This window comes from Tinamus guttatus, unplaced genomic scaffold (genome assembly GCF_059628265.1).
Source record: "Tinamus guttatus ecotype Peru unplaced genomic scaffold, ASM5962826v1 Tinamus_guttatus_pri_ptg000446l, whole genome shotgun sequence".
In the NCBI taxonomy this organism is placed as follows: Eukaryota; Metazoa; Chordata; class Aves; order Tinamiformes; family Tinamidae; genus Tinamus; species Tinamus guttatus.
In genome coordinates this window covers 623,689-678,940 of record NW_028288980.1, presented here as the reverse complement: position 1 = coordinate 678,940, position 55,252 = coordinate 623,689, and the positions used below count along the sequence as shown (strand labels likewise).

The 55,252-nt window shown below is 44.2% G+C and overlaps 1 protein-coding gene across 1 annotated transcript; it reads left to right on the top strand.

The window, feature by feature from the left end:
* Positions 1-5,737: 5,737 nt before the first annotated feature.
* On the top strand, positions 5,738-50,453 carry LOC104578640 (neuronal acetylcholine receptor subunit alpha-7-like). The gene is made up of 10 exons (XM_010226197.2): positions 5,738-5,830; positions 16,685-16,824; positions 29,083-29,127; positions 30,105-30,214; positions 32,185-32,264; positions 33,963-34,130; positions 35,576-35,770; positions 37,035-37,121; positions 45,043-45,152; positions 49,872-50,453. Exons 1-10 carry the CDS (start codon positions 5,752-5,754, stop codon positions 50,361-50,363), a joined length of 1,506 nt encoding a protein of 501 aa, XP_010224499.2. The 5' UTR covers positions 5,738-5,751; the 3' UTR covers positions 50,364-50,453.
* The last annotated feature ends 4,799 nt before the right edge of the window (positions 50,454-55,252 follow it).

The window sequence follows — 55,252 nt, the reverse complement described above, 5'->3', positions numbered from 1 at the left end:
TTGAGACTTTTATAAGGGCAAAGAGTACTTAATCAGAATTTCAGTAGAACCCTTTTATCAGATGGTGTGCCTGCTTACGTGTAACGTTTGATATGTGTTTCAGTTTGGAGCTGGAATGAAACTATAGATACTTACAGAGAGAAAAAAAATGAGAAAATGGATTTGTGTGTTAATGAACTGTGCCTAAATAGACTTAACTGATCACTTCAGCAATTTCTTAATGTCCATGTATCTTTGTAAAAAAAATTTAAAATGGGGATAAAAACACATTTGTGCAATGAAAACCAAATGTAACTGAATAATAAATATGTTTAGAGTTTTACTATTTTGATACATGCAGAATTGTTGCTTTTTTAAATTATAATTATCTTTTTGAAGTGAGTTAGAATTAAGCTGGACAAGATGGTTGAGGATCTGTGCAAGGTCAGGAAGAACTATCACCCCTTCTTTCCTTTCGTTTTGGGAAGTTGTGGCATTATATCGGTCAGCACTAGGTCCTACATGATGCTCTGTGTGTTGGCCTGTCTTCTTTGAATCTTTTCTATCCTCCACCATCAAGGAGGTACAGGTCCTTTCAAGCCACTTGGCAGCTGAGTTACCTCTTTGCAGAGACCCTTCAGCCAGCAGAAGACAACAGAGTGATTGCAGCTGGGGACCCTATGGGGTTCCTTGGTGTGTCTCAAGAGGTTGCAAACCGTGAAAGAGCATCAATGGCTCCAGGTGTGAACAGGTTGGTATCATTCTGGGTTCTTCTATGCCAAACCGTGAGGTGGCTTTCGGACATACCTAGCCTGCCCTGGAATTCGTTTCCTCACATAATCCTACCTTCGAGAGAGCCCTTCAGAGCATGAATTGCTGCTGTTGCTGTGCCAAGGAAGTTGGGGGTGATGTGCAGACACGGCCAGAGGGTTTTTAAAAAGGAATAGTCATCTGTTGAGAAATTTTCACAGATTAATTTCACATGTCATCCATGTTCTGAACCCGGTGCAAAGAGTTGATGGTCTCTGTCAGTAGTCAGGGCCATCATTCCTGTTTCAAGGTTAGTTTATTACTCCTGGAGAAGAGTCTATATGTGAGCTCCAGTAGAGCCCTTCAGAGCATGTATTTCTCCAATAATATTCCTGCCCACTCATTTGATGTTTGCATTAGTAGCAACATCAGCATCCATGGCTTTCTGAAACATTCTCCAAGGACTCTGAGCCTGAATGTGATCAAAGTTTCCTGGCCAAGTGGTGGTAGTTTCAGTTTGACACCTTGTTACCTGGATGTGAATTTGAAATCAGATGAGCCAAAAGGAGATGCCTCTGTTTTGGTGGTTTTGGTGGGAAAGTCAGACTGAACTGCAGTCCTCAGATCTTCCTGATACTGGAGGGGATGGTTGTGTGGTGGGAAATCATGAAGTCCATGTGGCTTCTCCCTTATACATATCTTTGTGCTTAAACTTCTTGGTGGGTCTCTGTGTTGGGAATATGCAGTCACACTCACCCTGAAGACAGCTGCTCCCACAGTTTGGATGCAAACAGCAGCATATAGCCAATTCTCATGCCCGTGGGCCCTCATGCCCGTGGGCCTTAGCTTGTCAATTCCCCCTTAATATTTTGTCTCTTGACTATTCCCCTCCTGTTGCTGTTGCACTTCTTGTCTGAGACCTTCCACAGGTCTCCTCAAAGAAAAAGAGTATAGAGGAGAAAAAAAATCCTCTGTGGAAGCCCCAGCCATCAGATGGATGACATAGGCTTTGGCAGGAACTGATTTTGCTGTTTTGCCTTCCTCTGCTAAAGCAATACACTGCTGTGCAACATTTGTGTTGAAGCTGTGGACAGGCTGCCTGCATGGAGACCAGCTGCAGCTGCCAAGGTGTGATGGATGGAGAAGGCCATAACAACCAAAGCCAAGCATCAAACTGGTCACTACTGAGCAGTTTGTCTTGGTCTGTGTGGGACTTGTCCCTTCAGGAAGAGCTCTGGTAAAGTGGATGGAAATAACTGAGGTTTTGGGTTGCTTTTCTGGGACTGAATGGTTTGATCTCCATGGCCACTGTCACTGCTTGCCACCTATAGCCATTTTGGAGATCATCTGCAGAGCAAGGACCTTGCCAGGCAGCTCTCTACCATTTTCCAGCTGTGTACACTGTTATAGGGTCCTGAGATTTCCCCTGCAAAATCCAAAGCCTCTTTTGGAAATCAGAATGGAGTACCCCTTCCACCTAATTCCTCAGAATGAATGAATGCAAAATGAAAAGCCGTCACAGTATTTTTGGATGAGGATGGAAGACCTAGCATTCTTATGCTGTAAACACTCAAGGACCAGATATGATATCTCCATGCTCTGGTGGGAGCTCCTGTTTTGCTGTGGTTGCCTCTCAGATGTGTGTAGCTGCTTATTAAACTCTTGGTCTTCTGTCCAAGGATGATGTGGAGTTACTGATAAGAGAAGAGAGGAGGAAGCTCAAGATAAAAACAAGTGAATAAATCAGCTGGGAATAGCTTAGAGCATAGCTTTTTATCAACTCATTGCTCTGGCAAAATGCAGTAAGTGTGGAACTAAGTCACAGATGCATGCCATCTAGCAGGAATCATTTCCAGCTTCCCTGCAGGGGATGTGCTGCAAATTTACACCATCTACCCTTTCGGCAACTTCAAGCTCAGTGGTGAGATTAGGAGAAAAGAGGTTTGAGCTTGTCCAAAGAGGAGCTAAATATGCTTCCTGATATCTGGATGAACACAGAGAGATGGGTTTCTCTACTGAAGTAGCAAAAATCCTTCTTTAGGCCACTCCAATAGCAGCATTAGGACTTCTGAGCATCTCACATGGCAAAGGAGTTCCTTCCCTCCAGATATTGATGGACATCAAAAATACACTGTGATTCATTGGGCTGCATATGTAACTTCTATGTTACTACTTCCTGCCCCCCCCCCCCACCTCATTTAATCTTTCAAAAAATTACCTGATATGCAGTCATATGGTAAAGGATTTGGTCTGCATCTCCCTCTGGGTCTGGCCTGCCAGATGGTTTTTTTTTTTTGGCTTTAGAGGGGATGCTGTTAATAAAATGCCTGTGCCCAGAATGCATGCTTACTGCTGCAATGGTGCTATTGTGTAAGTAGAAAGTTTGCTACATGTTGTAACTTGTTTTTAAATAGTCCTCTGAACAACCCAGGATGCCCATCTGGTGCACATGCCTGCAGGCCAAGCTTCTGTCTTCTCTCCTGGTCTAGCACTTTGCAGACCTTCTGAGTTCAGCTTGTGCTGGAAGTAATTATGATACATAGAAATAATGACTAAAACTAAACAGGAGCCGTCAAAACAAGTGACCCTGCTTGCGAAGAGCTGATTAACTCAAGGAATCAGTCAAGGTACACCCGGCTACTTATGACCTTTGGAAATGTGTGTTTGGAGAACCAACAGCCTTTTGTCAGCCTCATCAACCCTTAAATTTGGTTTATTCATTTATCTTCCAACTTGCACCTAACATTATCCAGACTGCTGAAACTTCTTAGAACTAAGGATAGGGACACATGCATACATCTTTTAGAGTAAAAGTCTGTAGGCAAAGGAAATGACAGGAATATCTCTGAATTCAGCTCCACGCAGTGATGGGAAGAAGACTCTGAAGTTCCTGATCACAAGGTTGGTAAAAAAAAGCAATATTCTTCAATCAGTTTACACCAAAATCTGCAAAAGAAGTAGAGCCCAAACACAGGGCTTCGTGATCAGGAAGTAATTAATGATGCCCGGTTTTGCTGATGTTTCCTTTAGAATTTGCTTTACAGTGCAGTCCAAGAGGACCAATGGTGGTGTCATCAGCTTTCCCAGTAGTAGCACTAAGTAAGTTACATGACACTTCATGCTGCTTCTTTCCCAGTTGTAATTTTGTTTGATTTGGAGTTTCTTTCACAACGGTAGCTCTTCTTGAGCAGGCTTGGAGCCATCTCAATACCTGACATGATGCATTTGAGGAATCCTCCTCCACACCATTGTGAAAGTACCTTTATTTATTTATTTATTTATTTTTATTTTTTAAAAAACCCTTATTGTAGTTCTGTTTGGAGTTTGCATGTCTGTTCCCTGAAAATTAGTTAGAACACAGTGTCCTCCTTTGTCGTGGGTCCACCTGGTCCTCTCACTTCCCCAGCGGTCACTGTTTGATTTTATGGTTTTTAATCCAATTGAGAGCTATATGAGTTTTGTCTCTTTCTTCTTTGATTCACACAATAGAGAGAGGGGGGTTTTAGCACAGGCATAAAGCCAAAAGTCTTTAAAGCCTCTCTCTGGGAGCTATAGCATGCGGCCTACAGCACTCACCATATCTCCTTTGTTCTGATTTGCTACCTTGCACAACTTGAGCAAGTTGGTCAGTTGGCTCTAACATAGTTTCGATCAACGAATTACCAAGCAGCAATTACCCTGCCTGGGATATTTAACCTGTAATTTCTTTACAGCAAGGACATTTTCACGTATGTCTCATTAAGATTATAAGGGACATTCCTCACAGTACTGGAAAGACACTAATAGCAGTAATAAGGTCAGACCCTTCTACTTGTCATCAAATTCCCCTTTGCCAATAGCCTTGCAAAAAGGATGCACCATCTAAAGTGCTTGGGGAGCACTCTGCAGTGCATCGCACATTTTGGAAGAATTTTCTAAGGGGAAGATGCAGTTATCCTCAATACAGAAGCAATCATCAATATGCTTCTACAGAAAGGAGAATAATACTCTTTAGTTATGTTTGGTGCAGAGTTAAGCCCTCAGTCTATCATTTAAAGCAGATGTTCCTTCTCCCTCTCTTATAAGCATCTGGAACAGAGACAAGTTACTCAAAAATGAAACGAGAAAAACAGTGGTGTTGCATGCATGCCTGCATTGCAACGTTGTGAGAGACCCACTATAGGCATAAACTCTATAAATTATAAACTCTCCTGGCTACAGACAATGTCACACAATACTACCCTCAGTACTGCTGTTGTAGCCGAGATGGGTTTTGGAAAGAATTCTTGGTGTTGGGATGCTGCTCTTGGGAGAAACCCCTTGCCCAGCTTGGAGCAGCATCAGCAACTGGTATTGCTTGAAGTGGCCAGAAAGCTGCAAAATGTGCAAAAACACATGCGTATATACACACACATGCAGGGAAGGCAGAGACACCAACACAGACCACTCAATGGTCGAACATTTCTGACCAGCTATTCAGAGAAAGAGAATTAGGCAAGCACAAAAGAAGGGCAAAAAAGAGCCCCAAAAGGCCAAAACAGTGCAATGCAATGGAAAGCTTTCAAGCCCCTTGCTTGCCTTGCCACTTGCCCGGGCAGCAAAGGGAAGCAGGAGGAGGAGGCCCCCCTGTGCATCCCACCTCCGGGGTGGGCACGGAGGCAGCGCCGGGAAGCGGCGCCGGGGCAGCGGGAGCGCTGCAGCCGGCGGGATGCGGAGAGCATCTCCCGGTGCGCTCCGGTGCGGAGGGCACGCGGGGACCCCCGGCTGCGCCAAGGACGGCTCCGGGTGCCGGGGCATGTGAGTCGCCAGGAAAGTCGCCAGCCCCTCGGACGCACGGGCTGACTCTGCCGGCGCCGAGCGGATTTCGCTCCCAACTACGGGAACGCAGCAGGAAAACGCGCTCCCTGCGCGCGGTGGGGAGCTGGCTGCGTGCCTTATTACTGTGATTGCCAAATCCGCCGGTCACCCAGTCACCGTGGGCTGCCTCCGAGACTCGGTCCTGCTCCAGCCCTGCTCCGGAGAGGCAGCCAGTCTGCTCCGACCATGCTCGCAGGGAAGTGCTTGGGATTTCTTTATTCCGGACTGTGTCTCTGGGCATCCTTCTTCCTGTCGTTCTTTAAAGGTAAGCTCTGCTTGGATGTCTGTTCTTTTGTTTTTATTTCTTTCCAAATCCTACTACTCTGTTTTTAGACAAATTTACCTCTGCAAGTCTTCTAAACTTCATCACAGTCTAGCCCTGAAGTTAATGTCTGTTTGGCCGAGTCTTTGGATTTCATGCTACTTAGTATCTTCTTCTCTGAAGAAGGTAAAAGGTGCATTTGTTTTCAATGAAAAGTGTTGTTTTCATTTTCAGAAATTTATTCAATGATTGAAATTTACTGAATGATTTTCAAGAGGAAAATATTCTCCCTCCTCTTTAGAGATTTACCTTATTAGTGCTATCTGGGGGAATGAGAAATTGTAACTGATGTCTGGACAGGCCATTACTAGACCCTTGTAGGTGTGAGGCTGAAATGGTATTTTTCTACTAAGAAAATATGAGCAGAAAAAAAAAACTTTATTTTCTATGAATCGTTCTGTAAGACTTAAATCTGCAAGACTGTGTAAATGATTGCAATGTTGTAATCAAAGGCGTCGGTGTGACCAAGTGTATATCCTGAAGTGTTCCAGTGTATTGCAAACAGAAGCATCCTTCCAAAACATGGAGGATTGCACAGCTGATAAAGAATTTTTTAAATGAGAAGTTGAAATTGTGACAGTCCTGAATGACGCTCAGGATGCTACACAGAATGTGCTTTTATTGCTCCCTAGCAAGGTCAGCTTTTTTTACGTGAAACAAGCTTGCCCGCAGCGATGCCGAGTTCTGAACCTGAGTGGTCCAGATGTGCAAGACTGTGTCCTGCCACCCATGATTTCTGCATGGAGAAGTGAGGGTTGCCTCTTTAAAGCAGAGTACAGCATGGTCCACATATTCCAGGAGCCCGGAGGCACGGGAAGCCAATGCCTACGTGATGTTGCGCTGGACCACATGCGTCCCTCGCACCCATATAATTCTTCCCCAGTTTATCTAAATCTGCAAAACATCCACAACTTTCACATCCCTTAACAGAAAGCTTCGCTCTCTTCTTTTTTTGCGAGACATTTCTGTGCTTCTCCAAGAGCCAAACTAGCAGCAAGGTGACAGCAGCTAGTTATGATATAACCTGGTGCACGGTCCCACTCTGAGTGATTAAAATGTTGCCTTTCAAATATGGTGTAATTGCTAATTCACCGAGGGCAATGCTCAGTTATTTCTTTCTGAGCAGCTTGGGAAGACACAAGCTGCTTTTATAAATAATTCAGACAGTTTGTTATGAGGTGCTTTTACCAGCTGTTTATAAGTATGCACTTTTACAGGCAGCTGCTAACACAGAGCAAAACGGATCTCTAATTTCCGTCTCTAGAGATAGAGGGTTTTTTCTTTGTTTTCTTAAAAAGAAAAACAAGAACTGGAGAAGAGGTGAGGATAGAGAGGTGAGGAAAAAAATGTGAAGGCTAAGTCAGCAGGTTTTCCGTGGTGGAGCCATTCTGTCTGTAGATGAGCTGCCCCAGGATCACCTGCTGCACCCACGTGTGTAAGTTGCAGCAAGTCCCTCATAACCAACATCATCCTCACACTGTGCTGCCTTGTTCCTGCAGAATTCATAACAAATTACTACTTACTAAAATGTTCTCCAGGGCTTTTTGACAGGAAAGCAGGATGGGGCAGGCGGAAGTATGAGAAGTAAGTGAAAAAAAGAAAAATCCCCCTGCATCACTCTTTCCAGCCTATCTACAACTTTTTGCTTTGATACCCTCACACAGCTTTGTCTGCAGTTCTGATGGGAGCCCTGCAGACATCCCCTTCTTGCTCAGGCATTGCAAGGTCCTTCCCATATGCAAGCCAGTGCTGGTTCTGGCCAGGTATCACCATGGTGGTGGTGGCCGAACCATCCTTGTCCTCATCAATGCAACCTGCAGGACCAAAGCTCCCATGCTAGCAGATGCTGATCTTGCAGTAGCAATAATGCCAGTAGGAGGGTATCAAAAAGCCCAATTTCCTGCCAAGCTGCCGCTTCTTTAATGTGAATTAGTTAGACCAGGGTGATGGGGGGTTAAAGGTCTCTGTAGAGGGGAGAAAAAAGATTGGAATTTAAATACATGAGGCTTAAGCTTTGGGTCTTAGCTATGTAGGACTGAGGTAATTGTACAAAGCAAGTTAGTTTAATTATTTACTCTAATTGGTTTACTCAGACGAGGACTGACAGAGGCTCGTGCCTTACCAGAGTACCATATAAAGCCATGTGAATTTAGGTGGTCAGTGGAAGAGCCTTTGGACCTCATACATGTTGCCAGATGAGAAGCAGGTATAAAAGTCAGATCATCTAAAGTCTTTTGTGCCCTTAATTTGAAGGCTGAAGTCCCCCAGATCCTTTGAGCTATGGAAGTGATGCAGAGTTTAAGATGGCAAAGCATCTGAGAAAAGCCTAAAGTAGAAAAATATAAGAAAGGTGTTTGCTTGGACAAGTAGGGATTTTCTTCTCTACTGATTAAAAAGATGCCACACATGCAGAAAGGGGAAATTACCGCCAATGCCCATTAGAGCCATCGCTGTAACCCTTGAGGGGCATGCACACCAGAGCCTGGTCAAGCCAGCAAGCCATACTGGATGCCTGCTCAGGATCACAGAGCCACAGGGTCCCCTGGACAGGGCAGAATGAGGCTGCACAAGTGCCCATCAGGAGTCCCTCTGCTCTGTGACCAAGAGCACCAAGGCAAAGGCACACGCCAACACACTGAGACATGCAGATAGAGCCCCGGGCCAGTCTCTTGAGATGATTTTCTGTGTGTTACTGTCTGCAACCTGCTGTACATTCAAGCCTCTTGGGATGGACTTTCCAGTTCAGTGAAGCAGGCGTCACGTGAAGACCCTAATCTTATACGTGCATGTACTGACTTGCATGGCCATAGGCACAGCTGCAACTCTGTGACTGGCCCAGGTCCTGCCTCTGAGAAGCCACCAGGCTCCAAGAAACTTAGTGCTAATTTCACGCACAGTAGCTGATCTGGGCTACATCCTCCTGTGCTGTCTGTTTGGTTTTTAAAGCCAGCTCCATACCTTTTTTTATCTTCCTCCTAAGATGCGAGGGATGAGGATGCGTTTGTGATGGCAGCAGCATGTTGCATGATTTTGTCAGCAGCTGCAACCTTCCCCACGCAATGGAAGAGGCACTTACTGTCTCCATTGCGCAGAGCGATGGGGAACAGCACGTTTGCACCTTGTGTCGGCGAGATAAAGTGACTCTTCCCAGAGCCTGAGTGTGGCTACTTCAATCATGCAGAGGGGGGCATTTCCATCTAAACCTGATGGCTGTGGCTTTCAGGCGGTGTAAGTACCTGAAACCCATTCAATTTCGCTGCACATCTTGAACCAAGGATTAGCATAGGGTTTCACTTGTTTATCCTGAGCATGGAGAGAGAGAGACAATATCTTGCTTTCAAAGCAAGCCTAAACCATATGTGCTGCTCCTAACATGGTTGTCAGAGGATGCTTATTACAGAGACCCTCTATAATCCTGTTAAGGAAGACAGAAAGAAGAAATATCCATGAAAATAAAATAGGTACACTGGAGTTTGTTGCTAGCTTGGAACACACTCCTGAGCAAATCTGGCTTGCAGAAAAAGTACTGTTTACCAAGTAATCTCTGCAGTGAGGAAACGAGCAAATAACAACTCAGAGATGAGAATCAGATGATGTTTTTGGAAATAATGTAGTTTTCCCACTTTGTGCTCATGACTAAGCCAGTAGGTTGCAATGGAAAGATAATCTGTAGTCAGCTGGATGACTTGGATGTCTGCAGTCCTCATCATCTTCCAGAAAGCTCAGCGAGGATAGGTTAGTCGTCAGTCTTCACTTCTCTCTTTAATTGCAGGTTGGCTTTGGACAGGGATGTAGAGGGAAGGACAGGTTTTAAGGAGAGATCCTTTTCCTTTGAGCATGGTAGGTCCTTTCCCATTTTGTTCCCTGAGAGAGATATCAGGTGTTCCTTTCCGTGTCACCATGTGGGACAAGAGGGCCTCTATTCACTCTCTTTGGCAGATTTGCCATGGTAGTTATTAACAACTAGTTTCCTTGAGACTAATACAGCAAAACCTGGAAAGACTGCTGCTGCTCAAACAACAACCTAAAATCATGGTTTGCAGATGGGGCTGACAACACTGCACACCGTCTTTCCTAAAGTTCAGCTGTGACTATGTGAGAAGGAGCTTTTGTCAAAGGGCCACTTTGATCCCTGACAAGTCAAGAGAAAAAATAAATGGTAAACTGCAAAGAACACGTTTGTGACAGCTAGGATGAGAGAGGATCTCATCTATACCAAAACCTAGACCTGTAGACTAGTTCAGCTGGAAGGGACCGGTAGCAGTCACCTGGTTCAGACAACAGGGACAGCTCAGGTACTGTTCTCCAGCCCCTTCCTCATCTCTGTGACTCTGCTATGGTGGTTGCACGGGATAGAGTCTGCTTGTGCAGCCCTGAGGAGCCCTAGCTGGACATGTGACTCCAGAAGTGTTGGGGACTCAATGGGGCTGAGCAAAGAATGGATGTAAAGGAGGCTGCTGCTTAGTCTTTTCATCTCCTCTGAGAGGGGAGGTTTGAGGTGTGGGGAAATAGTCTAATGCAGGGGTTCATACCAAGCTTCAGAAGATTCATTCTGTAATTCTTAGCTGTTTTGGGCCCTTTTTGGAGAAGAAACTCTTCATCTTGAACCTGCAGAGTGGTGAAGCATGGTATGTGAGATGCTGGATTATTTCCCCCTGCATATTGAGCCACTTTAGAAAAGTCATCAGCACACTCAGATCTAGCTTGAGGAGGAGGAACAGCTGTAACAATAGGAAGAGGAAATAGAAAAGAAAGGAAATAATAGTTATTGGGTGGTGTGCAGTTGTCAAAGTTTCAAACTGGCAGAGCCTCAGAGCTGGCAACCTTGGAACTAGCCCTGCTCTTGCACAGGTGCCACATACCCTTGCTGACAGCTCCTAGGAATTTCAGGAGGCCAGAAGCTTCTGGGCAGCCCCAAAGGCAGGCGGTGCAGAAGGAGCCTGCGTGCACTTTCACAGCCAGGCACACACGCTATGAGCCAAGTCATTGCACAGCTGTCGCGGCAATCCGTGCATCACAACGGCTCAGTTCCACTGCAGACAGATAGAAAGCAATGTATGTAGATGTATATATGTATTTTTAAAACAAAAACTGCCTCCAAGGTCAAAATGTTCCTATGAATTCTCAGAGAAACAACAGCTCGTTTTGCTCTTGGGTCCCAGCAAGAACATCCTGTAAACATAATGGAGGGGGCTTGCCAAATCACACAGCTAAAATCATCTCTCATTGCTACAGATTCAGTCCACTGCAGCAGATTTTGAATTGAAGGAGCCACTGGATATCCAGGAAATTTCAATAGCTCACTCTAGCTAAGACTAGTGCTAGAAAACCTTAATCATGTTGCTTTCAAGATGATTCATTGGAAGGTCCTTACAAGCAACAACAAAGCAGACCCTCCCTTCCTCTCCTCCCCAGTCCAGGCTCCTTCCCAACTTTCCCATGATATTGGTGCTTGGGTTCATGCCTATGGGTGAAGCTGTCGTGCTGTTGTTGCTCTTCTCCTTGTCAGTTCGCAACACCTTTTCCCCAAGCATCTGTCATTTGTGACCTCTGTTGCGACCTTCCAGCTGATATCACAAAACTAAGTTAAAGTATTCACACGTGCTAATGAATGTCAACTCCCTTCTAAAGAGCATTTTATGCAAGGTACCTGGAGTATCTATGTCAACGGGAATTATAGCTAGGTTCACCCAGGAGGCTTTCAAAGTTCAGGATTTATATTTCTGCATTGAATGAGGTTTTCTACCTTTCTTTCCTCTTTGCCTTCATTTCAGGGCAAGAGACATGCCTTTCTAATGAAGATGAGCAGCTGCCCTGCAGCCGTGTTTGGTTCAAGGGCTAAGCTGCCTGCCAGCCACTAATGTCACCAGCCGTTCGGGGAGAGCAGGGCAGGCAAGAGAACAAACCAGACACCACGAGACCACTTTTCAGCCCATTCTGCTCTCTTACAGCGGCAAACATCCCACATGTGCAGACATCTGTTCCAGGATCACAAGATGACAGTTGTACTCCACTCTGGGACACCAATTTTGTTTTGTTTGCACTGTCATAATTTAGGAGCATTACACTGGTGTATCCAAAGCTGTAAAACTAACATGCTAAGCTCAAGTCAAAATTCAGCTCCCCTATTGCCTGAAAGTACCTCAATTTCCCTGCAATTTATTTCTCCTCTTGGTCAGGATCACGGTGAGTGAGTTGACAGAGATTTTGCTGGTGGAGTACAGCAAGGAAAGGCATACTTCATATTTCATATTTCATACCACCACAGATTCTAGCGAGGCTTGTACCTGAAGTACCTGATAGTTGCTTGCAGCATCTTGGAAACAGGGACAGATCAAGGTTAACAAATACTTAAGTATCATTGAGACCCCATGACATTCAGTAACTAGGAAAGAAAATATCCCTCACTTCATGATACAGCTAATATTCAGCCACCACCTATTCACAGACACTAATCTAGGTTGAATCAGCCAAAACAAAGCACTTCTCATGGAGAATTGCAAGTGCCCAGGGTCAGGTCTCTATGGGCATTTACTTGACTGGCCACAAGTCTGATTTGCTCCGAGCCAGTGATTACACTCAACAAGACTGTTTAAAAGCAGCTTCCATTTTCAGAGCTAAATAAATTCAGGTTCCCTTCTGGGAACTTTCATGACTGTGTTTAGACCTCCTGTGGTCACTGAAGACCTGGACTACCACAGTGGCAGACTTCTTTGAGAAGTCCCTTGGTAGCAATCAGTTGTATGTACCAAATCCCCAGGTTTGCCCCAACCAGCCATTGGCCAACAGCCCCGGGGATGTGCCATCTCCTGCTCCTGTGATGCTCTGCATCTAGTACTTCAGCACTTACGCTGCTACTGGACCGATCTAGCAAAAAAAGTCATTACACTAAAAAATACACTTTTTCTCCCTTTCTGATTCTGTTCCCTTTTTCTGTTTAGAAAACTAACCTATATTGGAGAGGTAGGCCAATGTTAGTACACACATCCCTTCATCTCTCACACATGTCCTAGTCTTTAAAAAAGATCTGCAACAAGCCAGCAGGACAAGAGAAAAAAAAAATCTTTTTTTTCTTTCATTATATAATGGCCTATATCTCCTTTTAGCATGTTGTCATGTGTCTCAAGTCTCTGAACTGAAACCTTTTGTCACGCACCCTTTAATGCTTATTTCTACTGGGAGTCCTTTAACTGGTATAGTACAGCAGAAATAGCCAGTATCAGTAAGATTAGTCCCATTTTGCCTAGGAAATTACAGCATTTCTTACATTTCTCTGGGTATTTTAACGAGTTTTTGGGTAAGATGCAGAAACAATCTGCAGAGTGAGAGCCAAAGATTAGAGTTGAAGATTAGGTAGAAGTAGATTAAAAAGAGGTTTTAAATGAGAAAAGTATCCTCGTATACGCCACATACACACACACATGCACACACGTCTCATGCACAGAGGGCTGAAGCAGATGTGGCAGTGCTGTTGTGTCCTACATGGGAGCTCTTCCGCTAGTGTGATGCCATACAATTTAAAGCTAAGGACCTTGAAAGAAATAACACATTTGCAGTCATAGATAAAAGCAACAATGTTGTACACACAAACAAAAGTGGATGGGACACATCTGTGTTTTTGCAGATTAAGTGACATATGGCAGCGACATGCTTTACATTGTCAGAAATCTATAAAATATCCAAATTAAGATTATTTTTATAGCTACCAAAGCAGCAAAATGTGCCATGATTTGTAGGAGATATTTGCAATTTCCATTTTTTATGCTGATCAAGTTTCCTGTGAAATAATTTGCATTTTCAGTGATACTACCCTTGTAACCTTGTAATATAATTGATCATTGCATATACTGTTTGTCCTTCTGTGACCATTATATATGTATTTTCAAAGAAATTTGGAAAATATCCAGTGATAACCTAAGCAGAAAATAAGTCATAGAGGGCTAGCTACCTCATAAAATGTGCTGTTTTTTAGAGAAATATATGAAGTTCTAGGAGATAAACAGGTGTGATACCTTAAGGTTTTCTTCATGCTCTTTTGCTGTGTTAAAGTTCCAGTGATACTGAGATTGTGGATATTCATTATACAGTGAAATGTAATTATAACTACCAGAACCAATATAACTACACAGGGTTTTCAAAAAAGGCCGGAGGAAAGGAAAATAAAGAAGTACACAGTTGCAGAAAAGTAACTATAGAAAGTACATGGAGAGTGAACAAGTACTGCAATATCACAAGAATTGAAGAACACCATGAGCAAGAGGAGGAACGGTCAAAGCACAGCCAGTACTGCTTAGAATGCCTTGGGAATCCATGCCCTTCTCCAAAGTGACGTTGTCAGCTGTTGTCATCCAGATCTCCATGCCACAAATTGCGCAGGCCACCTGAGTCAGCTCCCTCAACCTCAGGAGCTGTCATCAGGACTTGAGGAGCTGGGTGCAGACCTCAGCTTGGGGATGCACAACTGCAGGCTTGGAGCTGCCAAGCCAGGAGACAGACAGACTTATCTAACTAAACTGCACAGCTGCAGAGAGTTCAAGACCCTTCACAGATAGCATGAAGGCTCACATTCACTATGGGTAACCCATCTGTGCCTCAGAGATGCATCCCTTATTCTAGCCACTCATGCACTCTTTATCCAAATAGCTAAATTCAAGTATTAACCTGCTTCCAGGTTCAGGCTGGGTAGATCTCTGCTGATCTTTTTTTAAGACTCAACAATCCCATGTTTAACTCTCCGTTTCTTTGCCTAACCCTTGCATTGCAACATGTCTGCATTTGACAAAGACAATAGATGTAGAAGGAGAGGCAGATCCCAGAGTGTAAGTTAACGGCAGGGTTGTTTGCTTTCTTACCCATAACTTCCAGGTAGGCACATTGTAGAGGAATGATAGAAGAGGACAGTGATTCACAGCTCCACAAAGCATATCTGTGCCTCAGAAACAAGCCCACAGGGAAGCAGCCCCCTTCTACTTTCCTGTTACAAGCTTTTCTTTCCTATTACAGGACTCTGTGATTCAGCAGAAGCCACAGTAGCAAAGTTCTCTGGTCTAAATAATAAATCTAAACAATAATAAATCTAGAGGGGCCCAAAATTACCTGGTGCAAAGGAGAAGATGATATGCTGCATTAGAGAAACAGTTTCCTGGGCTGTTACCTTGCTTCCAATTTCTCTTCATATGCAACTTGTCAAACTCTAGGAGGTCAATGCTAATGAAGCCCCACTGCAAGGGACTCCAGTGTTCGGAAGCACAACAGCTGAGTTGACTTCTATGGCAAAAGGCTAGGAGAAAATTTTTACAAAATGAGAGATTGGTTGGGGTCGGAAGGCAATGTAGCGCCTCCGGCGATTGCTTCCTCCAAATCCCATGCTCCAAGCAGGGCCAGCACGAGCAGGATGGATGTTACAGGAGAAACTGTCCGAAACCTTACTAAAGTAGAGAAAAACACCATTCACTAATCTCACCTGAATTGTTAATGAGATAGCACTTTTTTCCCTGATGATTCAAAGCAATAAGAGACAGACAGGATCTGTGGGCTGTAGAGGCTCTCTATTACTTAGGGACAAATACACCAAGCAAGCACTGCTTACTAATGCCCACCAGCAGCTGCTTGCAGGTAAAGACTCACAACAGAGTGTTGCCAACCTTAAAAATGTGCTTCCAAATTCCAGCCAGGTTTAAAATTTCATACCAGGCACCAGGGGCAGTGCCAGAGGTTGAGGTTGGACCTCTGGGGCTTTGGGAGCACTGGTAGTATTTATCCTGCCACTGTTCCAAAGGGACACAAGCTTCTCCATCACCAGCTTAGCACTTCGAGATGCAGTGACACAAAGCATTAGCATGGGCAGCAGCGGGGTAAAAAGCAGCAATCTCTCTGGAGTATCAAGCATTGGAAGACTGAAATAAGTTTATAAAAAGGCAGTTTTGACCTGTTCCTATTTCAGAGCAGCCTGATCTGAGCGATGAAGCCCGGGCGGCACCAACAGCTGCCGGGGCAATCTGCCAGAAGACCCCAAAGGCTCCGCCGCTCCTGAACCTACGTGGTTTTGTAAACAAAATCTGAGGAGCATACAAACATATGGTGAAGCACCAGCTCGGCAGGCTAAGAATAGATCATCTGGTGATATATGTGAGCGATTTCACATGCAAGAGGTCACTGAGTGACAGGACCACGCTGTGGAAGGGAGATGGGAAGAGACGGTGGAGGACCTAGTGCAAGTGTCTATTGCTGGGATGCGTCAGTTCACAGGATTTAACAGCACAAGTGTGAAGGCAGAAGCATAAAAGGGCCATGAAAATGATGTGTTATGCAGTATAACTCACTAAAATAAATAAAAATGTCCTCCCTGCCTGCTAACTAGGCACTGTCATACTGGGAAGCCACGTAGAGCCCTCCAGCCTCAGGAGAACTGACGGGAACACTAATTAAGGACATTTATAAACTGAACGTGATATTATTAGCTTTAAAGGACGTGGCTGCTGTGACGGAGAACAGTCTGCTCCAGGCTTGCAGGGTTCGCTGAGCACATCAGGGACGGGGCAAGGAGGAGGATGTTGTTGCAGTTTGTTTGGATTGTCAAAAAAGTTATTAATCATAGACACTGTGAGAAGAGTTCTGGTGACACTGAGAAGAGCTCGGCTCAGGTGTCACAAAAATTGGGACTCAAAAGGCAATAGGACCTGCAATGCAGCGAGCATTCTGAAAAAATACATTGGGAGAGATTTTTCAAGCAAACAAACAAACAAAAAAGGATGTCCCTCCGAATGACAACTGTTGACTGTCTTTCTTTTTTCACAGTCTCTCAGCAAGGTGAAAGCCAAAGACGCTTGTACAGAGATCTGCTGAGAAACTACAACCGTCTCGAGCGGCCGGTATTGAATGACTCCCAGCCCCTTGTAGTGGAGCTTCAGCTTTCCTTGCTGCAGATAATTGACGTGGTAAGTCCCCAGCTGTCCTGCTTCCTATCGCACCTCTTCGGTATAACAAATCTGATCTCTGGAGTAAGCAACAAACATTTCCTCCTGGTCAGACCAGATTCAGGCAAGCATCCTCCCTAAGCGCTGCAGTACATGCTTTGACACTTTGGAAGAGTGAATATTCTTCTAAACTCAAAGTCATGTCTGATACAACATGAGCTGCAAGTAGATTAATTATGTAGTTTTTCCATTCATTTTAAAAAGAAAAAAAAAAAAAACTCCCAACATTTCAATAAATTAAAAGCCATGTGTCACTGCAAATTATTAATGGCACGTTATTCCCAGAAACATTCAGGATGTAATAACTGGAAACGGTGTGTAGCTTTCAGAGTTACCAGCACTGGATTTACACCTTTTCATTAGGCACTATAATAGTACTGTGCTCATCGTCCGCCACATCTTCACCATGCACTGCAGCTGAAGGAGCCTGCCCTGAGATGAGGTGCATAGAGCACCTCTGCAGGAGCACCCTAAAAATTGCCTTTGCTGATCCCTCTACAGCACGCTTTTGCAATACTTGATGATCTGATCCGTGGAATATTTTAACATGATAATCCAAGTAAGGATCCCCTTTTCCGAATGAAGAGGATTTTATATGGCAACTCATTACCTTTAGAGATCATTTCATTCATATACATGCGCAAACCAAGCCAGAACACCCTTCCCTGTCAATACAAAGAACTGCTGAACATGTCAGTATTCCCTTCTTTCTCCATCCTTAAGGATGGGGATTAGGTGGCTTAAGGATTAAGGGACCGGGGCATCTATTGTATGAGGAAAGACTAAGCGAGCTGGGCTTTTTTAGCCTGGAGAAGACTGAGAGGAGATCTGATCAATATGTTTAAGTATCTTAGGGGATAATGAAGGGAGGATGGAGCCAAACTCTTCTCGGTGGTGGCCAGTGACAGGACAAGGGCTAATGGGTACAAGTTGAAATCCAGGCAGTTCCACCTCCATGTGAGGAAGAACTTCTTTCCTGTGAGGGTGACAGAGCCCTGGAACAGGCTGCCCAGAGAGGCTGTGGAGTCTCCTTCCCTGGAGATCTTCCAAACCCGCCTGGATGCCACCCTGTGCCATGTGCTCTGGGTGTCCCTGCTGGAACAGATGATCTCTAGAGGTCCCTTCCAACCTCATCCATTCCATGATTCTGTGATCCTACCACTCCTGCAGTCAGTAGTGTAGCCTGTTTTCCCATACAGTCTCATAGTCAAGAAGGGAAGAAGGAAGACACACACTTTCAAGATTCTGGATACCTTCAACTGCATTTCACAGAGGTCCCAAAGTTTTAAATTTCCTATAATCTTTCTGAAAGTCTCTAGGGCACCTAATGCTCTCCCCAGAGGGATCCCTGAAAATGAAGCTCCCTAGCACAGGATAGAGATGCCACATAAGCTCAAGTGACAGGACGAGCTAGTTGTGGTTCTCCTGGCAGCAGGCAGTAGCCACGTAGGCAGGATAAGAAGCTTTCTGCTTTAAAATATTAGATATTGCATGAAGCTGGAAGGGAGAGGAGTACAGCAGTCTTAACCGAAGTCACTCACATTCATGGCAGGAGCTCACAGTCCTCGACTTGAATGAAAGAACAAAGAAATCCCCCAGACAATTTTAGGCATATTTCATTGGGAGATTCCAAAGTCAGCAGAGGCATCTGAGCTCAGAAGGCCTTTCTCCAAACTCACTGTGGATTTTTTTTTAATGGTATTTTCTTGCAGTAATTTGAGGGCTGGGGTAGTGGAGAGGGCTTTTTGTCATTAGACATGGAACTATGCATTATCAAAGTCAAGCAGGAGGAGGAAAGAGATACATAAACCCCAGTTTGTTGGATACTCTGGTAGATCTGCAGCTGAGTTATTATGTTCCTGGGTGAAATATTTCCTTTCAACAGACAACACTTTTTAAGCACTTTACTTTTTAAGCACTTTACCTCCATTGTGTCGCAGTCATCTGTCACAATGAATTTGATTTCTCGTTTCCCTTTTGATGATTCAAATTAAGAAACAGGTCATCTAAATGATAATATGCATCCAAAACAACACTTTGCTTCCCTCCACTCTGCACACACTACAGATGCTAGAAGTTCATCAGCTCTTAACAGCAGTGACTCATTCCAGACTCATGGTCTTGTGTGCTGCAGTCACAGTGTCCTTAAAATACAACTGGAGTAACCTGGGATGGGTCTCCAACACCATGTAAAACAAGAAGCAGAAAATCCTCCATATGTGGGCTAAACTACATTTTCTTCCTGCATGCTATACAATAGTCATTTTATTTTAGTAATTTTAGTTCAGTAGCCAATACCAGGGACACTTCCAGGTCAGCACAGGTTGTTCAGCATTATCTGGAGAAAAGAGGATGATGGGAGGGAAGAAGAATGTCACACTAAAGGGAATAAGAATAGCAAGGTCTAAAGAAGACATGACATTGTACAACCTTACTGCTGGACTCACTGGAATGCTTTACAAATACTCTCCATGACAGGTATGAAAAAGTACAGCTCGGATTATTACCCTGTGAGAGGAACCAATATAAAGAAGAAAAACTTAAAGAAAATGTGCATAGTCCCTCTTACACAAAGGGACTCACTCTTTTCTCTCCACACAAACTATCGCATCTACCATGCACAGATCTACGACAGGCTCCACGAAGCGGCTCCACGAAGCGGCTCCGCGAAGTCTGATCGCTAACCATAGTGTCTCATAACCTAATCAAATCTAAATTCATCCGCTGCAGCCAACGTGCTGAAAACAGCATTTATGGCAGCCTACATTCCCTTTGCTGCACAGAGAGGGAAGATACCCCTGGGATCCCTTTACTATTACCTAGTAGTAATAACCAGTGACATTACTTGAAATACCACCTCCTCTTGTGCCCTCCATTCAAATCAAATTTCCAAGCACGGCTTCCTTACTTTAGGTTTCCTGCTGGTACCAGCATGTATTTGCCTGCATGGTATCTTTTTTTGCTTTTTAGTGCACAAAGACAGCCATCACAGAAAAAGCCTTGAGGATCATGTACTCTGCCTGTCAAGCAGACCCTAGGCAAAAGGGTAGATGAGGGGTAGATGGAGGAATTCCTGTCATTAGAGTTAAAATTGTTATCAAAATTCTCTTAATTTGTAACTAGAGCCAAGACAGACCTCTCACCACCTCCAGTAAACAAATGCACAGAAGGGGAGCTCTGCCAGAATTGCTGTTTCCAGTTCATGCTACATATCAACTCTTGCTGGAGATGTGTATTTTAGCCAAAATGGGTGACGGTCCGAGATACTTGCAATCCCTTTGAGCAGTCTTCATTGCTGCAAGAACTCCTGCCAGGTCGCAGAAGTGCATAGATTTTGCATGGAGCTATCTCACTTGTTCATAGTGGCTTTTGTGCCCTTTTTGCTAAGGGTCTGGGCCCTGCCTTTCCCTTGCCTCCACAGGGATTTGTCCAGTGCTCTCTCCTGAAGAACATTAGGAAGAAACTTAGATGAGAACCAAAGAATTTTAAATTAAATAAACAAAAATGAAACAGACAAGCCGATGTTCAGAAGAGTATCAAAAATAATAAACCCCAACCTGTCTGGGAGTGTATCATGTGTTTTTAAAGACCCTCTAAATAAAGATCCTAATTTTAGGAAGATGATTGCACCATGCTGCAGAGATGATAAATCCCCCAAAAGCCCTTTCCAAAAGCAAATACAACGCCGGATTTCCAGTAATTACTGCACCGTCAGTTCTGTGAGTGTCATACTCTACTCGTCAGCCTGGTACTCTCAAAGGATGCATCCCAGCTGAGGTGGTGGCTCCGGGGCTTGCTATGGGTCCGAGCACAAGTTTACATCCTCTGTAGCTAGAGACACGAGTCATGGCCATCAGCGTCAAGCAATGCTCACACAGGCAGAAGATCCAGGCATAGGGAATTATCCAGGATGGGCAGGAGGGAGATCCACGGATGCAGCCTGGAGAGGAAGGGAGAAGTATCGTCCTGGCAAAATCATAGCAAAAAGGGGTCTGAGAGGCCGGACAGGCATCCAAGGGGCTGCAAGGAAAAAAAAATACGCACTCCTGCAGGTGCATAAAATGAGTACAGGTCTAATTGCAACGCAGAAGGCCCCTGAGTGAGCTGAAACTGATCCAGGAAACACAAACGTGGCTGCAGAGACACGATAGGTGAGAGGAGATTCATTCATAAACCCTTTCTATTTCTCTTATCTACTCTCTTTGAATTCTCTTTGGAAGGATTTATTCCCATTTATGTTCTAGTGAAACCTGCTTCCCTGAGACTGAAAGTTCCTTTGGTCTCTTTTGCAGAGCTGGATTGCAGAGTGGGGCTGTGCGTCTCCTCTCGCGCAGCTCAGTCCTGCAGCTATCACATTCCATCTCCCTCCTGCTCACTTCCCCGTGTGCCCCAGGAACATCACATATCGTGGCAGGAATTTTGGGATGAATTTCCTCTTTTATCAAAGCGGATCACAATTAGAAAAAGGGATGGCAAGTCTGCAATGGGAAGCCACAAGAATATCAGGAAAAAGAAAAACAAACCAAATCACCCATTGCTGGTCATTTTGCACTTCCAAAAACTAAAAATGCATTATTTCACTGTAGCTACAGCCCCAAAGCAAATTACATATCTGGAAAATTCAGCATGCACTGTTTTGCTTTGATTACACGGGGGTAACATGATTGTACATCCTATTCCTGGAGGTATTATCCCAAATGCCATCACATTCTTGCACACAGCTCCATTTATCCACAGAATTTGCCGCTTCAGTGTGTCAAGCTCTTGAGAGGTTTGGAAGTGGCAAGACAAACTCACAGAAGAGTTTACTGGAACAGCAAAGAGCAAGTTTCAATCCGCCTCCTGCAGAACAAGCCTGTGCATTGCTGTGGAGGGAATCCAGCAAAAATCATCTGTGTGTTCTTGCCATGAACACTGAGGTGTGGTCATTACTGTTTTAAACACAAAATCAGCCAGTCCATCCCAGCACAGCAGCTTTTATCGTTTTTAAGCTTTGATGCCAAAAATGTACCAAACTGCTGGGTTCAAGAGAATCACCACTGAGAAATAAGAGAGGTGGGAGCAGAGTGAGATCGAGAAGGATTCTGTTAAATTCAGCTGACTTTGGAATGAAATATATCCTGTTCCTTGGAAAACGGGTTTATTTGCTACGGAAAGCATTAATGCAGAGAGGGTATCTTTTAAAACTGTGGCTGAAGGTGTGAGGAACTCTACCACTGCTCGTTGTGCCTCGGGATAGCATCCGCCCTCAAAACGATCCTGTTCCCTAGCACCCAGTTATTTTAAGAATGATATGAACTGAATGACTGAAAATTTCAAGGATTAAATTTTTAGGTCTAATTTTCCATTCCTATACTGGCTTTGCAGCAACCAGATCCCCCTCTCCTCCCCCCCATCCCTGCATCCTCATGTATCCGGATCTCTGCCCTAAACATTATACAGCAAGCCCACGCAAGCGACTCAGGGAAACAAATATAAATATGCCAGCACACGTATGCAGCCATTCACATACTATTCCCAATATAGCATCATTATTCACTAGATTAAACCATAATCCTTACAGTACATCCCGTACAAATCTTTTCTGGGGAGATAACTTCCAAAATGTAAGCTTGACCACTTAAGATTGAAACACACAAAGTATATGAAAGAGAAATAATAATGAGAGAGTTATTATTATAGTTATTCTGTATTTTGTACTTATTTATAAAGCACTGATGAGGAGCAGGGAGGTAAAATGACTCTTTCAGCCCCTCTGGATTAAAAACATCTTTCTTCCTGCGCATCCCTCTCTCCTCCCTGGATGCCCCTGCATTTATTTTTCAGTTTACAGAATAGCCTTTGCAAGGTATTTTTGCTATTTCACCTAGTATGGAACCTCCTCTACCAAAACGTGCTTCCCTTTCCAGAAAGTTTTTCTCCACCTGGCATTGCAGTCTCATGCTGCTACAAAACAAGACCAAATCTGCTGAGATCATGGCAGTGAAACTGATGCAAATTGGAATAACTGAGATGGATATCAGGCTGGATATCATTATACGTTCTGAAAATCAGTAATTAGTGATCACTAGGAATAGTTATTAAAATTCCAACCATAAAAATAAGAGAAAGGTTGACAGACCAGTAGATTCATTAAAGTTAAATCCCAAACTCACTCTCTCTCTCATAAGGTTCACTTACTGTGTCCAATTTTGAATTTGAATTTTGAACTCTGGGGAAAAAAAAATAATAAATCAATTGGCTCTGTCATTAGTACGGAACCCAGGCTGCCCAGAGAGGCTGTGGAGTCTCCTTCTCTGGAGATCTTCCAAACCCGCCTGGATGCCACCCTGTGCCCCGTGCTCTGGGTGTCCCTGCTGGAGCAGGGGGTTGGACTAGATGATCTCTTGAGGTCCCTGCCAACCTCGGCCACTCTGTGAGTCTGTGATTCTGTGAAACAGCTTGAAAAAATGGGAATGCTGGGGCTGACTGACCCATGAATTACTATTTTACTAAGTGTCAGATGTTATTAAAATGTCAGTCCTACTGAGGCAACCAAAAGCATGGCAGCAACGAGGTCAGGAATCATGGGCATCATGTTTTCCCATGTAATATTGCTCAGCACACATACCAGTGCTAATCACTGTGGTGAAAGATGAGTTACCCATCTCTCACCCTGTGCTTTCTCCATTGGCTCTTGCCCCACTCATGCCAGGGAGTGGATGGGGCTCTGTTCAATAGATTGTGTGTTGTTCATCAAGCGTCTCCAGCTTGGTGGCTATGGCAGAGGAAAAGGCTTGTCCTTTGGACATGTCCATGGTTTCTTGACCATGCCTGTCCATGCCAATGGCTTGCAGAAAAGGGAGCAGGACAGATGTATGGCAAGTAGCCATCCTTCCAAAGCCACCAGTTGTAGCAAAGTGCTTAAAGTTGTTTGTGTGATCTTGAAACTGGTATTTTTTGTTTTCTTGGTGTCTGGAAGGTTAATATTTTAACTCTGTATTCTCTGTACATAATTTCTGAGACCACCACAGTAGTTATTAAGCAAAACCCTTTTCTTCTCTTTCCATCCCTCATTAGGTAAAACCAGCTGATCCTTACAGAAAAAAAGCAATGCTCCATTATCAAATTTCAGAGCTTCTAATAGCTACAATGTCTCAAAGAAAAGGTCACTGGATTTTTAAATTTGGATGAAAAGGTATTTTTCCCTTGCTCCATTCACTTAATTGTTTGTGTTGCCTGTAGTATCCTGACTCTGGATATTCAGAATATATCAGGACTCAGCACTGGAGCCCAGCAAAGTTACGAAACAGTGAGAAGGACATCTGCAGGGTGAGAAATATCATGGTGTCCTGAAAGCACTGGTGATGGTACCTATAGATCCCAATGGATCTATACCATCTGTAAGCAAGGGTATTGCCTTGGCAAAGGAAGGCGATTCCAGCCATGCATGTGAGGCAGGGCAGCAAGACACATCTCCTTAAGCTGCTTCTGGTGAAGCTCTCAGTCCCCAGCCACCCAGAAGTCCACTGGGGTGGCCAAGGGTCTCCTTGCCAGGGCAAAGCCAGGCTGACCCGAAGTGAGCCTAATCCTGTGTTTCCTGGTTGTCTGATGTTCACAGGATGCCCGAAGGAACCCAAAACGTGTCAAAAGGGCAGGTGAAACACATATCAATCTGACTCAGTGTCAGTGAAGAGGGCTAACAAATGCAGTGTTAAAAAAAATTGGAAAGCTGAGGAGAATGAGGAAAAGTGACTTCTGATGGCCCTGTTAGAATAAAAGGCCTGTGAATTGCTCTATTCAGGGTGGTCAAAGGCTTTAAAAGCTCACTTGAGTTTTGGAGTGGGCCTATATCACACTACTTTGCTGTGCTGCCTTAACAGTACATAAATGCAAGGAAAAAAAAAAAAAAGCAAACTTGCCAGCAAAAAGTAAACTACTTGCAAATAAACCACGAGTATGCCTTTAATAAGAACTCAGGGTTGACCTAGGTACCATGGGACCTTTTCTTGCCTTCTTTCCTGTGGTTTCCTGTGATTTTGAATACGAAAAAAAGCGATGAATAATGAATATCATGGAACAGCGATTTGTGCCTAGTCCTGTTTATTGAAACACCTGCCAACAGTGCACAGAGCACACGGAGGGCTATTTCAGGATGAGACATTCACCCTGGAGAATACAAAAACCACCTCCACGCTCTGTGTAGATGACTCGCTATTTTAACAGAGGGCTGAGCGATTTCAGGCTGTGACACAACCCCGCTTCACCAAGGGTGTATGTGAGCTCACCCGAGCAGTCGGTTGGAGAGCAGTGCTGGGCTGGAAAGCCACGTGCGCCCTGTGCCCCTGCTCGAGAGGTTTCCTAGCGAAACTCGAGTGAGGCGGCCGAGCGACCCGCTGACGAAGAGCCAGCAACAAGGGAGACGGAGCAAAAACCCGTGGGTTTGGCAGCCTCTGCGCTGTGAGCCCGCGCAGAGGGCAAACGCAGGGTGTGCGGTGTGAGTTTGGGTCACCCTGAGGTGAAAAGCACTTAGGAGAAATCGCCTACAGCCCTCCATAGCAGAAGAAGCTCAAAGCACCAAAATGCACCATGCGGGAAGGAGCTGGTTTTCAGCCATGAGCACTTAAGAAAGCCATAAGGCCCCCTTATTGTGCCCAAACCAGCCCCTCCATGTTTCTGCCCTCATGAGCACAGAAATGCTCCACAGAAATGCTACTTTTGTTTATCTTTCTTTATTCTACTATATCTCTACCTTCCTTCGTCCCTTTGCCTGCTCTCTAGGCTATCCCTTCGGATTCTCCTCCTCCCGAAGATTCGTTAATGGTAGAGAGCTGAAGTACTTTAGCGTCAGGTATCTCTTCAAAGTTGATGTTACTATGGAAGCATGCATTCCTACTTTTTTCCGACGCTTTCAGATGTCAAACCTTAAACACATGAGTATTTATGAGACCCCTGTAATATAAAGCCTGTCCAGCTATGCCGCCTAACTGTTACCAGGGCAACCCATTTCTTTTTTCTGAAGATCTCTGGTTTTGTGGAACTTCAACCATACAGAACATTAAAGCTGAGTCCTCTCTAGTTATTTACGTTCTTTGGGCCAGGGGAATGTTTTAGTTAATCAGCTCCAGGCCAGAAGAGTGCTTCAGCAAAGGAAAGGACTGCATGGTGCAGATGTAGACTGACCCTACAAGCATTTGAAAGCCTCAGCCATTGCTTTGATTTTTTTGAGCAAAATCCAGTGCAGAGACAAGTGTGTTTGACAGCAAAATTTCTTAAAGAAAACCTCCATGTCAAAACAACCTCTCTCTTATCCAGCAGAAATCTTGAGATATCCCCTGTATTTGTTGAGAGAAAACAGAACAAAGCAAAAATATTCACATGTTCCTGCATGTGTACCAGCTTCTGAGCTAGAATAAGCCTAAGTTTCTTGCTCTCCATGGGTTGAGGGTGGCAGTAGGAATAGACAGATGTCCAGGTCAGAGGATTAGCTTGGGTGAGGATGTGGATAGAAAGGAGAGAAAATGACCCAGTTAAGGAAAGGAAGGATTTAGAGAACAACTGTGCTCGCTACTGACACTAGCTTTTCCAGCTTGTGTAACTGCCAGCAGCAAATGATGCGTTTGGGCTGAACATGTACAGCCTGAGGGACCTGCCAGGGGAGCGCTGGGGAAGCGGCTCCGTGGACCTGGTTGCCCCTGTCTCCATCCTCACCTAGGACCCTGGAGGGGATGGCTGCTTGCTCCAGTGAGTGGGGACCCCGGGAAATGACCAAACCTCCAGAAATGAGAAGCACCTGAGCCCTGAGAAAAGCCTTGCACTAAGAGGCAGTGCTTTTTCTTCTCTGTGAATCTCATATTTACTCTCCTTAGCTATGCTGAAGATCTTTAGTACAGACCACAGAGTTGAGAGACTACAGTATAAAGTATGCTTTGCTATCCTGGCAAATAAGGCACTCTGGGCAAACTCAAATCCTTCCTGGGAAAACTTTCTGCTTCACCTTGCCACAGGAAGGACCCAGCAGTCTGCATCTGCGCTGTCATCTGTGTGCTGATTGGTGCTGAATACAGAAATAACATTTCCTGGGCCTTGCTGTCCAGAAAGCCAGCTCCCTTTGAAAGCTCAGCAGCCTGAAGGCAGGAATGAGAATAGACTGTGGATAGCCATGAAAGCAGCCCAAAGTGACACGTCTCTCCCCGCAAGGCTGAGAGAGACGTAAGAAGCCCAAAGCCCTGGTTAAACTTTGTGTTCTGCTGACTGCTGTTATTAAAAGGCATGGCAGAGAGACCACACAGAGAAGGGTTACACTGCACATCAACCTGTGGCAACTCGAATGGGAAAGTTCACCTTCGCCTGCAAGACTGCAAGAAACAGGATGGACATGGTGGGGCTGAGCACACTAGACCTGTGACAAGGAGGCAAGGAGCACCCAAAATACTATGTTTAAGCTGCCTGAAATACTATGGGTATTTCCCCTGCAGCAGCTGATGAACTGTTTGAAGTGAAAGCTGATTGACAATGTCATTAGCTCCCGAGTCTAAGTTGCTCCTAGAAGTTGGGTGAGCAGTTTAGGGCTGTAGACTGTTTCATGACCTATGGAAGTCAGTCTCGGTGTTTTTTTTGCTGGCATGGAGTCTGTCAAGTATAAAATGCTTATGTGGGGTGAAAAAAAAAAAGATTTTCCTGGAAAAGGAGAATCATAAATAAAGGGCCTCTCCCCATGCAGAAAAGCCATTAGGCTTCCAGGTATACCTTGCACTTTACCATGGCACTCAGGTAGCCAAAGGAAAGGGGAAGGTCCCCTCTTCCCCTTCCCCATGGGGCTCAGTGGGTCTGGAGACAGTCCTTCCTTTTGCAGAGCTCAGAAAGAGGAAAGGCCTAAGTGTTGTCAAAAATAATATATTTAAAGATCAATCCAATGCAAAATCCAAGACTACTTCAAGGACGTAGTTTACCTCATGGTTATGGAGGTCAGGGTGTTGATGTACAAACCATGCTGTTGAGAAATTCAGAGGATCAGTTGTGTCTTTGTGAAGATCTCTGCCTGGCAGCTCTTACCGTAATCCCATTATGAGTGCTAGCTACTGCATCCCATCGGTGACTGGCTTCCCACACTAATATATTTTAGTGTTGGAGCTAGAGGTTTGATTGCTACAGCTCACGGCGTTAACTGCAGAGCTCCACAGCTGCTTTCTCTGCTGCTAAAACGTAACTCTCAGCTCCAGTGATCATCATGTCTTCCCTGTAATGTAACTAGCCCCTGTGTTCTCAGCACGAGTTTTGTGTCTGATGCTTCTCACTGGCTGCGGCAGAATGGAAGAAAACAATGGAAGGTAAAGACTGTGTCTAATTAAGAAAAAAAGAGTAGATTTTGGAGGCCAATACAGTGGTTCATTTCAGTGTGTTATTAAGAAGGGGAGTCAAATCATGGTGCAATGGTCTCTAGGCACGAGGTACAATCACAAGTACAAGGTATATCTCTTTGGATACAGAGATACAGATATAGGCATATAGAGATAAAGAATTCCACAGATGCAAGGTATATCCCTCTGCTGTGGGCAAGTGTGTCCTTGCTTTAATGAAGCTTTCCAACAAGTGTGGATCTCTCTGCAGATCTCTCCAGAGGCAGAGGTGGATCTCACCACGTTGACCACATTGTCCCACACAGTATCTCAGACTCAGGGTGTCCATACGAGCTCCTTTCAGATGATGTCTGTGTCCTCCTGCCGTATGGAGCTTTTGATGAAGGCCAGCCTTTCCTTTTCTTCGTGAGCTGAGCTACACTATGCCAAGACTCTAAAGCAGCAGCACCTTTCACTATGGTTTTGCAGCAGCAGCAAAAACAATAGAAACACTCTCCATTTCCTGCATGATGCATGGTACTGGAAATCATCTTGCTTTGCTCACCTAATGAAAAGGAAAATATTGTATATTTGCTAAGGAGTCTCCAGCAAAATAACAGCCATTATCTATTATTTTCAATTCCCTTTTTTCTCAGTTGCAATAAACACAAGAGGTTTGTAAGTTTTTAGGATCAAAGAGAACCATAATGTTCTAGGCCAGGTGGCACAATTCAGTGACTCTGTGCTGAGCTTGCGGTCTATTCCATAGTGCTTGCATGCATTTTCTGTAAGAATCAGAGTTTCAAAAGGAACAAAACAGTAACGTGTCCCCCTGTGATCAGATTGTATTTTGTGGCTCATCTCTTTTTTTCTTCTCTCCCCTCCCCTCTCTTGTTTAAAGGATGAGAAGAACCAGGTGTTGATCACAAACGCTTGGCTGCAAATGGTGAGTAACCTGTGTCAATAAAGAGTGAAAAAACTCCTTAACTCTAAGTCTGCTGCTGGCCCTGTGTGGTTATAGGTATGGTCTACTCTTGTAGGGACATGAACTGCTCTGCCAAGGAATCTGTGCTCTGTAAGGAGGCAGCTCTGGAGCGAAAAGCTGGAGAGAGACTCAAATGACTGAGCTAATTCTGCTGTGACATTAACAGCCAAACATTGCATCATGCTAATGGGCACAGCAGAGCAGGCTGCTTCCTCCGCAGCTGTCTACTGGAGTTTGCAACAGAAATGAGCTTTCCTACCGCAAAAATGCAGAATTCAGACAATTCTGTACTACTAGGGGATGTCCTGTTCCTGGGAGAGGCTGGCTATGGTTATAGCACTGGTAACTGTTTTCCTGGTGGTGCTGCCATAGAGGTTTGTTGCAGGTTGCAGGGTTCAGCACAAAACTTGCACCAACACTTTTCTGGAACTAATTTTGTGCATTGGGATGGGAGAAAAAGGAACCAGAATCAACCCCTTGAGACAGAGTTCACTTTCCTGCCTGTGATAGCAAGATGCCCCTGTTGCAAAATCTTTGTGATCAGTTAAATTACTTCCATCAGAGATTCCCAGACAGTGGTCCATGTACCACTAATGATACCCAATTTACTTGAAACCAGATTGGTCCACCAGCCAACTACCAGGATTTTTGTGAATTCATCAAGAAAAGGTTTGAAATATCTGTATTCAGGTCTTAGGGTGGACAGGTTAGACAGTAAACTACCATGTAATAGCACACAACATCCAGTCATCACACTGTGAATTCTTCAGGATATATGTCAGCCTTCTTTAATTATTAAAGCCTATCACTATACGCTATATAGCTGTTATCACATTACTGCATTACTATTGGTGGCAGTTATTCCGTTCCCCTAATATTCCAAATCAGTTAGAAGATTTCTCCCAGCTCATGGATCTGGTATATGTATTTTCCAACAGTACTGGGTGGATGTTTACCTGTCTTGGGATCAGTATGAATACCCAGGGGTGCAGAACTTGCGATTTCCAGCTGATCAGATTTGGGTGCCAGACATTCTTCTGTATAACAGGTAAGCAGGATATGCAGCAGCCACCAGACATGTGGATGCTGGAAATCAGCCATGCTCCACTAATGCTCTGGGGATTTTGCTACCTGGGGATTTTGGCTCCTTCTCTTGAAAAAATGAAAATAAATGAGAACAAGTACCAGATAATAGTTTTCTTTTTTGTTTGTTTGTTTTTGTAATATCCAAGCTAAATCTCCTTTTCTATAATTTTGTGGATGTCTTCCTTCCATTTGCACAGTGGTAATCCATATTCTTTTGTAATTTCCGTGTCTCCCCTGGAAAATTATTATCATGTTTCTGTCTTAGTCTTCCTGCCTGGGCTAAACAAGCCCGATTTCTTTGTGCTTCTCATCATTCACATTTTCTAAATCTCTTTCCATTAAATCTCTTCTCCTCTTAAACACTCCATTTTGTTTTTTTTTTCTTCAAAACAGGATTCAGCAGTCTAGCCAAGACTCCTGCATTGTGCAGTGGAGTGATACAGTAATCTCCACATCCGTCCATACCTTTCCTTTGATTAATTCTTGAAGGAGGGTTTTCTGTTTCTACACTCTTATTTCTGGGCTTGTTTTTTGATCCATCATAAACTCCAGACCTTGTTCTTCAGACTTTTTGTGTTTTTCTGCCAGTTTTAAGGGGAATATGTAGCAATCATCTGGACTGAATTTCATTCTGTTGGTCTCTCTCTTGGTTTGCCAAGATCTATTTTCTCTTGAAAACCCTCACCCTCAGGAGTCTGAAGGAAACTTGTATTCACTTGAAAATCATATAAGGGTTTTTCCTTTATTTTAGCTTTACTCCTCGCAGTTTGGCTATGAGCTCATGACAGCAACTCAGCCAGATTCAGCCTCCCACCAGCAAGCATCCAGTCTGCTCCCTGGTTCTATAGTTTGCATATAAGAACCTTATGTGTCAAAGGCTTTCTGGAGTCCAGATATATTTCCTGTATTCTCCTAATCAGTGAGTCAATCATCTTCTGAGAGAGAAGAAAATTAGTTTGATTTGATGAAATTGGCCCTTGACAAATCCACGCTGGCTGTTATCATCTTATTATCTTTGAAGTTAGGCCGATATGCCTATAACTTCAGACTTTTTTAAAAAATCTGAATTTTCTTTGATCACCTCTGGTTCACTACATCCTTTCTTATTTTCCATGAGCTCTCACAGATAATCGTTAATGCTTCAGAGAATATTTCGGCCAGTTCCTTCAGTGTTCCAGAGTAAATTTTATCAGATGTGCCAAAGGGAGTCTAATGTATGCACACTTCTTTAACCTATTCACCCCCTATTCAGGCCTGCACTCCTGTCATTGCATGAATCTTGCTGCCTTTTATGTCTCTGGCCAGTTATCACCTCAGCTTTTCGATTTTATCCTCATTTGTTTGTGCTGTTCTGTTTTGGTTCGTCTTTAGCCATGTATTCTTTTCCCCATATATTTTTTTTTGATTCCTTCTTGTGTTCATTTATGAGTAACCAGATGATGGACTCATGTCTGGCCATGACACAGGAGGTGCTCGCTAACATGATGGAGTCCTACGGACCTTCACACTATGTGTCAAACCTTTGTACATATAGGAACCCTCTGCACTTAGCCTCTTCCCAAGAAACACTCTAACGTGAGCCCATAGTCTTGATCCTTGGAGATTACTTCTTCTCTTCAGAATTGCTGGAATCCTCCAGAAATCCCCTTTCTCTTGGTCCCTTTTACCTGGTTTATGCTCTTTCAGGCTCAGCCAGTCTTCCCCTTTATCCCCCAGATCGGAAATATCTTCTTGCCAGCGCTTTCAGCATTGGCCCCATGCATCATGAAAGACTGATCTGCTAATGGGAGTGGGTCCTTTGACTAGGCATAGGACATCCCTTAACTCAAACATCCAGTGCATAAAATTCTGATAAAATGTTATTGTTCTGTTCACAGTTACTATATTCAAAGTCTTATGTCTGTTGGCTCTTTGTTCGCATTTTTGTTGCAGTGCTGATGAAAGATTTGATGCGACGTTTCACACAAATGTGCTGGTGAATTACTCTGGATCTTGTCAATATATTCCTCCAGGTACGGAGAACATGTTTTGTTGCTTTAAATCAATGTGTAGCTTTGAATAATAACAAACAGTTTTCCTTTATGAGTGAAATCCAAGCAATTGTAGAAATGTCTGTATGTAGAAATTTTGCAAGCGATCTATTATGGAACAGACCTGCTGAAGTAATTTAGGTCTATTATTAGTGGCAAACTTCCACTTCATAAATGAACAAATACATTTCCTGAGCAGTTTGCTTCCAACATTCAGAGACCAGCAGAGGTACATTTAAGGCAAAGTGCTGTTTTCACAGGGGGAGGTTTCATGTACAACCCAGCTAGCTCTTTCGTGTGAGTGAAGAGAGATGCATCTACAGGAGGTGTCCCGTGAGCAGCACTGTTCCCCCAAGCACTGTTCCTCCAAGCACTGTTTGAAGTCTTAGGCTGAGCCTGTAACTCTTGAAAAGAGGAACTGAGACCACTCCCGATGATGGTCCTTGCCTGTTTTCCAGGCATACTGCTGACTCCAGTGCTTGTAGAGTCTTGGCACTAGGAATCTAGCAGCAAACAGTCAGGCTATTCCCATTGTTGCTTGCTGTGGTGGTCAAGAAGCATCCAGGCTTTGAGGTAGTTGTTGGAAGGCTGACTCCAAGTAAGTCCTGGGGTTTGGTGGTGAACCCTATCCTGAGGTGACTTAAAATGCTTGTGTGGTTTCTCTGGGACAGATCTGTGGGTCAGGCTGTTCTCCAGGGCGCAGAAGCATGAAAAGACAACATTCACCAGGGCAGAGCCTTTTCCATCTCCACAGGGTCTGTTTAGGTGGGTCATGCAGGCTGTGTTGATATTAGGGAGATCTGGTGCCCCTATTAGTTCCTTTCCTGCCAATGGAGTAGGAGAAGCAGGACCATGTGTGCAGATTGCCAACCAGAGAGAACAGCAAGCTCCATTGTAGAGAGCTTCTTACTTGAGAGCCCAAGGAAGAAGAAGCTTAGGACTAAGGGGTAAAGAAAAGCTTTTGTGCAAAGCACATCTTTACTTACAAGATTTTAACTGCTGGTAAAATATTTTGTCCAATCCTTTTTTGAAGGAAAAATGTTCATAATCAGCCTACCTGACAGCACCAGCAGCTAGATTAATTGAGACACAGCAAAATACTGCAGAGGGGAAAAGAGTGTTCCTAAGGCTTCATGAAAGTTTTATTTCCCTTGCCTGTAAGAGGAGGCAGTACTCGCTGTTACTGTCCATTAGAGAAACAAGCTGTGGTACATGTGGCTGGTGGAGGAGCGGAGATGAAGGACAGGACAGCAGCCAGTGGTTAAGGGAGCAGGGCCAAGATTCAGAAGGAAATGGGAGGAAAGGCTCCTTGTTGCCAGTCCAAAAAGGGACATGACAGCAGGAGAGAGACCTACCTGAGCATGAAGGAACAAATGGGAGGAACAGAGCCACCCAGAACAGCCCTGTCTGTGCAGGAAAATGATCATGCACAACATCCGCAGCCTTTGCAACAGCCAGTGTTGGCAATAATAAATGAAACTCTGTTTTGGAGATTTGATTTTCAAGAGGTACAGCTCGAGCGCCACTGCAAAGCACAAAACTGTTCAGGTAGATGTCTTAATAGTGGAATTCACATTACTGGGTGTGTCAAGGAGATGGCAGAAACAATTATTCCAAATTATTCCCCATTTGACGGACCGCACCCTGTACACATTTGATTCCATCCATTTCTATCCACAGGCATTTTGAAGAGCACATGTTACATCGATGTTCGCTGGTTCCCTTTTGATGTGCAGAAGTGTGATTTGAAGTTCGGCTCCTGGACCCACAGTGGCTGGCTACTTGATCTGCAGATGCTTGAGGCTGATATTTCTAACTACATCTCAAATGGAGAATGGGATTTAGTGGGTAAATTGAAGGGCTCAAATCTTCAACAGCCTAATTTTCAAAGGCAAAACGCAAGCATAGAGAAATGAGCAGTCCAACTGGGAAGCATGAAATAGAAATGTTAAAAGCTCCTAAATAAAAGTTAGGAAAAAGAGAAAAAAAATCACTGTTTAGAGAGAATTTTTCAAACATGTTCATTGAAATGGCTCTGAAAACACTGTGTTCTGCAGCAGCAGCATGAAATTAAGGGGAGCGTAAAAGGGATCTGTTAGTCCTGATACATTTGCGCATTTTGTCAGTACTAAATTTGGATGTGTGTCTCATACAGGCACACTGAGCATAACGTCACATCTACTCTACCACATCAGCCAAAAATGATTGGGTTAAAAAACACTGTTTCAGCAAAAATTGGTGTAAGCTTTTACAGAAATTAATTCCTCTTGCCCACAAAATGATCAAAGTGTCTATCGGTTCATGCAAATAACTGCAGCTCAGGATGTCTCTGTTCTCTTCTGTGCTTCAGAAGAGACCTGTTTTCTTAAAAAGAGGATCCTATTCCGAGAATTAGTTATTCAGAGCTACCTTCCAAGGTTTTATTATGAACTCATTGATGTACGTGTAAATCAGAAGCAACGCTATGGAATCGACAAAGCTTAGACCACCCTACAGAGAACTCGAGGACAGGACATTTCATCTGCCAGGCCAAGGGGGTAGGCAAGGACATCTTCTAAAATCAGTCCATTTCAGAGCAATCCTGGCTTCCACATACTCCTTTATAGTGCATATAGTGCAAAGTCCAATGGCTTTGTGTACCTGATGTAGAGCCTGGTCCTTAGTTTATCTGTTTTCATCCCAGATAGGGCATGGACAGAGCTGGCCCTTAGCTGGTTCATGTAACTACAGTTGAGACCATAAACCAGCTTTGGACACATATTTTATGGAGATTTTGCCACACTCCTGCCAGGACACACACACCATAGCATCTTCTGTTGTGTAGACAACAAGACATGGGAGGTGTGCAACGGTGACAGCAAGGATACAAGACATGGAGCTTTTCCAGCTTCCCCTGACATTTTCTCTGCTGCTGCTGTCCTTGCCAAGCAGGGTCTTAGATGGTCCTGCCAAACAGGGTCTTCTGCAATATGGTCACGTTGACAAGCCCCACAGTACAGATGTGTTGTATAGTTATGTCTCTTAACCTTGGAGGTAACAGACTTTAAGCTTGACTTAGCACCCCTTTTGAAAACAGAAGTCGTATTTGTTTTTCCTGGTTAAGCAAAGCAAGTACGATATAAGAGAAAAATAACAGAAAAATAACAACTAGTGGCACTCTTCTGCATATCATCTGCAGAGCACCTTTGTGCTCCAGTGAGGGAGCACTGGTCGGAGGTGTCGTAAACCATCATGGGCTTGTCCTCTTCCTGGGAGTGAATGGGGGTGCTGATCATCGTGTCCCTTCTCTACAGCTGTGCCAGGAAAGAGGAATGAGATGTATTATGAATGCTGTAAGGAGCCATATCCAGATGTGACATACACTGTCACCATGCGCCGACGCACACTCTACTATGGCTTGAACCTGCTGATTCCCTGCGTTCTTATCTCTGCCTTGGCATTGCTCGTCTTCCTCTTGCCAGCTGATTCAGGAGAGAAGATTTCTCTAGGTAAGTGCAAGAAAATTCATTTCCTTCCTAAGTCTTCTCCATAGAATGGGGAATAAATGCCTCATGATGCTTGATAAAAAAGATTTCCCTGGAGGAGCAGCTGAAGCGCTTGTTTGGTTGGAGAAAAAAGGATAACAACTTTCTGCAAGACATTAACACATACTGTGCTAAGTACTTCTACTGACATCATCTTTTTGATTTTATCCTGGGGATGAGGCAAAAATTTTCACTGCCACAAGCAACAATGATGACACTCTCTCCACTGCTGCTCTTTTCCTTAGTGCATCCCAATGCGTTTCACAGCTGGTTAGCTCCTTTTTTCAGCTAATATACTAAGACACAGAGAGGTGGAGAGGCTTTCTAAAGGGTCATGAGCAGCAGTGATTGAGTATTGGATTATCATCTTCCCCATGCCCAAGGTCCCAAATCAGCAGGCAGCGAGTTCCCCAGAAATGCAAAGAAGTGACAGCCTAAGAGGAGTTAAATGTGATACACTATTATATGTACTTCCAAGAGCAGAAGACAGGGGGAAGTGAGAAACACACAAAGCTGGCGCAGGTGAGACCTTAATTTTTATGTTATGCACAAAACTGGTCTGGACAAAGACATTCAGAAAAAAAAAAACATGGACACTGAAGGTCCATAGAGAAATCAGGGAGTTGAGCGGCCAGGCTTACATCAAGTAAAACAAGAGCTAAGAGGTATAAGACTGCTGTTTATAAAAATTAGGGAGAGAGATCAACAAAAGGAATTATTTGAGGTAAAAGGCAGTACCAAAAATAGGAAATAATGCTCATGCAGGCTGTAAAACAGGACAGTGAGTTTTTACAACAGCCTTTCCAGAAGAAACAAATAAAGAGCTACATGTAAGTGGGGTTACAGCTGTTAGGGGGGCATTATACCATGAGCAATAGACAAAGACTACTTTTGACTGTGAAGTCTCTGCAGGCTCTTAAAAACTGGCTGGGCTTTGTTTGAGCCCAGTTTTACAAGACCAGCATTTCAATCAGCAACAAAAACTTCTCCATTACTTTAAGGGGTACAAAGTTTGGAGTGTAATGTGACAAGGGGAAAGAGAACGGATAAAGATGCATTCAAAGATACTCTCACTTGGTGGAAGCTCTCATCTGTCCTGACAAGCACAAAATCATGCATTTGGCTTAGCTGTAGACCAGGACAAGGTTGTATTTGTCAGCACAGACATCACAGGAGAGCATCAGAGATCACGTTCCTCAACCTTCCCCTCTTTGCTCATTCTCTGCAGGTATCACTGTCCTGCTCTCCCTGACCGTGTTCATGCTGCTTGTGGCTGAGATCATGCCTGCAACTTCTGACTCTGTCCCACTGATAGGTAAGTTGCTTTTGCCTGCTCTGTGCGCTCCCTATGGCAATTCCTATGTGCTGTGAAAAGATTATTTGTGACTGAATCTTTGTTTGTTTATTTATTTATATTTTTTTTAATGGAGTTTTGCATTTTAGCAGTGTCAAGAGTAAATCTTAGAGTCTTCACTGTTTGTGCAAATGAGGAGAGCTGATAGAGGGGTGCAAAGGGGCTTTGAAGACATCAGGTAAGCAGGTGAATTGCAAGGTGCAGGGAACATAGGACTAACACAAAACCTGGAGGTTTAGTTGGGCAACAAGACTTTCAGGACACAGTGATCTACGAGGGCAACTGCCTTCGAAGAAAGTATAAGAAATCCGATCTTGTGCCATATAAGCCTTTTTATTATAGCCTTAGCCTAAGAGGTAGCCATGGAAATATCTTAAAGACCTTACCAGGACTCAGAATGGTGGATTATTGCTCTTATTATTAGTGTAGTGTCATCAGAAGGCTCCAGATGAAGGTCCATAACACCAAGTGCTGAACACACACACATGCCCACACAGGAAAGGACAGTATAAATGAACAAACAAAAATTAAACAATACATCTAGATGCTGATGTATGGTGTGCCTCATCACTGTATAACTAAAGCCTGCAATGAGGCAGACCATGAAAAGAACAAAATGATGTTTAGTCAGACAACCTCATTATCTAACGTCTGGGAGTTAGATAGACCTAGCAGTCTGTAAGGTTGGTGACTCATAGGGCTATGCAGCGTGCTCAAAAGTTTCTGAAAGACTCCAAATAAATTGGGCGCCTTACTGAAAGTCAGCATGACTGTTATCCCAAGTAAGATGGGCTTCCAGAAAGTTAATAAGTCCCCCCAGCCATACCTGTATCTAGGATCTACAGAGGCAGCTACGGTTGTAACAAAACAAAAGAAAAATTTGGAATTAAATTACAGGGGTACACTTTTCTATGCTGACTGCAATAGCTTTATCTAGACCAGTTCCTTCTAATACAAGCCCCTACTAGAGAAGATAAGATGATCTGGGCCAAGGAAAGCTATAAAGAGTTATGCATTCTTACAGATTTTGATGCTGTAATAGCAAGTTTCTAGTTAATTAGTTGTGAATGTATCAATATCAAAGATCATCAGGGTAGTGGGGAAGTCTACTGGGTCAAGTCCCTTTCTCCGGGGGACTGTTGGCTCAAGTATTAGGAGTTCTCACACCTTTTCATTATTTCTGGATCACAGAGCCAAAAATATGATGAAGGATTCTCTTCTCACTATTAATATATTAAATATGCCTTGTTGGCAACTTGTGTTATTGCTATTTTTTCATAATGCCTAAATAATTGGAGCATATCAAATGTATTAGAAACGCACCTTTCAAAGTTGTCATGTAGGTTAAAGACAGTCTGTTCCTTTCATCTGTTCATTAAACAAATTTCATACTGTAAAACGCTGTAAAGAATAATTCTAATACATGGACCCTGGAGACTGATTTGAGCTATCCAGCAAAAGGATGCCTAGAGCAATCCCCTGGCTACTCTCGCTCAATGTTCCCATGTTACGCCCCAAAAGCAAACTGAGTTTTGAGTAAAACCAGGCAGTCTGGGTTGGCATGCCTTAAAACTTGCGAACTCTCTTGCACAGAGTGCTTAGTTTTAAATCCATATTCCTAGAAGTCCCAGAATAGGTGATCTCAGAATATTGCCAGGCGTCTTGAAGGCAATACCAGGATGATTGCAGTTTTCCAGTGTGATCCAGTTCTGGCTGAAAATCCTTCAGGAGGAAGGGGTGGACTCTTGGACAGCTTGCTCAGTTCTTGGAGAATCTCCATGACTAGCACCAAGCTACAATAATAAATGAATCTCCTAGAACATGCAGTTTAAAGAGGATTGCAAGCAATATGATCCTGACGGATCAACTGCTGTTCTGCAGGAAAAATCACTGTTGCTGGTCTTCCTGTGCATGGGAGTAGAGTTCCTCTGACCCATACACTTGGCTTTGTACTGTTAGGACTTGGGTTTTAAAAACTAAACTTGCATTCTTCTGGACCTGTGTGAATACTCCCAGTTTTTGCCTGTCCCACAACACTGGTCCCTAACATGCTATATATCTTACTTTCCTCTGCCATTTGACCTCAGTGTTTACGTAACAGTGAGATCGTGAGAAGAAAGCAGAGCTGCAGTTTGCAGTCATTGTTAGGGGTACAGAGGAAAGCTGCTCTGATATAACATGACGAAAGGAACTGACTTCTCATGTCTGATCCATTTGCAAAAAAATGAGGAAATTGCATCTTGATCCTTTTTAAGCGAGGCTGCTCTCTCTTGACCTCAACTGGTATTTTCAATAAACGAGGCACCTTCTAGCCTAAATGAGCTTAAGGGGCAGGGCACCTGCTTCTCCCTGCTCTAACCTGCCTGCAAAGCATCTCCCTTCCTTCCCTTGCCTTGCCTTTTGCAATAACTCTGTGAAACTTCCCACAGTAGACTTTCTCCCTCACCACATGCAACTGCTTGCAAGATGGACTCCAGTTTTCTGTGCAGCCCAATAGATTCACATTAACAGCAAGCAGATTTTTATTTTTCTTTTCACCTGTAAGGAGCAAGTGGCAAAACGTGGCCTAGAAATTAGAGCTCAGTGTCTTTGCTACCCCATGGGATGATGTCTGCTGGAGTCTTCTTTTACTCAGTGAGGCAGAATGCTCCAATTAGGAGTCTGGGTGACTGCATTTATCCCCTTGCTGCTGTTCTCCAGAAAATTCCCCCTGTTTGGGGGAAATAGGAGTTTTCAGAGCTTAGTTTTCAGCAGCATTGCATATGTGCCATACAAGACATTGCAATCTTTCAAAAACTGAAGGGCTTCTGCAAACTCATCCATGATGTTGGTAAAAGCCTGGGAACCAAGGCAAGGATGCTTCTGCTTATGTTTAAAAAATTAACCACCCATAGCAAAAGAAACCAGCTCAGTCATTTGGATCAGAGCATTTACGTCCCATGGCATTTACAAACACAATGGTTTGGCCAGAATTCAGCACAAGTTGATTATATGAGCAAGGCTTGTTTCGCTGCTGGGCCCTGGAGGTGCCTGCTGGTGCTGGAAGCTCCTGAGCAGACGTTCAGACCATGATTATACAGCAGCAGATGTGTCCTAAACTTACCCATCCCGGGGCGGCTTCATCTTGCCCCATGGGCACTATGTCTGAGCTCATGATTTGACCTATTTTTAACTTCTCTCTTTAAAAAATATATTTATAAAAAGCCAGTGTAGCTAGACAGCTGGAGATCATCCCATAAGGAAGAAACTTAGAGAAATGCAGAGAACTCCAGAGGTGTTACACACCTGAAATTACTGAGCTGGTGGCACTATCACTGGGTGAAATCCCAAAGCCTGAGCCATGCAGCTCAGAGATATGATAGCATTTGCTCCACCACATTTCTGTAAGCCTATTAACTTGCACACGTATTTGTTTCTCACTTAAAAAGCCAGTGATTTCATGGAGATGTCCTGCCCTTAATGCATAATAAGCTTGTACAGCAACTGAGGGCATTATATGAGGAGGGAGATCCACGCATAAGTCCAGTTCAGGGACCAATTTGAAACTGCACAAATAATATAATTTAAATTAGAGCTTCCGTGCAAATTCTGATGCTGTAAATTCAAACTAGGAGTTTAGGTAATTCGTGTGATAATGACATTTATGGCATCCAGACATAAACTGCTAGGGCTTCTTTGTTTTAACAAAGCATAATTCATGTAAACAGCACTGGATGCTCAAGTTCATTTTTGGTAATGGCCTTGTGGCCGCCTCTGAAGAAGGATCAATCCATCCCATAGGCAATAGGCATACGCCTGAATTCTTTTTTTCAAAGAGCATTGTGCCTCCTTATTTGCAGTCTGCATATCCCAGACCTCATTACACTATATTCCTTGTTTGAGAGCGATCTTGTAATTAGGGGTAGCAAATCATGCATTAAGAAGTAACGAGGAAGGTAGTTTCCCCAGATCAAGTCATATTCCTAACTGTAACTCTGCCCCTTAGCCGTTATCCTTTTAGGAGAGCCTCCTTAAGATTATACAACTGAAGATCATGCTTACGTGCTTCCAGCAGGCCCTGATAAAACAGTCACTGGGATCTCATTAATCTTGCATTGCTGCAGGCATGTTTTCAAAAATCAATGTCTCAGGATGGGCTGCAAGGTTGGACTCAGGGACTGAGCACCTTAAAAAACTCGGCTTATAATGTAGCATTTAGTTACCTAGCAAAAAAAAATCGAGATCTTTGCCGAAGGAGAGATGAATCCATCTCCCATCGCAGTCAGCAATGGCTCTGAGGGATTCAAGGCAATGCAGTGTAACAGCACCGCTTCCTCACCCAGGCATGCAATATCACCCCGGGGTGAAACACCTCAGGCCACACCGTATGGCGTGGACAGGGTTGCAGAGGTCCCTGTTCCTCCTCCGTGATCCTGGATGCCTACAGACCTAGGTGATGCAACCTATTTTACATGTTTTCAGACATAGATGAACCAGCCTATTTTAGTGGTGATTCTTTAGGAAACGTTCCTTTAAGAAAATTTATTCAAGAAACACTACTAAATCGCTAGCCCTGGTCAAGGCAGGTTTGTGTCTCCTCATGAGTGAGGAGTGTGACATGGATCTCTGTCCCCTCTTCGGCCTCTACCTTGACCACATCTCCCCTCTAGCAGTCCCACTGCTGCAAGAAAATGGGTCATAAGGTGCTAAACCCTAAAACATCTACTTAGCAAACCTGGCCTTGTCTGGCTGTTTCCTCCGCTCCCCTTGACGCAACGCACACCGATTGCAGACCGTGGTCCTTCAGATCAGCCCCAGATGGCTGAGGAAACGTGGTCATGCAGTGAAGCAGCAGCAGGCAGGGCTGAACTCAGCCCACGGCTGCAGTAAGCTCAGCGCTGGCTGCTCTCCCTCGATGGTGCATGGGGGAGGTATTGAGGCCAGAGCGTTTTGTCACGTCAGATAAGGGCACGTTCTGGTTCTTTTAGCCAAACCCTAAAAATGAAGTGTAAAAGTGAAGTGTTCAGACCCTTCAAACCAGTCGGGTGATTTGTTTCTTCCACAAGCACTCTACAGGCCTAGAGTGTCCAGACATTCTGTTGAGCATGGAGACATGTTAAACATCTCGCTTTTCTCTTTTCTTTTAATACATCCCCAAGTAAACTCCAAAGCAGTGCAAATCATTATTTCCTGACAGCTCGCTTCAGAGTAGTGCCATGACTTTTAGGTCAAGAACCTGTATTTTGATCTAAAAGGTGGTTTATTGCAGAAAGTGTGGACCACCTGAAAAATGGTGTGCTCATACATTGTTTGAAAAGACGAAATTTGGGACGCATGAGTACAAGGAACAGTCACTTCCTCAGTCCATATTAGCACCCACACAAATCTTGACACCTGGGTTGGACATATCAAATACCATGCAAAAAAATGAGTTATTGCCACCTCCAGGTAGTATAAACTGCATTTCCGTCTGTCCTCTTCTTTGACAATGCTCACCCGCTTCCTTGTTCTAAATTCATAATGCTTACTTGCTACTCAGGGCTCTACTAGTCTAACATATTTACAGCCTTGTCTCCTTCTCGGTCTTCTTCATCATATTTATTTTATTTCAGTAAAGAAGAAGCTGTGGATAAATATGCTTTCACCAGCTGCTTGGGTGACTTCTTGCAGTTCAGTCACACAACAAGCCAGTCTGCAAATTGCTGAGACAAGGAAGCAGTCTCGTGCTTCACCCCCTCCAAGAATTACAGATTGTTTTAAGTTAAGAACAAAAGCCACTAGTGGTTCTGACTAGATGAAGAAGATGAGATTAATCTTCTTTTACATTTTCTCTCATGTGCCTGTATCTCCTCAGCTGCTGCTGCTTTCACATCCACCCTTTCAGTTTTTCTCTGCCTCCTTTTGATTCTACTATGTGCTTTTCTTCCTGCCCTTTAATGCTCCTTCCTGGCTGCTCGCTGACTCCAGGCCTCTCCTCAGCCTCTCCCAGGCGTCAGATGTTCTCAGTTCTCAGCAGTTCTTTACAGTTTTTGACTCTGTGTTAAATGTGCTCTTCCCAAAGCAATGAGTGTTGCAACTTTCTCCATGAAAAAAAAAAAAAAGAATTGGATGGGATATATCTAGCCCAGCCTCTGGGAATACCTGAGTATGACACTTCCCTTCCTCCTCCATCATTTCAATAATAAAACCAGGACTATAACTTGCCACAGTGGGGAAGCTCTGCCTCTCGATTAACTGGGTTAATAAATCTGGATAACACACTGATTTCCTTGTAAGTGTTCAGTAATAATTCCAACAAAGCAAAGCATCCCTCTGGGATCTTCTTGCCTTTCTTAGGGTTTCTGTTTTATATACCTTGTTTTACTACCAGTCCTTAAGGTTAATCAAGTTTCTCTCGAGTGAAAGGTCTTCCAAAACATCTCTAAAATAATCTTAAGGTGCTTCCTTGATGTTAGGTAAAGAATGTCCTAAAATGATACCGACAGTATTGAAGGTCCTAAAGCCTTGGATTGCAATTCAAGGCCATCCTTTTGACACAGGTTTTGCTCTACAGTGTCAGAGGATGTTTGCAAAAAGAAGCAGCTGTTGTCATCACTGATCATTTAAGAAGTGTCTGTGGCTCTATTAGATATGTGTTTGCCACGACTACAGCACCTGGTCCTCTTCTGGCAATGCTGAGACTGAGCCTGGCAGCTCCCAGGTGTTAGAGCAGGTGTCCAGGTAGTGTGTCATGTCATACCTCCCCTGGCAAAGAAACAGAAGGAAATCAGCAATAAAAGAGCAGACACATCATGCCTGAAAGAGATCAGGTTCTATGTTAATTTTTCAAGGGTCTATGAAAAATCCAAGCCAAAGATGTTTTTAATTGACCACTTTAGGCCGGAAAGTCTTATTGGTAGCATCTAAATGCATAGAATTTACTGCAGGATTTAGTGACTTGTGGCAGTAATTATACTAGTGATAGCAACATGGATCTGTTCCTGTTATATGATGCATTTTGGAGTCAGATCAGACACCTTTTCTAAACTGAATTCATGGTTTGTTCTGTTTCTGCACCACTGTTGGCTTTATTCTTCCATAAGTAAGCGTAAGAGAGACCTTTCCATTCACCTTGCCCTCAGGAGTATTCTGCTAACCCAGCTGCATAATTCATTTTGCCATGGAAAGCCATGCAAACCTCCTGGAGCAGTTATAGCATTGGTTTCAGGAAGGCACTGGGACCTCCTTATTAAAAATACGCTCTTTGCTGCTAAGGAAAGCGGTGTTAGGAAACAAAGCCTGGCACAGAACTTGCCTTGGAGTCATCATTAAAATCCTTGACTTCTCCTGCATGGCTCATCAGGGAGGAGTGGGCAGGGAGGAGGTTATGAGCAAAGTCAGTGTCACGAGTTGTCCCACCTCGCTCCCTATGATCCAGCTGTCATGATCCCTAGTGTTTTGCACAGTAGTCTTCAAATGTGAGCTCTGTGGGCATTTCTTCTTTACTTTCCAGTGCTTCAACATAACTCCCAGCATGAGAAGGCTGTACCGGGGCTTAAATTAGTTGCAGTTCTGACTTTGAGGGTCTTTGAGGGTCTTCTCCCCAGCACGGCAGGCTTAGATGTAGCCATAAGGTGAGAATACAGCTGGAACTCAGGAGACTTGGGCTTGAGGGAGGTTGTGGAAGAAGATGCTGAAAAAGATGCAGTGAAGATGGGGAGAGCAGGTAAAGAAATGGTGTCATGGTCACACTTTGCCGGGGGGTCCTGCAACCCAATGAACAAAGCACATCCCTTCAGCAATGCTGCTAGTACCAAGAACAGGGTGTTTGGATGTGACACAGGACGGCTCTCAGGGGCTGGCTGAGGAATGTTATTTGCTTTTTTTTTTTCTCACCTAATGGAAATTCTCCTTTCTATTGCAGCTCAATATTTCGCAAGCATTATGGTCATCGTTGGTCTGTCTGTGGTGGTAACAGTGCTGGTTTTACAGTTTCATCATCATGACCCTCAAGCAGGAAAGATGCCCAGATGGGTAAGCAGCTTTGGTCGTAAATATTCAACAACTGATTTTCAAGCTAAAAATAAAAACCTTTTTTTTTCTTGCACATTCCCAAGAATGGATTTTAGGATAAGCAGGGAACACACTGCTACTACAAAGGAAAAACAACGAAAGCTGAAGCAGATTCCAATAGTCACTGTCACCTGGTTTCAAAGAAATTTGCTTTTACAGCATCCTCTATTTATTTGGCATGCTGGACAATTATCTTGACGTGATGTGAAATTTCACTTGGCTACCAATGTTAGTTTCCGAAATAGAACTGATATATCTTCTTTAAAAATCAATTATAGTGTCAATGCAAATTAAAAAAAAAAAAGCTACATTGAGCATACCTACTAAACACTTCCTTAAATGCTATGTAAATTAAGAAGAGCTCAGTTGCAAGGATGCACAACAGTTGAATTCTAGATTGGCTTGCTCTGCGTAAGCAGCACTTAGGGACAGCAGTCTGGATAAACATGCTTCTGATATCCAGATGGACAGAGTCTGCAGCAGCACAACATCCCTTGGACAATTGTGCTGTGTCTTTTGCCTTCTTAGAAGTCAGGGCATGATCTGAGACATCATATTAAATATGCTCACGGTCCCTGCCACCCAATTCTTGCTCCTTGTCAGACCATCAAGGAGCCATCTGTCTGAGGCCATCTCCATTAACTTGATTCTTCAATATGTTTTCAATCACTATGTGTTAATTCACTGTGATGATTACACATTGGAGGAAATTATCATTCCTGATTCTTTTCGAAGTCTCCCGAGAAACAGGACAAGCCTAAGAAAACAGTTCTGCAGATCTCTGTGACAAATGAATGTTGCATGCTAACACAGGACTAGCTGCCTCTACAGTATACCGGGATTTGGCATTATACCTAACTAGACCCGTGAAACCAGGCCTTCATCGCACGAATCATCCATTCTGTAGGACAAAGCAAGAAGAACTCTTGCATTTCTACAACAAGCTATCAAACCTGACTTGTTGCTTACAAACTTCAGAACACAGAAATGATGTATATCTGAAAACTACCGGGGAGAGGATTTTATTCTTTCCTATCAGTCATTTGGAGCTTCCTGGAGTTCCTGCAAGAATTGGGGCAATCCATAGGAGTGGAAACTGCTGTGCCCATCCTGGAGTACTGAAAGGACTTCCTTCCTAAAGAGTGAATCCAAGGAATCTATAGTGAAAAATGCAATAAAAAAGTAAAAAAGATTTGAACAATCATGGGAAGTGTGGAATCATGGGTCCATTCTCCCGTATATGTTTGGGAGAGGTACACAGCTCAGCCCACTTCTAGAAAAGAGAGGATTTTTCTTTTGTCATTGGCAAGAAGATGTGTAGAAACATATTTGACAAAAGATTCTTGGCTAGATGTAGAGGAAAATAGGGGTTGACTGTGTACTGGAAAGCCCAGAACTATGGCAGTACTCCAGATGTGGCCCCCATCGCTTCCTCTACCTGCTGGCAGCCTTCTTGCTCGTGTAACCCAGAACATCACTGGCCTTCTTGGCCACAAGGGCACACTGGAGGCTCATGGACATCTTGCCCACCAGGACCTCCAGGTCGCTCTCTGCAGAGCTGCTCTCCAGCAGGTCACACCCAGCCTGTCCTGGTGTGTGCAGTTATTCCTCCCTCCGGGCAGGACTCTGCAGTCCCCTTGGTTGAACCTCATGAAGTTACTGTCAGCCCAACTCTCCAGCCAGTTGAGGTCCCTCAGAACAGCAACACAGCCCTGGGGTATCAATCACTCCTCCCAGTCTTGCATGAAGGATTGCGCTGTGCCTTCACTGTGCCTTCGTCCAAGACAATGGTGAATGTATTTCTGAACACAACACCCATACAGTCTGCATTTGACAGCAGCTAGTCAAAGAATGACAAGGTAGGATCTACCGGTAAGAAAGATCTAGTCACGTACTGTGTGATTTTGCCACAAACCTGCTAAGGTCCACTATTTTTTGGTTAGAAATGTTGCATGCAAGGGATTCTCAGTCTTCAACAACAAAGCTCAATGGCCTGCCAGGAACTGCCACACACTTAAAAATACTACTATCAGGAAGCAAAGCCTGCAGAAGGCATCAGTGGAGAGTCCAAACAACAGACTGCAATAGCTGTAGTCCAGGCAAGCAGACTGGGCTGGACAATTTCCAGGCAAAAGTGGTGAATTCCAGTTGTGTGGGAAGAGACTGATGCCTCGATAGTGACAGGTCACAAGGTCTCTGCAAACCATGGCCATTGCTCAGCCATTAGGATTTACGGCACAGTCCTGATTTTGATTTTATTCTTACAGCATCTTTCAGGGCCTGTTTACCTGTTTACCTCCTTTTTCTTCCTTTTTTTCTTTTTTCCTTTTTTTTTTTTCCCCCCCAAGGCATGTAGTTTTTTGCTATAAAAGCAGCAACATATTAGGATGCCTATGTGAAGAGAGAAGGAAATTGTGTACCTGAAATTTACTCTCTGCAATTCCAGGCTCAGCAGATACCCCCAGAACTACTCACTCCCTGCACATATCCCCAGCAGAGCCACACATCAGTGTTTTGCAGAGCTCTAACCTTGTTAACGATTATGGGATGTTTTTCCACCTTTGATGGAATTGGATATTTCTGCAGAATAGAGCTTCCCCTCCACATCTCCTTGAAGAACGAAGGCAGACATAATTAACATTTTCTAATAAGAAAGTTTGCCTGGTCTAGTGTTTTGAAATTTCACATTATGGCAGAATAAAGTTCCCTCTATCCTCACCACCAATACTGTTGAAATATTGTTAGCAATTAAAGCCTTTATATCGTTCCATGATGATATGTAATCATGTGTCCATAAGCAGTCAGAGGACATTTTAATTAAGGAAGTTCAATTAAATCCAGGATGGATTATTTTTAACCTGCTACGTTATAGTTTTGCGTTTGTCTGTGGTGACCATGGAGGAAATAATAAAACATTTAAAGCCAACGGTGAAAGCAGAATAATTTGAAACTCGTGAAAATGGCTTTTCAGGGTGAGGAATAAAAGATGCATTAGAAGGAGGAAGGCAGAAGGACCCAGGGGAAAGGAGCACAAGGCTGTGAGCCAGAAGAACTCCCACTGCAAAACTTAAGAACTGCATAACCATCTTCCACTCGTCTTGGCTTTTGTGTTTTACTATTATTGCTCCCTGCTGTGGCAATTAGTGCCTCCTCCTCTGTGAAGTTATGCTTATCATTACAGCAAAGCACAGGCAGCATTTTGCCCTCTACATGGTCCAAACACAGGAGACAACGCAGTGCAAATGCAGGAGACAGCAACTCAGCCGCTCTCTGACACTGCCTCATGAACAAGGGGTGGCCCTGGGGCTTGCATGGCCACAGTTGCAGAAGCAGCGTCCTAAGGGCAATGCTGGGTGGAGGAGTGAAGCCAGATGCCATTCTGTGCTTTCTTTCTTTCTTTCTTTTTTCTTGAAAAGAAGATAATTTGGTTGCAACCAGAATGAACAATTAATTGAAGAGGCCACCGGTATTCCTAGAGTGACTCTTGCCAGCCCCTTGCCAATATCCATTCCTGTTTACGTGTTCTTTGGAGGATTTTACAGTTACCAAATTTTGCTTATTTAGTTTGCTGCTGTTTGCCTTCCTATTCCATCAGCACTAAAAATGGGAAATCTAGTAAGCTCAGGGTTCAGAGAAGAGATGTGAAGATCAGATCACAGGGAAAATGCTGGATGTGCTCTCCTGAGCTAGCTCATCTGACAAACTTAATGGGAAATATTTGCCTCATAAACGGCTGTGCGCAGGTTAGAAAGCTCCCATGAACTGTTAAAGTAGCTAGTTTTACCCCAAAGCATGAGGAAATTACAGCTGTTAATAATAACATCCAAATTTTGAACTGCCTAATTTAATTGATCAACTGCTGTTGTTTTTGGAGAAAAAGGCCTGCTGTGTGTGTGACTGAGCTTAAAACAGCATTGCAATAGCTTTCAAATAATAATAATAATAAAGGCCGTTTACATACACTTAAACAGTAGGGGTTTCAGAGAGGGCTTATGCAAAAGAATTCAGGTAGTCTGTCCAGCATTGTCAGCATAGTCAGCATAATCAGCACAATCTAAGAATCTTTAAGATTATATCTCTCCCTGTAAACTGAGAAGAGGTTGTAAGAGGATGCAGCCAACTTTGTGCCTTCTGCTCCATCACTTAAATCCAGGATTGCTCGCAAAAGAAGGAGGCCAAGGGTCTTTCTGGAAAGTGAACACCTTCAATCTCCTTTGCTCTCTGAGCTGTTGGGCATTGAACACCAGTGTGCCCAAAGTAGGTCTGAAAATGTCATTTTGGGAAATGGCCCAGATCTGGAAAACCTCGCTTAGCTGGTGAATGTAGCAAACGGAGAGACTTACCATTTGAACATACTCAAGTTGTGCCAGGAGAGACTCAGGGTAGACATAAGGAAATATTTGTGCATGGAAGGAGCAGTGAAGCCTTGGAACAGGCTGCCCAGGGAAGTGGTGGGGTCCACGCGACTGGCAGTGTTCAAGAGACATATAGATGAGGTGCTTAGGGACGTGGTTTAGCAGGAGTGGTGGGGATGGGTTTACGGTTGGGCTCGATGATCTTGAAGGTCTTTTCCAAGCATAGTGATACTATGATTCTATGATTCTGTGGCTATAGCTGCCACTAAATGCTTCAGGAAATGTCAAAACGCTGGCTCCGCTCATGCTCTGATTGCGCTTTCAGGTCCGCGTCATCCTCCTCAACTGGTGCGCCTGGTTTCTGCGGATGAAGAAGCCTGGGGAAAGCATAAAGCCGCTCTCCTGCAAGTACGGCTACGGCAAGCACCCCGCGAGCGCGCACAGCGCTGAGGTGCACCTCCTGCCCGGGCAGCAGTCGAGCAACGGCAGTGTGCTCTGCAGCTACGCCAGCGCGGAGAGCCCCCGGGGCCGCGACGCGGGCCGGGCCCTGCCGGAGGACACCCGCTTTGCGGCCAAGAGGGATGTCGCGGACGCCCTGCCGGTGATGCTGAAGATCCTCGAGGAGGTGCAGTTCATCGCCACGCGCTTCAGGAAGCAGGACGAGGGCGAGGAAATCTGCAGCGAGTGGAAGTTCGCGGCGGCCGTGATAGACCGGCTCTGCCTGGTTGCGTTCACCCTCTTCGCCATCATCTGCACGTTTACGATACTCATGTCGGCCCCGAATTTTATAGAGGCCGTTTCAAAGGATTTCGCGTGAGGGCTTTCAAAGAGGAAAATGGGTAAGGGGAAAGGGAATTTGAAAGTAAAGGTTTCCAGTAATTTTGCTAGGTAATCCAACAGAAAAGACTAAAGTGTACTTTCAAGTGTTAACATACACAGAAGGAGCTGAAATTAGTTTCAAGAGCTTTTTTTCCCTGGTATTAGTGACTCATTACTGAATAGTATACATGTTGAGTAAACATATTATTACTTATTTCCTAGACTTCTTCCACATGTAATTACGTTATGATCTTGTGACAAGCAGATAAACCAGATAGACATGAATTCAAATCTACAATATATTTGTTACAAGCTAACACTAGTATCAGCGCATCCCAAAGCATCTAGGAGAATTTTACTATTTTTACCTGGGTCACTATAAGCTCTTCAGTACTTTCTTGTTTTCAGTACCTTCGTGTTTTGGGGATATTTTCTTGTTTATGTGGCTGTGATACTCACTTCTCAGGTTTGACAGATATCTCTTCACAGTCTTATGATGCTGTACTGCATTTAATAAAATAAACTGTAATTATGTTACCTCTCACGAGCGCAATGTCTGGACTGTTCTCTAAATTAATAGGTTAACAGAATGTATTTTTTTTCTTTTTCATCTGGGAAGCACTGGTTGTTGGGGAATGAGGGAAAATTCATTCTCCAAGCTGGCAATCATATGGTTTTAGGGGCCCATCCTTAGTTCTGCTGCTTCTTCATTGTTGCCATGCTGCAGCTCTGCTTAATCTGAAACACCTCTGATCTCTTGGATCACACAGTGCATTCTGTGCTATTAGGGAAAAAATCCTGCTCCCCATGTAGTCTGTAGGGGTTGGGGTTGGATTTCACATTTCAGTGGGTTTCAGTGTGGTTGGATTTCATATTTACAGTCCACAGACTTGGTCAGTGTGGCTTGGCTAAAAGTTTTGCAGTATAGAATGGTTCCGTTTTGCTAAATGTTAATGTAGAGATATTCAATCTCCATTAGAATCATTCTGTTTTCTACAGATAGAGTAACACAATGTCTCTATATTAATAAGCAATAATCCTATTGTGCCACTTCCATGGAAGATAATGTCAGAAAACAATCCCTCTCAAATACACCTTTTCTCTGCTATGTGAGTGAAAACCACACTTTTCTTGGTGTGATTTTATTCTACCAGCTGATGTCAGCAGCCCTACAAAAGGCTGCGATGTGAGCAAGGCATCTTCCCTCTCTGGATATCACAGCACATTTCTGTATGTCTTTTAAAAGAAAAAACCACCACCTTCTCTGACTGGCTTCCAGCTTAATTTTCTTCCAGTCAGTGTCAGAGTACCAAAAATAATGTTTCCTGTATCTGCTTGATGGATCCTTCTCCTCATCACGCCTGGAGAGGAAGCAGCAGATCATGATGCTGTTTTTTACAGGAAAGCTGCTCATGGAGTTGGCCTTGCAGAGGTGCAGGACACAATTCAAGAGGAGTTTGCCTCAGAGGAACCCTTAACTGAGAAACAGAACTAGTCTGGGGGCTTAGTGATCAGCAGGCTGAAATGTTCACTGCAAGTTACTGCTTTGGTTGTGGGGGCAACAGATGCATAAAATGTCTAAATATACATTTACTTCTCCAGCTGGTTATGCAGGATGCTATATGACCTTTAGAACACTTGCTCAAGGACCATTACAATTTTTTGCCTGAAAATCTCAATTTTTGAAAATAATCCTCAGTGACAGGATAAAAAGATAAAAGCTATTGTTAAAACATACCGTCACAATAACTTAACATCCTCATGCAAAGCATGCTTCTTTACATAAAACACAGTTATTGTACGAGAGTATTTTTAACTGGGATGTATAAATCTTTGGACCAGAAGGATGACAGAAACTATCCCAAAACAACAGTGGAAAAATAACCTCTATCATACTTTTAGTTAACAAAGTTTAGTAAAATTTTAAAAAATCATTTATATATTACCGTCTTAAGCTCATATGCCACAAAGCGTTGGGTCTTCTCTTGTAGAGATATCCTAAGACTCAAACTGTGTTAGTACTATGCACTTCACAAAACATTGTGCTGATCTGAAATTGTTTTCTGGTTACTTGTTAAACTAGCAAAGCGAAGCAGATCCTTTTGACACCTTTCTGTAGTCACTTGGCCTTTCAGAAGGAAACAGCGCTGCTACTACAAAATTTCTGGAACGACCTAGTTTTGAACAGGAAAAACAGCCACTATACAGACACATTAGTCCAGAAGAAATCACATGTGCATTCAGGACTTTTCTGAGAACTGCAGCAGTGTGGCAAAGGCTGATATATCGTCTCATATACACACCAAATTAGAGATTTTTGTTGCACCAATCATTTTTGTCACACAGTGTCTGTTGAAACAGACCTCATAGATTTATAAGACGAAAAGAAAATATGTGAGAGAAACCGATGTTTAAAGGATGGTAAGATAAAATACAATACTAAAGTCCAAGGGGAAAAAAAAGACAAAAATAAGCACTCATAGCAAACTCCAAAAAGAGCTATTTTTGCACAATGAGTTCTTTCTAAGTATACCCAGGATGCACAGTTATTTCATACAAGCATTAAACTTTTTATTTAAACCAATTATCAGAAAAAGTAGGGTCTAAATTTCAGACAAAGAGCAGGAATAGAGTAGCATGATTTTGGTAGTATCTTTTATTTAGAAAACATGTTTTGTCAAAATAATATGTGTGGTTCTACAATAGCCAAAGAACGAGGGTATACACAACACAGTGAAGTCATGTGCACAGAATTCTAATAAAAGTAATTTTTAAGGCCATGTCTGTAGCATTCTCTCCTTTTACTGACATTGCGCTCCAAACATTTCCAGATACAACCATGGCACTTATTCAAGTATAAAACATACACAACAAAAGGAAGTAGCACTTGAGAATCACAGTATCCTCTGCTGCAGTGGAGCCCCCTCTGCATGCTGCGTGAGTGCCTCCAACGTGAAGGTGCTTGGTCCCAGGATGTACTCAGCTGCTGCTCATTGCTGAAATCCAAGAAAAAGAATGAGGCCATGACTGGAGGATGCTAATACTGCTCCCCAAAAAACAAGACCCACAGGACCAAAATTCCCTGGCCTCAGGCCATGATGCCTTGTCTATGGCCAGGGGCACTCCACAGAGATCCCCAAGGACCAGTACGCACTACCCAAAAGCGTCCTTGGGATTCTCCTGCCTATCCCACGAGCCCACACACACACACCTGTCATGCGGCCGCTCACATCTACTACAGTGGAAGTGCTTGGATCCAGGATGTCCTCAATCGCTGCTTGTTGTTGCTATGCTCATCCAGCATTCAAATAAAAAAGAGTGAGGCTATGGGTGGAGGATGCCAGTGCTGCCCCCCAAGAGACAGGACCACCATCACCCAAAGCACCAAGCCCCAAAAACCCCTGCTGCTGAGCTGTGCTGTGGGCAAGTGTGCCCTTCGCACTCCAAACATTGGGACATTCTGGAGAGCTGCTCCCCACCGTGCTCAGCCACCATGAAAGAAAAAAAGAGGAGCAAGGCTATGTAAGGAGGAGGCCAGTGATGCCCCACAAGAAACAAGACCTTCAGGACCCAAATTACCAGGCCCTAGGCGATGATGCCCTTTCTTTGCTCTTGGGCACTCCATAGAGATCCACGAGGACTGGCTTGCACTACCTAAAGGACCAGGGGATGCTTTCAAACCTCCCCAATAACCACTGTCCCCTGGAGATCTGCACATTACCTGTGCTGTGGCCAAGGCCGCCTTCGGACACCAACGTTGATGCTTACACAAATGCTGAATGACACTGGCATTGGATATCCTGGGGGGATGACTGCACCACACTTTACTGATGTGAAGGAGAAGTGAGGCCACCAGCAGGTGCCAGCAGGGCACAGAGCCCGGAGAAAAAATAGCCCGTGACTCAAATTCACTTGCCCCAGGGAAATCCAGCCATGCTGCTCTGGCCAACCCATCAAGCTCCTAAGGCAGCAGGTGGGAGCATCCAAAGGGCCCACAGGCCTCTCCCACGTCTCTCCAGCATCCCCTGACTCCTGGGTCCCCGCACGCACCTGCTCACCTGCGCTGTGATCAGGTCCTCCCTGCACACCCCAGTCCTTGGGATGTCCTGGGCAGCTGCACCCACCGTGCTCAGCCACAGGACAAGGAAAACGAGGAGCGAGGCCATGTGAGGAGGATGCCAGTGCTGACACACAAAAAGCGAGAGTCCCAAGACCCACAATCCCCAGCCCTTGGTTATGATGCCCTTCTTCTGACCTGGGGCACACCACAGAGATCCTCCAGGATGAGGTGGCATCACTGAGAGGCTCCTCTGGCATCTCCCAGATCTCCCCAGAACTTCCTGCCTCTGGTGCACCACACATGGACACTCACCCGGGCCGTGCCTAAGGTTCCTTCAAAGGTGATGCTCACCTTCACGTTGCACGGCACCTGTGTGGAACATCCCGGGGAGATGCTCACAGCCACGCTTGGCCACTGAGTGGAGGGAAAAGAGGAGCGAGGCCGTCAGCAGGCGCCATCGCACCACAGACTCCCATGTATCAAGCCACCCGCAACTCCACAGTGCCACAACTCCAGAGTTCCCTCTTGACTCCACTGTGGAGGACATGATGAAGACTCACAAGGCTCCACTCAGGGCAACTCACAAGGGGACCTTGGGTCTCTCGCAGGTCTCCCAGGCCCCCCTAACCCTTTAGGGACAAGGCAAGATTGCTGACCTCTGCCACAGCACATGTCCCTCCACAAACCAGTGTTGGTGTGCTCTCCTCCATGCTGTCATGGCCTTGGCAGATGCTTCCCATCATGATCGGTCCCCAAGCAAGGAAAAAGAAGGAGCAAGGTCATCAGTGGAGCATGCCACTGCTGCACTCACACGAAAAAGCTTCCCT

What these genes read in the sequence shown, in the direction of transcription:
- LOC104578640 (XM_010226197.2), top strand. Translation starts at nt 5,752, where the DNA reads ATGCTCGCAGGGAAGTGCTTGGGATTTCTTTATTCCGGACTGTGTCTC. An exon ending in GACATTCTTCTGTATAACAG is followed by an intron (nt 30,215 to 32,184) that starts GTAAGCAGGATA and finishes TTTTTGTTGCAG; the next exon opens with TGCTGATGAAAGATTTGATG. An exon ending in TGGAGAATGGGATTTAGTGG is followed by an intron (nt 34,131 to 35,575) that starts GTAAATTGAAGG and finishes CCTTCTCTACAG; the next exon opens with CTGTGCCAGGAAAGAGGAAT.